This window comes from Tripterygium wilfordii, chromosome 13 (genome assembly GCF_013401445.1).
Source record: "Tripterygium wilfordii isolate XIE 37 chromosome 13, ASM1340144v1, whole genome shotgun sequence".
NCBI classification, from domain to species: Eukaryota; Viridiplantae; Streptophyta; class Magnoliopsida; order Celastrales; family Celastraceae; genus Tripterygium; species Tripterygium wilfordii.
This window is the reverse complement of record NC_052244.1, coordinates 6,236,585-6,308,673: the sequence shown is the minus strand read 5'-3', so window position 1 is coordinate 6,308,673 and position 72,089 is coordinate 6,236,585. Positions and strand designations below refer to the sequence as shown.

At 38.2% G+C, this 72,089-nt stretch overlaps 3 protein-coding genes across 3 annotated transcripts; all 3 read right to left on the bottom strand.

Annotated features, from left to right (window-relative positions):
• Positions 1–31,475: 31,475 nt before the first annotated feature.
• Positions 31,476–33,396, bottom strand: LOC120013150 (probable acyl-activating enzyme 5, peroxisomal). Its single transcript, XM_038864864.1, has one exon. It carries the CDS (start codon positions 33,233–33,235, stop codon positions 31,583–31,585), a length of 1,653 nt encoding a protein of 550 aa, XP_038720792.1. The 5' UTR covers positions 33,236–33,396; the 3' UTR covers positions 31,476–31,582.
• Positions 33,397–51,694: 18,298 nt separating this feature from the next.
• LOC120011723 lies at positions 51,695–52,827 on the bottom strand. Its single transcript, XM_038862825.1, has 2 exons — positions 52,597–52,827; positions 51,695–52,494 (listed from the first exon to the last, which is right to left on the bottom strand). The coding sequence occupies exons 1-2, from the start codon at positions 52,777–52,779 to the stop codon at positions 51,700–51,702; spliced, it is 978 nt and encodes a 325-aa protein (XP_038718753.1). The 5' UTR covers positions 52,780–52,827; the 3' UTR covers positions 51,695–51,699.
• Positions 52,828–60,485: 7,658 nt separating this feature from the next.
• On the bottom strand, positions 60,486–62,388 carry LOC120012064 (probable acyl-activating enzyme 6). The gene has a single exon (XM_038863309.1). It carries the CDS (start codon positions 62,233–62,235, stop codon positions 60,565–60,567), a length of 1,671 nt encoding a protein of 556 aa, XP_038719237.1. The 5' UTR covers positions 62,236–62,388; the 3' UTR covers positions 60,486–60,564.
• Positions 62,389–72,089: the final 9,701 nt, after the last annotated feature.

The window sequence follows — 72,089 nt, the reverse complement described above, 5'->3', positions numbered from 1 at the left end:
ACCACGTTACAACCTTCAAAAAAATCCCAAAAAATATGAAAATTGAAGCTTGATGTCCTAGCTTTCCAAAGCTATCTCATACAACTCTAGTAAAATTCTGTGGAATATTCTAGACCTACTTCTTCACAGGTAGTGCAGTTCTACCGATATCATATTTTAGCTCAACTTGTCTTCAAATTCTGCGTTAACTGGCTTCACAGAAAATTCTCAAAATATTCGCCAAAATTCTTGAAGGTCTTAGCTTTATTCTTCAATTGATGGTTCTTCAAAATACTCAAATAGACCATTTTCCATCAAAAACCATCCAAGTGCTCGAGAAAACTGAAAATGAGGAAAACAAAGTAATAAGTCTTTTTTAAAGCCAATCCTCCAACAAGAACTAAGTTTAAAGAGTACTAAATTGAGAGAATATATGAGCTTATCAAAGAACAAGTGTATATGATGAACTCCTACAATCGAAATCCAAGGTTTGTTCCCTACTCTAATTCTTATAATTCAGGTTTCAGGGCACATCCAAATTTTTCTTGGAAGAACACTCAAAATCAAGCCAATCCACCTACCACTACATTGGAAGATATGGTCCGGCAATTGGCGATTAGTCAATAGCAGTGGGAGATACAAGTGGGTCAAATTGCAGAGGCATTGAGTAGAAGGGAGTATGGAAAGTTTTCAAGCCAAACTGAGATCAGCCGAAACAAATGAGAGCATGGCATGGCTATCACAATTTCTGATGAGCAACAAAGCCGAAGTGCTACAAATTTGGGAGAGCAGCAAGCTGTTGATTATCTTGTGAAAATGTTAGTAATATCGAACAAGATTGTCACATATCAAGCACAAGAGCAGCTGCGACGTGCAATCATGAATGGTCGGTGACATCGGTAAATATTCTCCTCTTGTGAGACCTTATGTCCCCCGATCCTGTTTCTGGGGTGTCTTAGGAGAAATAGAGAAGAAACACAATCAGTGCAAAAGACAATCTCAAAGACGGATGTGGAACCTTCTATTGTGCAAGAAAAGAAGAAAGTGGATGAGAATAAAGCGATTCAACTTATCGAAGAGTGTAGTGCCATAATATCAATGAAGTTTCCACCAAAGCTTAAGGATCCAAGGAGTTTCACTACACCTTGTTGCATAGCTAATAAAAATTTTGAACATGATTTAATGGATTTGGGTGCATCAATCAATTTAATGTCTCTTTATGTCTTCGAATCTTTGAATGTAGGTTCGCTCAAAAAGACTTCTGTGGGCATCCAATTGTCTGATCGATCTGTTTGATATCCTAAGGGAGTATTAGAAGACATTTTTGTTAAAGTACGTGGACAAATTTTTCCAGCTGACTTTCTAGTGCTTGATATGCGGGATTGCCAAGGAAATGGAGAAGAGCTTCCTCTGATTTTGGGGCGACCATTCATGAAGACTGCAAGAATGACAATTGATGTGTATGAAGGCACACTAACAATTACAAATAATGAAGAAAACAGTGACCTATAAGCCCAAGATAGCACAATGAGAGAAATCGATGGAGAAGGTGCTCACTATTAAAGATGAAATTGTGGAGAAAGGACATTTTACTGAGGTTGAGTCGATGAATCTACTTAGAGTCATGCAATACGAAAGATGTAAGCATACTCCCACCTTTGAGTCTCTTTCTTTATCCACTAACAAGTTGTTCCCCTCTATTGTGAAAGCACCACAGGTCAATATTTTGAAACAAGTTGTTTTTGCAAAAAGGGAAAAGAGATATTCTGATCTTTTTGAGGACCCAATTTCTTAGGCAACTATGAGGGTCAGAAGTAATGTTTTAGGTGTTGATGTGGGTATGGCTAGAGAAGGCAATTGCTACAACCCAATGAACTTAAAGTGGGCTTCAAAGCTCACTATTCTAGCTAGTTGAAAAGCTAAGTCTCGCCTAGACGTTAAATAAAGTGCTTGGTGGGAGGCAACCGGCCACCTGATAAATTCATTCCTTCTATTTTATATTATTTCTAATTCATTATAGAAGAGCACTCATCCCACACTGAATTGAATTTGATTAGTTGTGCAACAAATGCCGAAAGAAAGACTGTGTGAAAGTGTTGGATTGATAGTGCATTTACTACGTGTTACTATTATCCAGGGCATACGTATCCTCTCGGAACTCGACGAAGGAAAATGCAGGAAACATTCTGTATGAAGCAGTCTGCCAAATTGCGCTTTGACGAGCAATTACTTTTTGTCTACTATGTAGACAAACGCTGTCAATTTCATTCGACTTTGTGACAAGTGTGAGCAATAAGTTTCCCATTTTTTTCAGAAAAACTCAATCCGACACCCACCCCTTGGCCATTTATGCGATGGGGAATGGATATTGTGGGAAAATTACCGGATGCCACTGACCAACGAGTGTAAGTGCTTGTGTTGCCAAACTAATTCACGAAATCAGTTGAAGCTAAAGATTTCAAACAAGTGAGGGACCATGAAGTGATGACCTTTATTTGGAAGAACATCATCTACTGGTTCGACATCCCAAGGAAGATTGTGACCAACAATAGTTCCCAGTTTCTAAGCCATAATTTCTAAGTTTTTTGCAACAAGTATGGGTTCAAGCTACACCACTCAACCCCTTGTAATCCAAAGTCAAACAACCAGGCTGAATTATCTAACAAAACCACCATGAACACTCAAAAGAAGCACCTCGAGGATGCCAAAGGAACATGGGTAGAAGAATTGCCCGACGTACTATGGGCATGCCAAACAACAGCAAAGACACCAACTGAAGAAATGTCATTTTCACTAGTATATATGTCCTAGGCAGTCATCTCTAACGAAGTTGGTCTACCATCTCTAAAGTGCCAATTGATCAAGAAAGCAGTCAACAATAAGAAGAAGCAGGAATCCACATGGTGGTCTATCAATAGAAGCTTGCCCATCACTACCACATGAACATCAGAGCAAGAGTTTTTCGTGTCGATAATTTTGTACTTAGACGTGTCTTTCAAAACAATAAAGAAGCTGGTGCAGAAAAACTGGGGTAGACATGGGAAGGCCCATACTACATCAGAGAAGTATTTTTCAAGCAACGTATAAGTAATAGATAGAGATGGACGAGAACTGAACAATCATTGGAATGCTATCCACCTCTAGTTGTATCCTTTTTAGTTGAAATGAAATGCAACCATTTTGGTATCGACCAACATACATCCTATGACCAATACAATGCCGAATTAATTGAAATACCAGGTCAAACTTGATAAACAATGATGACTAATTTCATTCCACCAACCAAAGTCAAATCACACATAACTATGACACGTGCGATCGACAGCTGAACCTACGAGAGCCAAAATTTTCCCAAACATCAAACCTTTGCATACCAAAATTGCTACACTAAGACACCCCCAAAACAATTATTATGATTGACAAATGGAAACGTCTACAAAGTATTGAAAAAAATTTAACCAAAAAACTTATCTAAAATCAAAATAACAGCTCATAACAGGTCACTCCCCGACCAAATAAATTGTCATTTTCAGGCTCTCCCTCACCTTTGTCATTTTCACCATCATCATCATTAACAATTATGTTAAGATAATCCTCTAGTTTTTATTGTCTCATCAATATTTCCCTCTTTAAAACTCTTTCATTAACTTCCCAAAAGTACATATAATGCCATCATCAGTGGCTGATCGCACACGACCTTGAATCTCGGTGATCTCTTTTTCGGATGACTTCTTCTTAATTTTCATATCATGCACCCTCTTTGTTCACACACACAGAAATCAAGTTCTCAACACACAGAATTCCAGCTCTAATCTTGTCTTGAACTCAGGTGGCATCAACGCAGCTTCAGTCTTCAATCTTGATACCTGATTGCAAACACAGACCACCTCCAAGCTAACTAGCAGTGACTAAGCCAGCAGAAACACAGCTTCACACTCACAGATTAAGACACGAGTAAGAACGAGAATCAGAAAATCACCACAGTATCTCACAGGAGCACACACACATATATATATTTCTCCAAAAGAGTACATCGTCTTACATACATAAAGACAACATTCCAGAATAAGAAACCTAGATATTTCTTCTAGATTGCTTATCTGGCAGCACTATAAACACATAATAAAAAACTATAAAACCATATGACATGGCAGTTCACACAAGCTGACATAATACAACACATGGTCAACGTGACCAACTTAAACTATTAACACAACTTATGACTAGGCTTATGTCTCAGCCCTAACACTCTTCTTCATTTCTTCCACCTCCTTCTCCAACTTGGCTTTTGAGGCTTCACACATCACGACGCAAAAACAACATAACCTCAAAGGTCTGCCAAATGAAAGTAAAAAAGAAGCAAGAAAGTCTCAAACCCACATACCTCAAACAAATTTATCGCAGCAAAATCTGCTGTACTTTCTGTCTTTGACTTGGCAAACTACTCTATGTCACTGGGAAACACAATGTCTCTCATCACAATCATAAAAGTTGATGGATCATAAAATGCTTAAGTCCCACTTGGTAAAGAAAAGGTCACGGTCTCCGGCTAGCTCTCTTCCCCCTTGTCCCTCCTCTTGTTTTCTGAATATCATGCATTGGGAAATGCTTGACATTAACAATGGCTAGGTCAATCGACCCATCTATAACAGGAGAAACCATTGACTAAACCGTATCTTCCTTCTTCATCATCTTCAATTGTTTCTCATTCTTTCTTCTCTTAAAGGCATCGTTCGGGTCGCCAAAATCTATAGTTCTGCCAATTGTGTCGTCCGCTAATCCTCGTTCCTCTAGAGTCAAAGATTGCGTGAATGTAAGAGTTGATCACAATAATTAGAGCGACCTGATATAAGATAATACGACACTAAGGTCTTTTAATTTGGGCACATGAATCCTTTCACTCAGTTCAGGCGTGCGACCAAAGATACTTTGTCGAAGCCTCCTTTCAGTTAAAATATCTTCCCAAGTCCTCTCTTTCTTCAAGCCATCAAAGAATTTGTTGAACGTTTTCACAAACTTCGCCCAAACTAGGGGTGGCAGACCCTGACTATCTGAAAAAGAAAAATATAAGTCTAAGTCAAAGTTGAAGGAAAATAAAAATAAAAATACAAAAATACTCACTAGCCAATAGCTAAGAAGAAGGAATCCCATCGGATTTGCTGGGTCCAAAAATCATTTCCCCTCAAATCCAATAAAATTATAGACTTCCAGCCATGGTCCTTCGAAGGGTGGTCTTTCAAATAATGACAATTTAAGAGTTTTTAAAAGCCAAATAGTCAACCTAATCACACGTTGCGACACTCAACAGACGAAGAAACCCTCCATCCATTGGGCATTAGTTGGCTCGGCGCAATCCCAAAATATTAAAGTACCTCCATAATGAGCAACGGGATGGGCAAATGTAAATCCATCCTAAAAGACACCTCATAGATGCCGATCTAACCAGCAACCTCCCATTCAATCCGATGGTAGTCGGCCAATGCTTTTGCTTATACTCTAGCAGGGAACTTGAAAGAGTACTTTCGTCTAATGACATCATTTCCTTTAACTCATAGAGAATAGTCTACAGCAAAAAATTCAATGGTCTTCCATATGTAATAAAACTTTTGGCCTATTTTCTGAAAAAGGAAGTGCCTAACCTCCGCATGTACTAGGCTGATCAACAATCCCCAAGTAGCAACAACCAGTGAGAGTGTAGGTCTGCCTCAGACGTGTAATAACTCTCAAAGGGTCGAATCGACCAAAATCAATGCGATTTTCCTTAGCCACCTCGTTATCCCCAACTATGATCACAAAATTTGAGTGGTTTTGAGATCCTCCTTCTTGATCAATATCATCTTCATTAATTTCACTTGATATTCTACCCTCCCTAAACTTGTCTATGTTGGACTCTCGTAATACACTCAGATCCCGATCTTGAGATGACTCTGACATCGCTGCCACCAGTAGCACAAATAGAGCCAAAACTTATCGAAAAACCTCACTAGAAGTGCCTCAAGAACCAACAGACACCAATACCCTTACAAACAACCCTCTCGAAACCCAATAAAGGACTAGACTCTTCACAAGATTAAGAATGAAGAAGATATTGATAGAGTATCACAAAAAAGAAAAGAATACACGAAGAATAATCACCTAAGAACAAAAAATATGAAGGCTTCTGGAAGAAGTGGAAACTCGTAGAAAAGCAAATGATCAAAAAACACACACCATCCCATCTATTCATGAACACACGGCATGCATTAAATATGGGAAGCTGTAACAAGATATCTGTAACACCACGATTGTCTTCCTTTAGGATGACACCTCACAAGCATTTAATAAAGGACTCTACAGAACTATCATGATCCCCAACACTTGACGCTAGACAAGTAACTAGAAACATTTCAAAACAATAACCAAAGACTACATTTGCCGAGTTGAACGAACGAAATATATCGTCGACCATATGAACTGCACGTCATAACCACCAAATGACAGCTTGGAGCAGAAAGAAAACCTCTATCTCGACCAATCACAACACCATTCTATTTGATATCATTTTTGTACTAACAATGTTATTTATGGTCGGGAGGTCAATAAATGAATGAAAATGACGCCTCATCTACTACTCTCAAGGACAAGACATTTGACTTCGAGAGTAAAGGGAAAATAAATAAATACCCTAACAAATTTTATTGTCGATCGAACTTTGAAGCAAGTAACGGTTCAACAACAATGTTTAACATCAGACATCAACATATATTGACGACCCATTTAACCTGAAATGTGTTGACCAATCACCATTTATACATTACATTTTATTGATTTTACATTAATATCAATATTTTGTTCGACAAGGACCCGAGAATGACTTCAACTCAACATTACTCTCAAAGATAAAAAAAAACTTGAATTCGAGAGTGAGAGACAAATTGTATGGGCCAAAATCCATCCACGTACGAATCTACACTACAAGGCCCACGAGAGTCGTGGTTGAGCAGGCTCAAGACCAAAAATTCGATCAAAAAATAGACCTATAAAAGTCTTAGTCAAGCTCTAGAAGTCCCATGAGAGTCTTGAGCTAGGCACAGTAGAGCCATCTCCTAAGCAATCCACAAGGAGGCCCATGAGAGCCAAGTCCTACAGGACCTTCTTTTGTCTACTCTACAAGGGCTCAAAGCCTATTTTGCCAGGAAGCTTCCTCAAAGGCCCAAGGCCCAATTGATTGGGTTTTTATCCCTACTAGTGATGACAATTTGGGTGTTCAGGTATTACGTGATAATTGATTATTATATATGTCTCATTTGTGCTTGTGTATTTCTACTTGCTTTTGTGTAGATATGTATCCCAAGATAGCCTATCCTAGTGGATAGTTTCAAATAACTTGATGTAGGTTATACCAACTGTGCTTTTGGATTAGAACAAACGTGGTCTAAGTATTCCAGCTCAGTAATGACATGAATTAGAATATTTATAGGCTATCGTGTCTTTAGTAAAATACTATAATAGAGTTGTCTTTAATTAGAAACTCTTTGTATAGGTTTTAATTAAAGTATTACTTGTGTTGTAAGTTTTCTAGTTTCGATTTTAAGGAAACTCCTTAAAATTAGGTTGTGTGATTGAAGTTCACTTAGGAAATTCAAATCTCAGAAGATTTGAATTCTAAGGCAATTAGGGTTCTTGGAAGACTATTTATACTTGCCATCAAAGACTTTCAAGGTATCAAAGATAGTGCAAAAGTACAAAGTAGATTCTTTCAAGCTTCAGAGTTGTTTGTTTCATATGTTTTGTTAGTTAAAGAAGAATCATGGCGTGAGATAGCTCTTGGTGGAGTGGATCACTTATTAATGAAGTATCAGACAACTTCTTCTCAACTTGGATGGTTTGGTTACAACCAAAGTTTGAAACAACTAACGTAATTGATGTGTCTTACGAAACATACATTGGATAGTTAATGTACTAAGGTATCTTAGCGTTAGATCCTTTGTAATCTTTATTCCTATAGTGGATTGTTTCTGAGATTGGTCGTGTGATAGACTCGAGGTTTTTTCCTTATTGGGTTTTCCTCATTATTTCGGTGTATTTTATTGTTATTTATTTATACCGCAAGTTCCATCATATTTTACTAACGATTCTTGAACAAAAGCATTCCCTCGATTGGTATCAGAGCAAGTAGTCAATATGAAACAAAGAAACAATCAAGTTCTGCACTTTAATGGTTTGAATTACTTATACTAGAAAACTCGTATGAAAACATACCTAAAATCAATAGATGAAGGGGTGTGGGTACCTATTGTACAAGGATACAAAGTACTCATGGTCGATGACTCATAAGGTAAGCAAGTTCATAAACCTCTTAACTCTTAGATTAAAGTTGATTTAGATAGTGCAGGTTAGAATAACAAAGCAATCAATTCTCTATTTGCTGCACTATCCCTTGATGAGTTAAAAAAGGTGTCTTATTGTGAGATTGCTAAAGAAGCTTGGGATTTACTGGAAACTGCTCATGAAGGAACTACGATAGCCAAGCTTTCTAAATTACAATGCCTCGCCACACAATTTAAGACTATCAAGATGGAAGAAAGTGAGAAGTTTGATGACTTCTATGCTAAACTAAGTGATATAGCAAATACATCATCACTCTTGGAGAACCAATTTCTCAAAACAATATTGTACGAAAAATCTTGAGATCACTACTTTAAAGATTTCTTATGAAAGTAGTTGTAATAGAGGAGAGCAAGAATATTGATGAGATGAAGGTTGAAGAGTTGGTGGGTTCACTACAAACCTACGAAGTAAATTTTGTAACTCAAAATATGAGCAAAAGTATAGCTCTAAATTCCACTGAGGATTTCAATCTTATTCTTAATGAGTTACGTGATACCCTGTATCAGTGGGCTGGGCCATAAATCCCTTCATGGGTTGGACAGTGGCTAGTGTAGTGGTAGCCATGACTTGAACACCACATCGCTTGTAGACGAGGGTGAAAGTGCAGAACATAATAGGTCAAACTCTCAAACTAGTAACAACCGATTTTCCTTCGATTGGTGGCACCAAATCCCATAAAAACTCCATAGTTAAGCGTGCTTCTACTAGAGAAACATTGGATGGGTGACCTCCTGGGAAGACAAAGTCGTGAGGGCTAGTTGGGCCCAAAGCGGACAAAGTGTTACTGGTATTGAGGGGGCAGGCTGTTATAGGAGCCCAGTATTACGAGTGGGTGTATGGGTTCACTTCGCGGGGACGCGAAACCCTTAATGGGGGTGGAATGTGATACCCTATATCAATGGGTTGGGTCGTAAATCCCTTCGTGGGTTGGACAGTGGTTGGTGCAGTAGTAGCCATGACTTGAATACCACATCGCTTGTAGATGAGGGTGAAAGTGTGGAATATAATAGGCCACTCTCAAACTAGTAACAATCAGTTTTCCTTGGAGTGGTGGCACCAAATCCCATAAAAACTCTATAGTTAAACGTGCTACTACGAGAGAAATATTGGGATGGGTGACCTCCTGGGAAGACAAAGCCGTGAGGGCCAGTTGGGCCCAAAGCGGACAAAGTGTTACTGGTATTGAGGGGGCGGGTTGTTACAAGTTGTTGTTGTCAACAAAAAAACTTAAAAAGATTTATGAAGAACAAGAAGACCAAGGATCTTAAGAAGAATGCACAGTCTTCATCAGAAGCAAAGAAAGAGGACAAGAAAGGTAAAGATTTATCTTCAATTCAATGTTCTGAATGTAAAGGTTTTGATCACTTTGCTCAAGATTGTGCAAATAAAAAACAGAAGCAAAAAGATTTAAAAATGACTTAGAGTGATGATACTGATGAAGAATCATAATCTAAAGATGAAGATGAGAAAGATGAAGAACAAGTGGCATATCCGATTGCATTGGATGATTTCATAGCTGAAATCAGTTCTATTGACAATGAATCTAAGAATGATGTTAAGGAACTCCAAACTGCTTATAACAATCTCTTTGAAAAATGTATCAAGACCAAGAAAGAAAAATTAGAGTTCATTAAAGCAAATGAGACATTGACCAAAAAGTTAGATCAAACTAGAATCACAATCAAAGAGCTCAATGACGAGATTTCAAAGCTGGAAGCCTAGTGTCAACCTGATGCAACTTCAAATAAAGCTTACTTCACTTATGTAGAGGCAAAGCATGAAAAAAATTTGAATCTGGTTCTAACAAATTGTAGAGTATACTTGGAATGCAGAGAATGTTCAAAGAAATGTCTTGTCTTGGATATGAAGAAGGAGAAAGCTCTAAACAAGGACAAAACAAGAAGACTTATTCAAAGTTGTCCTCAAAATTTGTCAACTACATTCCATTGAGTTCTAAAATTCTTACACAGGAAGAAAAAATATTCTCAACCTCATCAAAGTTAAGCAAAGAAGGTAAAAGATTTCATCTACCTTTTATATGTGAATCTTCTCATAAGTTTGGTTTGACTGCACAACCATTCATTGAAAAATAGCAATACCAAAATGACATGTTTCATAGATTTACTCTTATTTTTCATTATTGTGGTATTAAGGGACATATTAGGCACAATTGTCATAAGCTAAAGCCTACCTGGCCAAAGTACCTCAGGAACAAAAAAATCAAAGAAAGTTTTTGAATAATAGATTTCAATCTCTTATTGAATAGCCAACTGTAATTCCTAAGATTTTACCCAATAAAAAGAGTCTTTCAAAATCAAATCAAGAAAAACAATTTTGGGTCAAAAAAATTGAATTAAATTGCTTATTTGTGCATATTTCTTTGAATGCTCTAAAAAAAGATGTGTGGTACCTAGACAGTGGATGTTCTCGTCACATGTGTGGTAACAAATCCTTTTCCTCTTCCTTTAATGACTATCATGATGGATGTGTGACTTTTGGTGATGAAACTAAGGTAGAAATCAAAGGTAAAAGCACCATACAGACTCCAGGTGACTGTAAGCTAAAAAATGTGTTGTATGTTGAAGGATTGAGGGCGAATTTGATTAGTGTTAGTCATTTATGTGACTCAAAGTACACAACCTTGTTTAGTAAACGTTATTGCAGGGTATTTGATACTAACAATTTGTGTGTTTTGCAAGGAAAAAGGTCACATGATAACTGTTACACCATACCTGTTGAACCTTTAACTACATACAATTCTATTGTTGCTCCATCTTTTGACAAATTATGGCATGAAAGGTTAAGGCACCCAAACTTTTGAGATTTACAGAAGATATCTAGGTCAGAAGTTGTGCGTGAAATTTCCCAACTTGACTCCAAACACGACATATGTACTCCTTGTCAGATGGGCAAGCAAACTACCTTAGTTCACAAAAAGGTAAATACGGTTGGTACTAGAAGGCCATTTGAACTCCTTCATATGGATTTTATGGGACCAATTAGAGTAGAAAGCCTTGGAGGTAAGAAATACATTCTAGTAGTTGTTGATGAATTTTCAAGATACACTTTGGTAAAGTTTCTACGTGAAAAATATGACACTTTGATGCCTTTTATGATCTTTATTTGAGATTGGAGAATGAAAAGAATGATGATGATTTTCGCCTGTGTAAAATCAGAACGAACCATGGTACTGAATTTGAGAATGTTATGTTTAACATGTTCTGTAAAGAGCAAAGAATAAAACGTGAGTAATCGGCACCGAAGACTCCCCAACAGAATGGTGTAGTAGAAAGGAAGAATCGGACTCTTCAAGAAATGGGAAGAGCCATGCAGCATGCAAAGTCTATATCTAATAAATTCTATGTTGACGCAATGAATCCATTAATACAACATGCTATGTGTTAAATTGGGTTCACGTCATACTAGGTACCACCTATACGTCCAATGAATTGTGGGAAGGTAAGAAACCTATGGTTAAGCACTTTAGAGTGTCTGGAAGTCAATGTTATATTATGAGGGATAGAGAAAACATTGGTAAGTTTGACACTCGTAGAGATGAAGGTACTTTTCTTGGCTATTCCTTACATAGTTGTGCTTATCATGTTTATAATCATAAGACTATAACTATAATGGAATCTACTAATGTTGTTGTGAATGATGAGGTAGCAAAAAGTACTGATGGATAGACAGGACAATTTCCTGATACAGTAATTCTTCAAGATGAAGTTGATATGATTGTGGAAGATAATGTAGGTTCTGCCAAGACTAGAGATTTTGAAGTAACCTCCAAGCAGCCTACGTCAGAAAACCATTCCATGGCAATTGAAGTAACCTACATTGATCCTACCTCATATGACCTCATACCCTCTCAACAAGCCAAAAAGAATCATCCCAAGGACTTAGTGTTAGGAGAGATGTCTACTCTAATGAAAACACGTGAACAAATGAGAGAAGAGGTAAGTCATATGTGTTACATGTCTCATATAGAACCCAAAAATGTTAAAGAAACTTAAATGATAATCGTTGGGTTAATGCTATGCATGATGAGCTAAATCAATTTGTTCAGAATAATATTCAGAAACTAGTTCCTAAGCCAGATGATGTCAATATCATAGGTACCAAATGGAATTTCAAGAATAAATACGATGAAAATGGAAATATTGTCATAAACAAGGCTAGGTTAGTAGCTTAAGGATACACTCAAGTTGAAGGAATAGATTTTGATGAAACCTTTGTTCCAGTTGCTATACTAGAATCCATATGTATTCTACTATCTAGTGCTTGCTTACTTAGGTTCAAGTTGTTTCACGTGGATGTAAAGAGTGCATTTCTTATTGGATTCCATACTAAGGAGGTGTATGTCAACCAACCTCAAGGTTTTAAGGAGCCCAAGTGTGAATCCAATGTTCAAAAACTAAACAAAGCAATCTATGAACTCAAACAGGCTCCATGGGCATGGTATGAGAGACTTACCACTGTTCTTTTGAGTGTAGGTTTTGATAGAGGAATGGTAGACAAGACACTATTTATAAAAAAGAGATCAAAAACATATTCTGGTAGCACAAATTTATGTGGATGATATTATTTTTGGGTCTAGTTCTGTTTCTCTCCCTCAAGACTTCAGTGAGTTGATGAAGGGATATTCATATATGGATCAAATTATGTTTGAAATCTTGTAAAAAAGTTTGATGTAGCCTCTTGTAAGCCTACACCAATCCCCATGAGCCCCAACACAAACTTAAGTAAAGACTCCACTAGTAAATCCATATATCAAACCTACAACACGAGTATGAATGGTAGTATTCTTTACTTAACTGTCAATAGACCTGATATTTCTTTCAGTGTTTGTGCACGGTATCAAGCAGATCCTAAAGAGTCTTACTATACTGCTGTTAAAAGGATTATGAAATATGTCAATGGAATAGTTGATTTTAGAACTTTTTGCACTAGGGATACTAACACTTCTCTTGTAGGATATTCTAATGCTGACTGTGCAGGATGTAGTGATGATAGAAAAAAGCACTTATGGCAGATGATTTTACATTGATAATAATCTGGGTTCATGGCACAACAAGAAACAAAATTCAGTCTCGCTCTCTACGGCTGAGGCAGAATACATTGCAGCTAGTAGCTACTATAATAGCTATTATGGATGAATATTTGAATTCTTGAGAAAAGCACTAGGGGTAGTGAACATCACTTAGATATTCAATATTCTAACTTAAGACGTGAGTGTGGAGTATTGATGTAATAATTCTTACAAGTGCACAAGAGTCTACGTATAGCACAGTGTATACAAGTACGAGGTCGATCCCACGGAGACAAGTTAATTTAATTAATGTACCTAACTTGATGAATGATTGAGATTTAGGGGAAAATGAAGAATGATTGATGTAAATAAGATAAAAAAAAACAAAGAAATAAAGTTCAGATTTTGTATCCAATAAGAGAATAACACTAGGGCAATGATTTCACCTTGCAATCCTATCACAAGCATTCAATTAACAAACACACAATTATGGTTCCAATTCAAGGGTTGATTCTTTCTAAAATATGTTGGTTCGTTTGTTCGCGGTGCTAACAAATATTATCAACAATGGATTAATCATGTTCAGTTTGAAGTCATTAACCCAAGGTTAACAACTCATTACGATCTAAAGAACTATAACAACCAATCAATCCCCTAAACCTTATTCATGACAGTCGACAATTGATTTCATTAATTCCGATTCCACTAAGACACATGAATTCGGTTGGTTCCTTAGTCCTAGCTAGATGAGCCTAATTGAGCGTTCAATTGGTGATCAGGCAATCAAATAAACAATAGACTATAAGCATGGTAATTAAAGACATGAATCATTAAACCAAAATTAATGCATTCATTAAATCGAAATACTTGCAATATTCATACTAGTCTACATCAAGCCCTAGCAAAGAGGTTTAGTTACAACCCATCATCCAAGGGACAAAAAAATTAAAAAGATAATTCATTGACAAAAGATGAAGAAACCCCCTTGAGATTGATGGAATTGTTGTTGGGTAGGAAGCCTTGATTCCTTGGCTCCTTGTAAAACTTAGAGAGAAGAAGTTTTGCTGCTTGAAAACCCAAGAAAAGAGTGTGTCTAACCCTAAAACCATGGCCGCCCTTTTATACTAAGGTTTTAGAATCAAGAAAGCCTAATTCTAAGTAAATTCGGAGACCTAGTCCGTCAGGGTTCCGCTCGAGCGGTGGGCAAATCATCTTCTGGTCCCGTAACTCTGATACGCTCCACTCAATCTCTTATGGCCGCTCGAGTGGAGACCTAGCCGCTTGATCCTTCTGAGGTGCTCGAGAGGGCATATATAAGATTCATCCTTCTCCACGGATCCCTCTGCCATGTATAGTTTGTGTGATGCAATTTCATTCGCCTTTATCTCTTTTTACTCCAAATCTTTACGACGGTGCTCCTACATCAAAACACAAACAACACAAGTAATACCAACTTAATCCCATCAAATTTACCAAGAATGATATATAAAATAAGCACAAAAGTGTGTATAAATATATTCACATCAAGTATAGCTAGAATGTATAAGTCTATGATTTGTTATGATTTGTTATGATTTGTGCTATCATTCTAGCTTGTGTTTAACTGTATTGAATACTCACTCTTATTTTGGTTCATGGTATCTGAAAATATCAAGTTATCTGATGAACAGTATTGCACATATCTCTTCTTATGAAGTATGAGCTTCTTGAATGCTTTAAAATCTATTTTATAGATCTATTGAACAGTTTCTCTAAAAAAAAGCTTCAATCTAGCCAAAATGGAAAGGGCAACAGCAAAGAAAGGTAATCTTCTCTTGAAATAAAGTGGGATATACTCTTACAAAGAACTCCTTTCGAAATAAGAAAGGTTTCAAATTGTTGAAAAGATTGTGAAAGCTACCATTAAAGCAAAAAAAAAAATTTGGGTTGTGAATTTCAAAATATTCCAGAAGGAGGGCTAGATTTGAAAATCTATTAAATTTTGATTTATGAGTATTATTTTTGCTTAGAAAATAGCAAACTCTTGAGATACACACACTATCACGGTTCAAATAAATTGCTTCATATTTCATGACATGCTTCTAATAAGAGTTTTGTTCAATCTTTTTGAATACTTGAAATTATGATGTCATCTTATCCGTGCATAATCAACTGTGAACTGATGCATGTTAGATAAAAAATTTCATCCCTAATCAAGTTCTATAATGTCTGTCGAGTGATTGGAATGTCTCCTTGATGTGTTTCAATATTCTTGATTACTTTCTTTGTTATTTTTGTTTGGGAGAAATTATTTTTCTTGCCACTTTGATAGGCGCTACAAAATATCGTTTAGATTTTCTTCCAAATATGGACTGAGGACAGTTTTGTCTTTTTTGAAAAAGTTTGACAGTTGTTCAAATCCAATATTAATTAGGCACTCCTTTTCGTGCTAATTATTTGCTATTGGAAAATCGAAAAGTCTTTTCAAGTTTAACTCCTTCATGGTTTCCTACTCCCTAAAGATCTCTCAACTGTCTCTCTTTCTAAAAATCCCTAATTGCTCCTTAAAAGTCCTTTAATCTACCTTAGGGCTTCTTGGTGTTTTCTTAAATCATTTCTATGTCGTTCTACTCTGTTCCACTACTATTTCAAAAGACTTGTGCTTTCTTGGATAATGGTAAAAACCAGAAGATCGAAGGAGTCGTCCTCCACCTCTAATGTAACTCCTGGTGGACCATCGTTTCCCTCTTCCTCTCCCTCAAGGTTCATTGAGTATTACAGGAACTTCAACTTTTAAAACTTTCTTCAAAGATCGTCCCTTGAATACAAAGAGACCATTCTTGTACGAGACAATGGGTGACCTTCACCTCACTAATATTATTGAATCAAGATCTTGGCAATCCATCACTTGCCTCACTGGACCAGTGTATGGATATCTAGTACGGGAATTTTGCTCTAATCTAGTTGAACTTGACGATGCTACTGAAGTGTTCTGTTAGATTAGAGAACAATCATTTCTTTTTACTGTGGATATGATGGCCTCTATTCTGAACATCCCCAAGGTTAGTGAGCCAAGATTTTATCCTTTTGCTATTCATACAGAACCCCTTTTGGCTGAAATTCATTCCTATCTTTGAGAAGATGGTGGTTCCTTTGATGGTACTAACCTGCCCCATAGACTGCTTAGAGTATCTCACATACTACTCCATATCTTTATTTGTTCTACTATTCTTCTCACCGAACATCATGGCAATCTAAATGAACGTCATTGTCATTTTCTGCATGCGATTCTTATTTGCAAAACCATATGTTTGCCTTCAGTTCTTTTTTCTCTCATAGTAAGTATCAAGAAAAATCAGGTCTGTCCTATCAAACTTCCTTTTGGTGCCAAGCTCACCAAGGTTATTGCTCATAAGAAAGTTGCTCTCACCGATGATTTAGTCCACATTCGCTCTTCAATAACTGAACAAACTAGGTAAAGGAGCCAACAACAGTTATCTGATACACCTGGTGATACTTCTAGAATGGAAACTCTTTCTACTGATACCTCTGGCATTCTTGCCCAAGTAATGGCTAATTTAACTTCCTCTACTACTGCTCTACCTATCCAAGTCACAATATTGATTGATCAGGTGTCTGTGTTAACCTCCCAAGTTATATCTCTGACTACTAAGTCTCATACCTTTCCACTCTAATCACTACTCTTGATCACACTCTATCCACTCTTTAGAATGTTGGACCTAAATTTGCAAAATTAGACCAAGAAAATGCAAAGTTGGCTTTTGTGCTTGATTATATGTCTGTCCAAGTCGATCGAGCTTTTGGACTTCAAAACATACAGTATGAAGACCTGAAGTCTCAACTGATTACTCTCAAGAAGTCACACGATCAAGTAGAGGAGATTTTGTAGGATTGCTTTAAGAAGGCCCGCAAACATTGATGCTCAAAAAGGGGGAGAAGTTGTTTTAGAGGGAGAGAGGATGATTTGATGATAATGTTTGTTGATGTTATTGATGTGTTTGGTTTCGCTTACTATTATTGTGCTCTGCTTTGTATGCTTGATCTTATCATGCAAAGTTGAAATAGTTAGGGGGAGTCAGTCTGAATAGGATTGTGTTTGAATAATCTTCTAATTTGCTTACTTCTCTTTACAGGTTTTTGGTTTTGACCACTCAACTATCAAGGGAGAGATTGTTGGGGTATGGACCCCTACTAGTGATGAAAGTTTTGAGTGATCAGCCATTATGTGATGATTTCTTATTATATATGCCTTATTTGTGCTTGTGTATTTTTGGTTGCTTTTGTGCAAAGATGTATTCTGAGATAGCCTATCCTACTGGATAGTTTCAAATAACTTGATGGAGGCTATACCAACTATGCTTTTGGATCAGAACAAACATGGTATAAGTATTTCAGCTCAGTACTGACATGGATTAGAATATTTAAGGGCTATTGCGTCTTTAGTAAAATATTAGAATAGAGTTGTCTTTAATTATAAACTTGTTGTCTAGGTTTTAATTAAAGCAATACTTATGTTGTAAGTTTTCTAGTTTTGGTTTTAAGGAAACTCCTTAAAATTAGGTTGTGTGATTGAAGCTCACTTAGGAAACTCAGATCTCAGAAGATTTGAAATCTAAGGCAACTAGGGTTCCTAGAAGACTATTTATACTTGCCGTCAAAAACTTTCCAGGTATCGAAGATGGTGCACAAGTACAAAGCAGATTCTTTCAAGCTTCAGAGTTGTTTGTTTCATATGTTTTAATAGTTGAAGAAGAACCCTGGCGTCAGACAGCTCTTGGTGGGGTGGATCACTTATTTGTGGAGTATCAGACAGCTTCTTCTCAACATGGATGCTTTGGTTATGGCCAAAGTTTGAAACGACTAATGTAATTGTTGTGCAGTAGGAAACATACGCTGGATAGTTGATGTACTAAGATATCTTAGAGTTAGCTCTTTTGTAATTTTTATTCATATAGTGGATTGTTTCCGAGGTTGGTCACTTGATAGACTCTAGATTTTTTCCTTGCTGGGTTTTTGACATTATTTCGATGTGTTTGATTGTTGTTTACTTATTTTGTAAGTTCCATAATATTTGACTAACGATTCTTGAGCAAGAACATACTCTCGCCAGTCAAAGCCCAAAGCTTGTCAGCTCTGCCCACAATTGAGCGTCACGTGACCTAGGCTTCTATAAATACATGAGGCCCAAGCCTCATTTAAGAATCTCAACTACATGGAGGTATCTTGCTCTTGTTGGAAACATGCAACTCGCGGAAGCATATAAGAACCTCATAGACATAAACGATAGCTAGACGAGTTTCAAAAATTTCTTATCAAACGCTACTCACCATAGCATAAATCATATATCAATTAATTGCAAGTAGATTATTTACCTTGAGATATCTCTGATTTGATCTCTAATAATCAGGAACGAAGGATGGAGTCAGCAAGTTTGATACTAAGCTCAAACATACGGATCTTCCACCGTATGCACCAATTCCCAAACTTGGATTGAGAGGGTGGTCTCTTTTCTCCAAGAACCTAAAGAACACAAATCAAAAACTAGTGGAAACCATTAGAGAGTACAGAGACCAACTGGTGTCTCCAAACTTATGTTTACAAAACACACATTATGTGTGTATTTATAGGGTCGGCCACACCTAGGGTTTTCTCCCTAGGTGGGCCGGCCCCTAAGCCTCTACTTCTCCTAATTCCGGTCCGTTTTGGTTTTCATGTATCTTCTAGTATTGAGCTTCTGGGCTACAATGAGGACCAACTAGGAAAAATAAAACATGGGTTTTCTATAAATTTAATTATCAGTACAAACCCATGGACATAATTATAATTCATAAATTATAATATATTCCACTAAAATATTATAATTGCACTCCCTGTTTTATCTAAAATTAAATCTGAGTCTTTCGTTATACTTGTTCATAAAATTCCTCACGTTAAGTTACAGATACCCGTCAATTAAATATGCCACTGATATATAATATTTAAGACATTTTTAAATATTTCTTTGAGCTTACCGGTTAACTTATTTGAATGTGTCGGATTAATTAAAATCCACCTGTAAGGTTTTGACACAATCTCAAATCCTATAAGCATTCTCAAGAGGGTATCATCAATCCATAATTGGACGTGAATTTTATTTTCCATCATACATTTAATGCGGTAACCCAACTCACTTGGTGTTTGTTGGCCTGTACAAAAAGACCTCACCCTTTAGTAAACCAAAGTCCCGTACATTAAATGCACATGTACTAATAATCTTTAATAAATTAAGAATATGAACAATTATATAATGTCTGTGTGAGTGTACAATTTTACATATAGTCAGACTGGGAAAATTGACTCACACGTAGTCCTGATCAATACGCTCCAAGTGTACTGGTATAGTAAGTTCAAGCTTTGCTGCTCTCTGTAACCAAGATAGGTATACTAAAAAACTATACCACAGCCAAGCCGACGGTTTGTCCAATTCCATCTTAGTTGTGTTCGCTTACTTATATTTGATAGAAACTTATGAATCGATCTTTCGTGTGCAAGCTTAGACTCTACACACCAATTCATATACCATATAGAATAAAAGACACTGATGTCAAAATGTCTTTTCTCATTTTAAATGCTAAATATATTTCATTCAAATAAATAAATCGAGTTTGAATATTACATAAAATAATGGCCTTTAGCATACTATTCCTATCAATCTCTCACTTTAGCACTTGGTGAATGGATCCGCCAGGTTATCCTTTGATGCTATCTTCGTCACTACGACATCGCCTCTCCGTACGATCTCTCGTATCAAGTGATACTTGCGTTCAATATGTCTTCCTTTTGAACGAGCCCTTGGTTTCTTTGAATTTGCAACTACTCTGCTATTATCACAGTAAAGTGTAATAGGAGATAAAGCTGTAGGCACCACATTCAAGTCTATAAGAAAGTTCCGGAGCCATACTGATTCTTTAGCTGCCTTAGAGGCTGCTACATATTCAGCTTCCATAGTGGAGTCAGCAATACAAGATTGCTTGACACTTCTCCAACTAATGGCTCCACCTCCCAATGTGAAAACGTACCCTGAAGTTGATTTCCTAAAATCTTTGTCTGACTGAAAATCTGAATCTGTATACCCAGTGGGTATAAGCTCATCAGACTTGTAAACCAGCACATAATCTCTCGTTCTCCTTAGGTATTTGAGTATGTGCTTTATAGTAATCCAATGTTCCATACTTGGATTAGACTGATATCTACTAACTAGACCAACCATATAACATATGTCCGGTCTAGTACACATCATGGCATACATGAGGCTTCCCACTGTCGAAGCATATGGTACTTGACTCATTTTCTTTATCTCATCGGCATCCTTAGGACACTGATCTCGAGATAAAGTGACTTCATATCTGTAAGGAAGAAATTCTTTCCTGGAATCTTTCATGCCGAATCTTGCCAGGATGGTGTCAATGTAGACTCCCTGAGATAGACCCAACATTCTTTGTTTCCGATTTCTTTGTAGTTTGATCCCAATAATGTGGCCGACTTCTTACAAATCTTTCATTTCGAATTGACTACTCAACCAGACCTGAACAGTAGATAATATAGCTACATTGTTTTCGATGAGTAATATATCATCCACATAAAGTACTAAGAATACCACCACACTTCCATTACTCCTCCGATAGATACAAGGTTCATCAGGACATTGCTCAAATCCATAGCATTTTATGGCCTGGTCGAATCTTATATTCCAAGATCTAGATGCCTGCTTGAGTCCATAAATGGATCTCTTAAGCTTGCACAACAGGTGCTCTTGGTTTCTCACTACAAATCCATCTGGTTGCACCATATAGATGCTTTCGTCAAGACTTCCATTTAGGAAAGCAGTCTTGACATCCATTTACCATATTTCGTAATCATAATATGCTGCAATGGATAAAAGTATCCGGATAGATTTAGGCATGGCTACCGAAGAAAAAGTTTCCTCATAATCGATCCCTTCTTTCTGAGTGTACCCTTTCGCAGCAAGCTTAGCTTTGAAGGTTTCAACCTTCCCATCCACCCCCTTCTTTCTCTTCTAGATCCACTTGCAACCAATGGGTTTTACACCATTCAGTGGTTCTATAAGTTCCCAGAGCTGATTTGAGTACATGGACTCCATCTCAGATTTCATAGCTTTCTTCCAAGATATTGCATCTTTATCTTGGAGAGCTTCTTTATAGTTACTGGGATCAGTATCTTGTTCAGTTGGGATCATTTCATACACTTCACCCAATAGAGCATACCGACTAGGTAATCTAGTTACCCTCCCACTACGACGAGGCCCTGTTTGTTCGTTTGGAGTATTTTGGTGTGATGATTTTGTTCGATTTGTATCAGGATCTTCATGCTGATCTGGTTGATTCCCCAGCATGTCCTGATCATCCCTTTGAACAGAATCAGTTTGGGATACCACAATCCTCCCACTGTTATGTGGTACTAGATCGTTATCCTCAACTGGTGTTTCTTGAGTTGTTTGGTTTCCTTGTGTTTCCCCTCTTAATTCTTCAAGAACAATCTTACTTTTGGGTATGTGATTCATCATATAGTCTTTTTCTAAGAATCGGTCATTGGTGCTAACAATGACCTTCTGATCCTTAGGACTATAAAACAAACCACCTTTCGTACCTCGAGGGTATCCAATGAAAAAACATACTTCTGTTATTGATTCCAACTTTCCAGTGTTCCCTACCAACACATGGGCTAGACTACCCCATATCCGTATATGGGCCAAGCTGGGCTTTCACCCTGTCCATAATTCAGTAGGAGCAGTTGGTACTGACTTAGAAGGCACTAAGTTCAGAATGTAGGCAGCTGTTTCTAGGGTATAGCCCCAGAAGAAATTAGGCAACTCAGAAAAACTCATCATCAATCTTACCATTTCCATAAGAGTCCTATTCCTCCTTTCCACCACACCATTTTGTTGTGATGTGCCTGGCGCAGTCAGCTGGGATGAAATCCCCTCTGCATTTAAGTATTCCATAAACTCTCCCGAGAGGTATTCGCCACCACGATCAGATCGTAGTGATTTGATACTCTTTCCTAAACGCTTCTCCATAACTGCCTTATAGCTTTTGAACATCTCAAAAGTTTCGGACTTATGGTGCATTAGAAAAATGTATCCATACATTAAGTAGTCGTCTATGAAAGTGACGAAGTACTCATAACCTCCTCTCGCTTGGATAGTCATTGGACCACACACATCAGAATGTACCAACTCCAAACATTCTTTGGCTCTATACCCCTTGGCCGAAAATGGCCTCTTAGTCATCTTACCTTCCAAACATGATTCACAGACTGGAAGTTCCACAACTTCTAATGAACTCAAAGGTCCATCTCGTACCAGTCTAGTAATCCTGTTTAGATTTATATAACCTAAGCGTTGATGCCAAAGATAAGTTTGATTTGGTTTTGAAGGTTCCTTTCTCTTAAATGGCAAAATTACTGAGTTATTCAATTCATTACATTTAGCATAATTTGGACTTATAACGTGAGATTATCTACCAAAGTACCAGAACAGATAAAACATTTATTGTACCTGATACCAATAGAGTTATCAAACTCAAAACAATATCCATTCAAAACTAAAGATGGAATTAAAAGTAAATTTCATCTCATAGTTGGTACGTAAAGACAATCGTTCAAAATTAAATTCCTATCACTACTAAAACTCAAATGAAAAGCGCCTACTGCTTCTACTCTTAGTCTTGTTGCATCTCCCAAAAGCACGTAACTCCCTTCTTTATTTGGTCGTCTGGTTTCCTGGAACCCCTACAACGAATTGCAAAAATGATTAGTGGCTCCAGTGTCTACACACCAAGATCTAGTAGACACAACCGCTAATTGTGTTTCTACAACAAATAAAAGAAAGTTACCTTGAGTATTCTTGCTTAGCCATGTCTGACATTGCTTTTTCCAATGTCCCTTCTGGCCATAGTGAAACACTTGCCTTTTAGATTTTTCACTCCACCTTGAATACCCTTGGAGTCGACTGACTTATTCTTCTTTTGAGTATTTTTCTTCTTCTTACCTTTCGGTATAGTAGAAGATCACTTCTCATTCAGATAGACATTAGCTTGCTTAGGTTGAAGTTTTTCTGCTACTTTAAGCTCATTAAGAAGTTCCGACAAGGTATAAAGCCTTTTGTTCATGTTATAGTTCAGCCAAAAATTCTCATAGCTATCAAGAAGAGATTGAAGTACGATATCGATATGGTTTTCACCATCAATATCAGCACCAAGTACTTCGAGCTCATTCAAAAGACTCATCATCTTAAGAGTGTGCTCACTTACATTGGCTCCTTCCTTCATTTGGGTGATTAGGAGTGTTTTCATGGCAGTCTGCCTTGCGGCTCTGCCTTGATCACCAAACATCTCCTTTAGGCTATAAATGATGTCATAGGCACTTGTCATATTCTGGTGTTGTGTTTGCAACACGTCTGACATTGATGCTAACATGTAACATCTAGCCATTTCATCAGCCTTCTTCCACTTCTTGTGAGCACTAATTTGCTCATCAGTGGCACCCTCCTCGGGCAATACAGGGCATAGTTCAGTCAACACAAATTTGTACTCTTTAGAGGTGAGCACAATATTCAAATTTCTTTTCCAGTTGACATAGTTTGTTCCATCCAACTTATGGTCTTTCAGTATAACAGATAATGGGTTGAATGAAGGCATTTTGAAAAACTGAAAAATGACATATTCAGAAATTAATTTATGGCATACACGATTCGAATTATCTAAAATTGCACCCATAATCAATCATATAATTCGTTGACAATCAAAACACTTTAGCATGAAATTTTCTATCTCGATGGGAGAATAAATTCCATGCAATTTAGTTCACATTAAATTTCATTGTCTAGACAACACGCCATGTCAAATATTAATTTAATTAGTTAACTTGCTTTGGTCCTATAAATAATGGTATTGATTTCGATAGGAAATATTTCCATAATTTATATTTAAGTGTATAACCATCACTCAATCATAATCTTACCATCTTCATAAATTTATTCCAATGGGGAAATAATTTTATAATAAATGACTACCCATTATGACTATCAAGAAAACTAATAATCTGAGATATCTGTAATCGAAAATTTCCGATAGGGTGGAAGGTCTAAGCCAGCACATATTTTCAATTACATCTCTATTAAATTTTCTTACCAATAATCCAAAGTTAAAAAATATTTTCGTAATTTCAAAACTTCTAGAATTGAGATATCTTAAAAATTGCATTGACTGGAATTTACGCATGGCATTTAATTACAATCATACATACAATTAAAATATAAGACATAGTTAAAATAGGAAACCAAATCAATCAAGAGTCCTAGCTATCATGGTCTTCAATCAAGCCCGAATCTCTACTTGATTAGGAATCCCTATTTGGAAAATGCTTGAAATACTACTACCCGAATTGCCCCACACCCGCAACCCTTGCCGCCCACATCTGTCCGGCAGCTTCCGACAATGATCGCCTGCTGTCAGACGCACTACAGCACCTGCTGGCTGCAGCCAAAGCTATTGCCTGCTCTGACAGCAGCTGCCTGTGATGGCAGCAGTAGCCGACAGTAGTAGTAAGGCTGCTGGTGTCCTTCGTCTCTTCGTTTCTTCATCTGTTTTTATAAAAAAATCCTAACCTCCTTCAAACTGGAGTTCACAATCTAAAAATTCAATTTATAAAAATTTCTACTCCTTTATTTGAAGTGAACAATTATAAACCCCCTGGTGAGAATGGGCTTCTGGGCTACAATGGGGAAAACTAGGAAAATAAAACATGGGCTTCCTATGAATTTAATTATAAGTCCAAACTCATGGACATAATTATAATTCATAAATTATAATATATTCCACTAAAATATTATCATTGCACTCCCCGTTTTATCTCAAATTAAATCTGAGCCTTTAGTTATACTTTTTTTTTTTGAAAGGCCCACAGGCCACACACACGCTAAGTCATATCCGAGGGGCATAAAGGCCACCACAACGATGGAAAACTACCCAAATCCCAAACCCCCTGGTGAGAATGGAACCTTGGACCTCAACGTCCTGGGCAGACAACCTGACCAACTAGGCTACCTCCCATTCTCAGCCTTTAGTTATACGTGTTCATAAAATTCGCCACGTTAAGTTACAGATACCCGTCAATTAAATATGCCACTGGCATATAATATTTAATTGACATATTTAAATATTTCCTTGAGCTTACCGCTTAACTTATTTGAATGTGTCGGATTAATTAAAATTCACCTGCAGGGTTTTGACACAATCTCAAATCCTATAAGCATTCTCAAGAGGGTATCATCAACCATAATTGGACGTGAATTTTATTTATTAACAGATTATTTTCCATCGTACATTTAATGCGGTGACCCAACTCAATTGGTGTTTGTTGGCCTGTACAAAAAGACCTCACCCTTTAGTAAATCAAAGTCCCCGTACATTAAATGTACATGTACTAATAATCTTTAATAAATTAAGAATATGAACAATTCTATAACGTCTGTGTGAGTGTACAACTTTTCATATAGTCAGACTGAAAAATTGACTCACACGTAGTTCTGATCAATACACTTCAAGTATACTGGCATAGTAAGTTCAAGCTTTGCCGCTCTCTGTAACCAAGATAGATATATTGAAATACTATACCACAGCCAAGCCGACGGTTTGTTCAATTCCGTCTTACCTGTGATCACTTACTTATATTAGATAGGAACTTATGAATCGATCTTCCATGTGCAAGCTTAGACTCTACACACCAATTCATATACCATATAGAATAAAAGACACTGATGTCAATATGTCTTTTCTCATTGTAAATGCTAAATATATTTTATTCAAATAAATAAATCGAGTTCGAATATTACATAAAATAATGGCCTTTAACATACTATTCCTATCAACTCTCTCTCTGTAAAAACCTTTTACTTCTCTCACTACAAAATCTTCAGGTGACCAATTGACTTGATCCTCAAAGCTTCCCTGGCTGATACCACACCGGTGTTCAAATTTCACGGCCTGCCTTTAGTACGATCTTGCAGGATTGTAGAAGACCTTTGATAAGGACCAAGGTCGCAAACTCAAGAATGCATACAATCGAGCCCAACGTTATAAGATGAAGATGCACCGAGCCCAGCCCAGTCCGGGTAGCCATGAGCCTGAAGCTTTGCATGCGGAATACGTAGGTAACTTGGAGAGCAAGGGTGAAGAGAATATGCGTCTAGTTGATGGCTGATTTCCTATAGTTCTAGTATAGTTTCCTATTTCTAATATGGTAAGCATATAACTAGTTTCCTTTACTATTGTGAAAAGCCTTGATTACGGCTGAATATTAGGAGAAGTAAAGTAAGTGATGTTCTATTATTATTAGGAATTATGATGCATTGTGACAAGTATAAATACTACATTATAGCAGTTATGGAGTTATCAATAAAAATACTAGCAAAATCGAGAATTCATTCTCACAACCTTTTGTGCCTTACGCGAGTTTGGCATTGGAAAATTATCTGGGTTCTTAGGTTTCATCAGCCTTGATTGACACTTTGTTAATTGCTGATCTTCGGATTTACGGGTTGAAAGGCAAAAATGGAGAGAAAATAAGCTAAAAGAGAGACAGATCTTGTCAACACAATTGTTCAATTGAGGTAGAGGATTAGTTCGATCGATCGACTAATTGAAGGAAGTCAGCTGAATGGAGATAGAACCAGAGAGAAAGAAAGACGTGGGCCCGGTTGTTGACAAAAGGATGCAAGAGGGGCGGCAGAAGTGGAAAAGAAATGGAAAGAAAATACAAAATAGCAGTTTTTGGGACCCACAAACTAAAGGTCAAGAAAAATGTAAATAAAAGGTTTAGGTTTTGTTGGTTACGGGACACCAGGGACGCCAGAGCTACGACAGCGGCCGCAGCTCTCTCCTTTGTGTTTGCTGTTCTTTCCTTTAGATTTAATTTGTCTTATTTCTATATCTTCTTGTATATTAACTGGGTAGTTAGATTTTCATAACTAGGGTCCTAATGGAACCTAAATCCTGATGATTCAATAATTCTCTTGATTTCTATGTTTTGTTGATTGTTTATTGGTCTACTTAATGTTTTTGAGTGCTTAATCAACCCTTGAATGTTATGTTACCTAGACTGAGACCGAAAAGAGATATCTAGGATTTGCCTTTAATCATAGACATCGTAGATTGCATGAACCATAGGAATATAGAGGCATGACCTATGCAATCACTACACGGTTAGTCCATGAATTGTAATGGATTTTTGTCTCTTGAATTCAAATGTTAGGAATAACAAGGGTTGGGGATAAAGACACTTTTAATGTAACCAGGAATGAAACATCAAAGAGAATAGGGAAACCGATTATTGATAAAAGGTAATTAAGGGTTAGCGAGTCAAAGGAAGTGAATTGGATGGGGGACAGTGAATTAGGTGCCCTAGTGCTTTTAGTATGTGATATTCATTGTTGTGTTTGAAGTTAATTATGTTGTCCTAGCTCATTTTGTTTATGTCTTTTAACTTTCATCATCAACTATTCGGTTATCCAAATAGCGTTAGGATTAATCACAATTGATAATCAATATTAGTTCAATCAATCCTTATGGGAATAATAATTTACTCTTCATTTTATTACTTGTACAATTTATGCACTTATAAATATTTCACATCACTTGCATAGAAGGATAATACCCTTTTGTGGAGTCTACACTAAGGAGAAGGTGGAAGGATAGAAATTTTCAATAATTTTGGACCACTTGTTGTGTCGGTGGACATCCGTGCATATTCCAATATTCCCAAATGGGGCCCAGAATCACTTAAAATATGGACTAGTTGCTTGGCCCGTGCCGACTCTAATAATATGTTGCAAGACTTTCAAATAACTTCAATTATAGAATAATAGAATTTATTTGAAAATGCAAGATACCTTGATTGTGGTACTGCTTGTGCGGGATAAGAGAACTCCAAATTATGACGGTTCACTACAAGAAAAAGGACCTTAAATGATAGAAAAACACTATCATAAAAGGAGTGTATAATAGAGTTCATTTTTATCATGTATGTCATTGTCATCTTTTTATGACATAAAAAAAAATCTATCATGCATTAATGATATAATTTAATAATCATAAATCTATCGCACCAAAAAATTAATTTTTTAATTAATTTCGCTTAATATTTTGGCGGGAGTCGATTTTTTTTATGGGTATTGACTTTTTAAGTTTGATTTTCTGGGGGGAAAATGAAATATTTTTTTAAAAATTTTCATTTAATTTTGGTGCCAAAATTATTTTATTTTGGCGCCAAAATTTTTAATTCGGTATTTTTGTGACAGAATTTTGTGATTGGTTTTTTTCTGTCACGAGATTAAAAAATTATTTTAAAATAAATACTAATTTTTAAATTTTATTTATTTATTTCTGTATTTAAAATTCATTTACAGATTTGATATATGAAATTAAAATTAAATTGGATATAAAATTGAATCCAAAAGCATTATAATATACTACATAATATTACATAACATTCAATACAAGGAAAAAAGTCTCATCTTATATAAGCAACAGATTCTCAAACTTTATATTTCAAGTACTTTAATCAAAACAATTCCATGCATGCTAAACAAGAGAGAATTCGTAACAACCTATCAAACAAGACACAATTTCTAGCAACCTATCAAAGTTTATCAGTTTCACAAACAAAAAAAGAAGAAAATTAAACCATTCCCAGCCAAGGAAATGCAGCAGTTCCTCCCATTCCCAGAAAGGTCCTCAAACACTGCACAGATGAAAGAACTTTAGTTACCCAACTAGACCATTTGCATGTTTCAAAGGGTGACCTCAATTCAGATATATAGTCTGATAATCTAAATACATCAATGAAGCAAGGTTTATCTCAAACAAGAATCCACCAGCAGCTCAAGTTTTTGCTAAACAAGTCATCTATATATGGTATCGCAATTTGTACTAACCGTTTTGGTGATGCGTTGATGATTTCGGAACAATGATTAGCCCACTCCAAACGAACCTCGTCGATTTCAGCCTGAGTGTACATCGTCTTTCCATTGAACTGATAGGCACAACATAAAAGCCATCAAAGTTATAAAACAATGCTATACATGGTATAAACCAAACGTATGAAATCTTAGTCATCATTCATCAATAACTTACTTCATTCATTAGCAAACTAATGTTTGCTATTATGTCCTTCATGTATCGCATCACATAATAGCCGCATTCGATATTTCCTGGTTGTGTGGGTATTTATTCACAGTTAAACAAAAAAATGATAGTTAGAAATATAACATACTTTAGCTTAAAGTAATAGGCACACAATATTTACTTAAGGTAATTTGTTTTACCTTCACAAATCTCACTTAGCATTGTAATTCCATCTTTCCTTACTAACCTCGGTTGTGTACATTGTCATGGAGCTGTATGCATATTAAAGTACATGTAGTTAAGTATCTGAAATATAGTGAAACAAACCGAAAATAAGAATGCGATCAAATAGAAAGAATACATACACTTTAATCATATATTCCAAATCATGATCATGATTATCTTGCCCTATAGGATCCAGATAAAACACTTCTTTTTTCACCACATCAATCACAAGTAAAATTCAATGGAAACTAAAATAGAAAAAAAGAAGAAGAAGAAAGTAAGTAAGTAATAGAGAAACCAACAGTTATGTTATAAATCATCAGTTATGAAAGACATGCTAAACTGAATGAAAATTGAAATAAGAACACTGAATTCAAACCTGGGATTGTATGGCATAAATAAGAACTGACCTTTACTGGCCTTTTTCAGACGCCAACACAAACGCTCTATTCTGCGATTACGAGTGGCTTCTAGAACACCACCAGGTGGTGACACCGTGCCCGAACATATGAATCCAAATTGTGTCATTCCGTTCCTATTTGGGAGAAGAGAGTCGTACAACAACCTTTGACCCTAAATTCTCTAGGTTCACGATCTCAACACCATCCACCACTTTCTCCGTGGAACCATCCACCTGAGTCGTCGCCATCGCCGTGGTTCATGATGGTCGTTGGGTCGTCGTTGTCGCGCCATCGTCGTGGTGCACGATGGTCGTTGGGTCCTCGCGATTTGGAGAGGGGAACTGGGTTGAACCCTTGAGGAAAGGAGTTTGTCGGGTGATTTGGGGGTTTGGGGGTCAGGCGTAGATGGGAAGAAGAGAGGTGATTTCGGAAGAAGATGGAAGGGGAAGGATGAAGTCGAAGGAGACTTTGACGTTGAAGCTCGAAGAAGGATGAAGTCGAAGGAAATCATCTCTGACGTTGAAGCCCGATTAGATTAGAAGGAAGGATGGATCCAACGGTTGGATTAGAAGATGGATCCAATAGATCCAATGGTTGGATTAGGTCCACAAACTTGGTCCACATAGGAGAAAAACTTTATATAGATATATATATATATATATATATATAGACACACACACATATATAGATAGATAGATATATATATATATATGTATATGTATATAAATATATGTATACAAAAACCCTCTTATGCAGACACTCGTAAATTATACTAACTTACGTACCTCAATCTCACCATTGATTTGGAACATGTGATCCCCAAAGCAATGATCCCCACTTGTCATTTCACTTATCTACACGTTTACAAAAGGTGCTTAAGTTAATACATGAAAAAAGCCATGTGAGGGACGAATTGGATGTGAGAATACATAAAAAAAAAAAAAAAAAAAGTGTTTCTTTCGGTATTATTGCATGACCATTGCGTATGTAATCCTCATACTGGTCATTTTGAGGGGACTAATATCGAGTTGTTGTTCTCTATTTTTCCTTGCGTGCATTTGGGATGGGTGGTAGCCGTAGTTAGATTTTCTTTTTGGCATCGTAATTTTGTACCCATTTTTTTCTTGCGTCAGTTGCTGTCCCCGACCATTGCTTTATATTTTTTAGTCGAAGAATGAATATTTTTCATGTGTCAAAAACTAGTAGTATGCCTAAAATTTCAATAACAAATATAATATATTTTCACAAAAATCATTTTACGACACATCATGCACATTGTTATGAATGCAATGACAAAGTTACGAGACTAACAATCTTTTATTTTCGTAAATCATACGCCAAATGATAATGCCCATGACAACACTCCATGAAGAAATCAAATTTTTACCAAAACAAAGTTACATCCGACTCACTCTAGAAGGACCCAAACCTCTGGCCACGTCTCTGAGCAAATGCTTCTGAATCTTTCCAGTTGCAGTCTTTGGCAGTTCTTGTTCAATCACCACAGTTTTTGGCACCATATAATGTGGCAGCTTTTTCCTACAATACTCAATAATCTCCCTCTCGCTAGGTTTGCAATCAATTCCATCTTTAAAACTGATAAACGCACATGGCGTCTCCCCCCAAAATTCATCAGGCCTGGCAACAACCGCCGCCTCATTCACAGCAGGATTCGTGTACAACACCGACTCGACTTCTACACTGCTCAGATTCTCTCCTCCACTGATTATCACATCCTTTGATCGATCTTTGATTTCGAGATACCCATCTGGGTGCATAACCCCTATATCGCCTGTGTAGAACCATCCGTTTCGCATACACTTCGATGTCCCTTCTGGATCTTTCAGGTATCCGAGCATAACACAGCCTCCTCTCAATACAATTTCACCGATTGTTGACCCGTCTCGCTTCACTCTCTCTCCCGTATCCGGATCCAAAACGTCCACTTCTACTAACCCAATATTTCCTACCCCTTGTCTCGCTTTCAATTTTGCTCTCTCTGTTGCGGGAAATCGGTTCCACTGTGGCTTCCAAGCGCAGGAAATGACTACCCCGCCCGTTTCAGTCAACCCGTACCCGTGAGTTACTAGGAAACCCAGGGACTCGATTCGGGTTAGTATTGCAGCGGGTGGTGGAGCTCCGCCCGTTAGGATGTCGACCGGGCGTAACAGTTTTTCATTGGGCGAGTTTGAGAGCAAATTGAGAACAACAGGGGCTCCGCACATGTGAGTGACTCTGTGTTTATTGATCAGACCGTAGACTATGGAAGGGTCGACTTTGCGGAGACAGATGTTCGTCCCACCGACGGCTGCCATGCCCCATGGAAAGCTCCACCCGTTCGCGTGAAACATGGGCAGAGTCCATAAATACACTGGTTGACTCGGTATTGACCAGTCAACGAGGGAAGTTACTGTTTGAATGAAGGCCCCTTTGTGGCAGTGAACCACCCCTTTAGGATCGGAGGTTGTGCCCGATGTGTAGCTCAATGTAATTGGATCCAACTCTGTTTCGGGTCGAACCCATTTGAAATTCGGATCTCCCTTACCCAATAGTTCCTCGTAACTGTCATAGACAATATTAATGGGATCATTGATTGGTAAAACCTCATCTTCTTGGATGAGGACAAGCAGGGGACGCTTGACTCTGTCGCTCGGAAACAGAGAGATGGCCTCACGGATTAGAGAAAGTGACATGACGTCAACGAAGATGAGCTTTGATTCGCTGTGGAGAAGGAGTACTGAGGCTGTACGCGCGTCGAGGCGGGTGTTGATGCTGTTGAGGACCGCACCGGTGAATGGAACGGCGAAATAAAGCTCGTACATGGCGGGGATGTTTGGGGCAATAACGGACACCACATCGCCCCGTTTGATGCCCAATGAAGAAAGCGACGAAGCCAGCTGGAGGCACCGACGGTGTGTTTGAGACCATGTGTAAGTGGTGTCGTTGTAGATGACGGAGGGGCAATCTCCATACACAGTCGCTGCTCGATCCAGAAATCCTAAAGGAGTCAGAGGACATGAGTTCGCCGGCGATGCTTTCTGGTTCTCCATTCTCTTATCAACCTGATATTATTGGTGCCTCTACGACCAATCAATTTATTACGGCCCAGTGACTGGAAATGACAATAAAGAAATCTTAATATAAGAGCCCAACTAGATATGGACAAAACTAATTTATTAATGACCAAGTCACTCTTTGTATGTGTTGGTGTTGGGTAGAGGCAAATAATCCAGGCAGAGCAAGATATTAATTTAAGTAAGAAAATTAATGAACAAGAGAAAGTAGAAGATATATGTGGCAGAAGGAAAAGTTTGAGAATATTTTGCATATACTTTTTGCTTAAAATAAAATTCAAATTTAACATGAAAACAATTATGTAGGATATTCTATATTTTTTCATGTGAAATTTGATTTTTTTTTTTGAAAAAAAAATATGATTGGATGAAATTAGTAAAAAAAAATTCCGACCACTCTTAGGATTGGTGTGCTGTAGTTCACCACTCATGAAAGTCGCGTGGCCTGTTTCTCTCGTACGCACTATTTTGTTGACAAAGTTGAGAAAAAAAAAAAATGATTGGATTTATAAAAATATAAGTATAATTTTTGAAATTACTCTTAGGATTGGTGTGCTGTGTTCCCCTCGTGAAAGTTGTGTGGCCTGTTTCTCTTGTACGTACTATTTTGTTGACAAAGCTAAGGACAACGACAAGGCAACAACGCAAATAATAATGGCCTTTTGTGGACATTAGTGTGCACAGTGTATTTACGTCTTTTGCTTGGCTGCAGATACGTTTGGTAGTCGAATTAATAAAAGTAAAAAATACAAAAACATTTTATGAGTTGATGATGTACAGGATGACTAAGTTTACTTGGACTATCCGTTTTGGGTTTTTAGAAATTGTACATGTAAACAAACATTATTTGGATCAACATCATTTTCAATCTTATTTGAAAAAATAAAGTTATTATTATTATTAATCAACTATTTTATGGAAGTCATGTTTGGTAAGAAAGATATAAATGTAATTGGAATCTTGTATAAATTAATTTAATAGCGTTGGAATTATGTGCCTTAATATTCAACATTTTTTTGATATATAAATGAGATTTATTATTTGTTTTTCATACGTGATTATGAATATAATTATAGTTAATTAATTCACGATTCAGATTAATTGGATCACATGATGTGTCACAAATGAGTTAGGTGATTGAATGAGATTGATTGTAGAAGAATCGAACTCATCGGATCCTTCCACGTGAAAAAAAAAAAAAGAAAAAGAAAAAAAAAGCTTTACAATTTTTATCAATTTAGTCAATTCATTGGTAGTTGGTAACATGCAAATGCTTGTTATAGAATGACATGTCTCTATCATTGGGATCATTGAACATGATCGCTTACAAGGTTATTTTTTTTTTCATGGAATACTTATCACATATATGCAACGTTTTTTTTTTGCTAAATAATAAATATATCTTAATATTGATTTGATGATGAACCTAATATTTAATATTTGTTACTTCGATTTACCATATTGTGAGATGGTATGATCAATACCTCGTTATAAAGATAGTTAATTAACAATAAAGAAATGTGTGAAATAATAAACAATAATTGAACACCACAATTTTTATGAAGAACCTTAAACCGGAGAAAAAATCTCAAGTCTATACAACGACAAACCTTTGAACCAATTCACTATACAAAATAAAGGTTACAAAAGATAGGAATTCAACTCACTCACTCTAACATTTGCTTGAATGCACGAACCACCTTGATCTAATGTATGTTTCAACAGTCGGAATTCACCTTGGCTATAGTCTACCTTGCAATCCACCAAGGATTTGTGTTGAGACGATCTCTCTAGGAATCCACCAAATTCGAATCAACCTTGGAATCCACTAAGGGTTTTAAGGTGAACGTCTTCAACTATGGAATCTATCAACAACTCTCACAATTTTATTTGGTGGTCAATCATGATAAATCTCTCTCTTGACTACCAATACACTGATCTATTTTCACTCAAATACAAGAGATAATGAAACAAAGAACATGAAGCTTAACCACGATTTCAGAATTTTTCCAATTGCTTCGATGATCTTCCTAGAGTGCTCTGCCTTTAAAAAATGCTTATCATATTTTGGTGTCCAAGTGATAAATAAGAGAATAAACTTATCTAAAAGATAAATCTATTATCAATTGGAGATATTTAACAACAACCAAATTAACATATCACCTTTATCTCAACAAACATATATTTTCAAGATTTATCCAAATGTCTAAGATAAGATCTATTTATTTTATCCATACATGATAATTTAGATAACATATAAGTGATAAATAGAATCCGACCCACGTGACTAAATAATCACGTATGAAATGGATAAGATCTGTTAAATCGGATCCGACTATAGTAACCTACTCCATGTTACTTTCCTATAGTCTCATAAGAGAGTTAGATAAAAATCTGATTGACCACGCAACCATCATAATCACTAGGATTAAAAATCCTTCTTGTTATTACTCAGCTATGATGTGGATAAAAGTGTTTTTATATCTTGTATGATTGAGATATGATATTTGGACTTTAGATAAGATGTGTCTTTAGTTAGATAATCTTTATCTAGGGTTTGGCTCAAGATTAAACACTAGGAGATAAAACCTAAAGAGTGAAATAGCTCTTGGTGGAGTGGATCACCTATTGGTGGGCGACCAAATAACATCAACTTAGCAAAAGTCTTTGCTAGGTGCCAAAGCCTGTGCAGCTAACGGACTTGCTATATTTGACGAAACATACGCTGAATCATATATGTACTAAGATTTTTTTTCTAGTGAGGATAAAACCTTTATAATATTTGTTCACATAGTGGATTGTTTCGAAGGTTGGTCGCTTAATAGACTCGACATTTTTTCTCAGTTAGGTTTCCTCGTTATTTTTGTCGTTGGTTAGTGTTTCTTATTTCGCACGTTTCCAAATATCTTGACTAACAATTCTTTGGGAAAAACACACATATTCTCACACATGAAGAAATATTCAATCATTTAGACATTCAATATATGTCACTTACCAGAGGTAAGATTTGAAGCTAAGCAATAATTGATACATTAGTGACAAAAACATTGATATGAAATCATCATTAACAAACTTTATAAAAAGAATTTAATTGTACCTCTCATTGTGTCAGATACTTGAAATCTGAAGCATGTTATATCATCCGTGAACTATGTGTGAATCTCAAGAGTTCATTAGTTTCAATGCCAAAACATAATATTAAAGAATTATGACCCAAAAGATTTTTAAATCTAGTCTTCTTGATAATAGAGATTTTGATGCTTTGCCCCAATTTTTATTTATTGTCGATTTTCACAATCATAAAATTGGTATCCCTCTTCATTTCAAGAGCATATTACCTGTCAATGGGTATCCCTATTTATTTTACGACAAGATTACCTTATTTGATGAGAGTGTTTCACTCTATTGATGACATAGCCCTTTCAAACATTACTAACAAACTTTATTATCAAGAATACTGTTCAATAGATTTAAGGGTCAAGATCCAAGTATTCTGTCAGTCACGACTTCACAAGAAGATATCAATGCAATACAATAGTCAGCAAGTTCTTTTTAGCCACATGATCCAAGACGAGAAAGAACAAAATAAAATAATCAGATACGAGTAAGAATGATGTACTACTTACACCCCACACTCTCGTCATATGCATAAGATTGAAAATCTAAGCGATAGAAGTAAACTCCGATAATTATGAATGATCAGTTGCATCTATCATCTTTCTAATTTCATAAATTTGGTCATGAATATTTGAAACAAAACTCAATTGATCAATCAACAAAGGCCTCTGGGATTCCAAATAAGATTAGCCAGCTAAATCCCTAACCCCACAACCTCATTGTCCAAGGAATGAATCTTCTCCAACGTCTCCTCACAGTCTCATTTATCTTGCCATACTTTTCAGTTATACTTCTCTTCATATTCTGAATCAAGGAATGTTTCTTCTCCATCTCCTCTTAAATCACTGATGGCCGCTTCGAAATCTCGATTGCAAACTCATAGTTCCTCTACTCCATCTGTCCTCTCGCTTCATTATCAATCCGTCTAAGAAGCTCCTCGACAATCTCGTTAGTCCTCTTTATAACACTATAAGCTACTACTGGCATGTATTTTTGTGACTTGGGTAATCCACCAGCCGTGAAATTATTGAAGTTGCTTACTTTACCATATATCTTAGTGATTCCACTCACAAACATATGAGTTGATTTCTCAATTTTAGACAGCAGATAATTCCACTAATGATTAAAAATCCTACAATCGCCCGAGGTCAAAACTTACATGAAACAAAAACATGTAGTCAATATCAAAGTCATATCTTATACTGTGTAAAGTCAAACATATATACATTAAACTTTTTGACATGATTAAAGCATAGTGTCCACAATAGTAGAACAATACAACAATGTTAGAGAAAATGGTGAATGACCATGCAACTGTCATAACAACTAGGATTAAAAATCCTACGATCCCCTTTTACCATTGCAAGGTCAAAACAAACTAAATAATCTGATGATCATCATAACAATCAAATAATAACACCAACTTGCAGTCAACAAGATTATATCAATGTGCACACCATCACACTTAAGTGTAATTGGAAAACTTGCAAACAAATGTAGCACAACTTGCAACAAATGTAATAGTAGAACAAGCACATCTCTAAAGTCAAACATACCATACCTCCCTCAAACACTCAACTAATCAATTCAAATAATAAAAAAGTAATAAAATCAAAATAAAAAAATCAAATATTGATCATACTCCTCCTTTTTGAACCCACATTGTCAAACTCTTCAATTGATCCTTGCTTTCTTTGCAATAGCCTTGAGTATCCCATCTCCTTCTTCTTGGAAATTTCAAAACTGACCAAAGAATTATTTGCAAGTCAAAGAGTATGGTTAAGATCAAAACTCAAGAGGTATACACACATTGTTGAAATTTTTAATCCTATTGTTATGACAATTTGTGTGGACAGCCATATTCCTGGTTTATTTGGTTTCTGTGCAGTGATGTAAGTTGAAGTAGCCTATATTGTTTACGTAACCTGAGGTGACCTATTCCAATCGTGATTCTGATTCCGATCCAAACACATTCTTCGTGTTATTGCTCAGCTATGCCATGGATAAGAGTATTTTATCTCTCGTATGATATAGATATGATATTAGGACTTTAGATAAAAGGTGTCCTTAGTTAGATAAACTTTATCTAGGGTTTGACACAAGATAAAATACTAGGAGATAAAACCTATAGAGTAAAACTCTGATTGAAATATATCTCCTATGATTTATCATATCAGAGTTTTTGTTTTATCACAATAGTTGTCTTGGATATATCTATTAATAGGTCAAGTCGTATATATCCTTCAAAGAGCTGATACGAACATCATCGAAGCTTTTGCATAGATATGTTCAAGTCTTTCATTGCTTCGAAGTATTTTTTGCATATGCAATCTGGTTAAGGTAGAGTGTTGGCGTGAGATAGCTCTTGATGGAATGGATCACTTGTTGGTGGGCAACCAAACAACATTATCTCAGCAAAAGTCTTTGGTGGGTGCCAAAACATGTGCAGCTAACGGATTTGCTATATTTGATGAAACATATGTTGAACCATAGATGTACTAATGTGTTTTTCTAGTGAAGATAAACCTTTTTAATCTTTGTTCACATAGTGAATTTTTTTGAAAGTCGATCGTTTGATAGACTCGAGATTTTTATTCCAGTTGGGTTTCCTCGTTATTTTTGTGTGTTAGTTATTGTTTCTTATTCCGCATGTTTTTAAATATATTGACTAATAGTTCTTTAGAAAGAACATAATTATTCTTACACATGAAGAAATATTTAATCATTTAGACATTCAGCATATGTCACTTGCCTAAGATTTGACGTTAAGCAATCATTAATGCATTAGTGAGTAAACATGGATATGAAATTATCATTAACAAACTATATAAAAAAATTTTAATTGTACCTCTCACGGAGTTAGGTACTTGAAATCTAAAGTACGTTATTTCATTTATGACTGTGTGTGAATCTCAAGAGTTCATTAGTTTCAATGCAAAAACATAATACTACAGAATCATGACAAAAGAATTTCAAATTTAGTCTTCCTGATGATAGAAATTTTTATGCTTTGCCCCATTTTTAAAAATATTTATTGTCGACTTTCACAGTCATAAAATGGGTATCCCTATTTATTTCAAGAGCATATTACCTATCAATGGGTATCCTTATTTCTTTCAAGACGATATTACCATACTTTGATGAGAGTTATTTCCCCGAGGTTTGTTTTGAGGAACACTAGCCCTCAATTTATTGTTGTTCATTTGCTTCGAGTCCTAACCATTTTAAAATTTTGAGAACTTGTTTTCCACTTATGACACTAACCTGATGACATCTGAAACTATGTTTGGTCATTATGACATATTAGGCTGCAGGATTGTCGTTAGGTATTTCCTTTGGTATTGATGAGGATGACATGCATAGAAGAACACTTGAGCTACGGGGGACCCTGAGGGTGTGCTCACGGGACCTCTCTAATGCTCAAGTCAATAAGCTATCAATTGGGAGTGCTTGGTGCTTAGAGCGGTCTCTCAGGTAGTGGATAAAGTGCAAGAGTGTAAAATTAGGGTTGGTTTAAAGCAATTCTTGTGAGACAACTCAAAATGATTCTGTTGCATCGTAGATGCACTAATCTCATTCTTGAGAGTTCAACAATTGGAGTCTCAGGTACCAATATGATTATTTCTTAAATGCACCTCAGGGGAAAAGGAGTTGGCAGGTGGGAACTATGTTTCGTAATTGTTTCTTAAAGTTGAAACTTGAAAGAACCTTTAGATTTTACTATCCACTTTTTCCTTTTGTTTTCTATGGTTGGTAGGATATCAAGCTTGATCAATTCAGGGGACTCCAACAAAATCTAGAAACTGCAAAGGGTAACTTCAAATCTCAACTGACGAGAGACCAAAATCCTCCTTTAACTAGCAGTAACACTGCCGGGAAAAAAGGTAAACAAGGATCTCAAAGCTTAGATCCATCTAAAGGGGAATATATTCATGTTAGATCTTGAGAGGATAAGTTGGTTTTGACTCATGTAAGAAGGCAAAAGATCAGTGAGAGGAGAAATTTCTTCAAGACCTTGTACCTGGTAGCAACAAGGTTAGTTTGTGGGAATTCGTAGCTTAGGGAGTAAAGTTAGCTGAGTTTGCTGCTTATTGATCATTTGTAGGTCACTGGCAAGGCAGTGATGCTGGATGAAATTATTAACTGCATGCAATCACTGTAGAGGCAAGTTGAGGTATAGCAGTATAGGACTACTATTTTTGTTTCTTTTTCTTCTAACCATAAATTTGTGATTCTTGACTGCATTGTGCAATAGGCCATTTAGGTATTGTCTAGATAATATTTTTTCCCCAATTGTGGCTTATAGGCATGAGGTTCCAACATTTTACATTTGTATCTTTACACAAAGCTTTTAATGCTAACAGATGCAAGCATGATCTTTCTCATTTAGGTTTCGCTTTAATGCAACACTTTATAACAAAATGGACTTACTGTTTGATTACCATTTTAACTTGTATTATCGCTTGCTTAGATGCACTATTGATAATTTTTTTATCACCTTATTGCCAGTCCCGTCGCAACGCAAACAACCCTTGAATTTGGCTATTGTGACGCAGTGTGGAAGCTAATAACACTCGAATTCGTTCACGACGAAATCAAGAAAATTGGAATCCACCAAGAACAATTGAGAGAATCTCAAGGATTTTATTAGTAACATGCATAATAATGACATACAAACGTTTTTGAGACTATTTATAGTCTGGAAAATAACAATCAAACCCTAATCGGACTCCTAATTAAACTGGAATTAGAAACACAATTAATTAAAACGTGCAAGAATTTAATTAACTCCGTTGCACTACAAAAGATGCCTTTTTTGACATCCTTCCGAACCTCAATTGGGGCAAGCCCTCAATTGACTTTTAGGTATTCAAAATCAGTCCTCGGAAACATATTATAACTAGTTGCATGTTCGCGCTTCGCGTGACACATAATTAATTTAAAAAATAAATATTTTTGATAATTTTTCGATACTTTATTACCATAATGAATAACAGAGCTTGAATTATAGAAAATGAAAATAATTATGAGATGAACAAATAAGTACAATACATTTTTCTCAATATGTTAATAAATAATTTTCTAAGAATGAGCGAAAAATTTGATGCATAAAGAAAAAATATGCTCGGAGTTTAACAATTATTTTTTGCGTTGGTTTTTTGAACAAAGTTGTAAAATAACTAAAAAAATCTCATAAATTATAAATTCTATAGAAAATATAGCGCACCTCTTTATCTCCTAGTTTTTACATCTCATTTATTATTGCTTCTTATGTCAGCAAGCCACAATTTTTCATTCTATGTCAATAAGCATATATAATATATAATTTGTTGTACTATGTATCTCACATTTATTTAAATTCTTCATTTGTAGGATCATCCACTAACGGATTATCTTATACAGGATTATTGGGATCATCCTCTATGAAATCTCCTAAGAATGCATCCTAAACTGGATCTTTTTCATCATCATTGGTTGTTGTTTGACAACTAATTCCATGATTTGTAGGGTCATATCATTAGGAATTTTGTTGAAATTATTCATTTTTCCCACGAAGTTTTTGTAGTATGTCTTAGAACTTTATTGTGATATTATATGTTTTTGTGTGTTATTTTATACCTATATTGTGAATATGTTTCATTTAAGCTTTTATCTTTTTGTTTTTATATGCAATTAATAGGTGATAATTGATATGACTATTTGTTGTATTATTAAATATCATTTTAAAATTATTTGTATATTATTAATTGTATGTGCTTGTGGGTCTTAAAGTTATTTAGTATATTTAATTTTTTCTTTTGTTTTTTGTGTAGGTTTTTTTAGAGGCATCCACGTGGCACCAAGGAGAAGCCTTTTGGATCCTCCATTATATATATATAGATTGATTGATAAGGAAACACAAGAGCGGATCAAAAGTTACGGACGGTCAAAGATGGTAAATTGAAACTTTAATTCAAAACAACAACTTCAATTCCGATTCCGATTCCGATTTGACTTCTTCCGAACACGTTCCAACTTCTTAAGGAATTCTTTCGCGGCCCGTTCTATGTCAGTCCCCTCCACTTGGAAAGAACTCGACCCTGAGTTATAATCCGGATAATGTGGCTTCTCAGCATGATACTCTGACAAATCGCCACATTAAAAGTGCGCGAAATACGCATATCCTCCTGCAATTTGATCACATAAGCATTGTCATTGATCCGCTTCAGAACTTGATAAGGCCCATACTTCTTAGGCTGTAGCTTGCTATAAGTACCAACTAGAAATCACTCCTTGCACAGAAAAACCATCACTTGATCTCCACCATTAAAAATTTTCTCGTGTCTATGCTTGTCGGCAGTAGCCTTATACTTGGCATTCTGAGCCTCTAACTTTTGTTTCACCTCTGTCCGATCTGCATCGGCTTGCTCAACCATGTTCTCAGCCCCCAGTGTTCACTCCAGAAATCTTAGGCAAGCGCGCCAAGTCCATAGCTTGCTTTACCTACCCGTAGCACTATGGACAACATTGTTATAAGCAAACTCAGCTTGAGCTAACATCATATCCCATTGCTTTGGTTTATCTCCACAAATGCTTCGAATCAGATTGTCCAATGTTTTGTTCAAGGACTCTGTCCGTCCATGAGTCTGAGGGTGTGCAGTGCTAAGTGACTCAGAAATTTAGAATCACCACAATTTCTTTTTAAAATCTCCAACTGTGAGAACACATAACCAACATTTTATCACGGTTGTTCTACCTCCTCAATCAACTTGGAGATATCTCATCTATAAGACTATAAGAGCAAGGGAAAGGGAAAGCATGTGATATACAACTTGTGTGAGCCAAATTAGTTACTGTCTTCCAATTCAATGCACTAATAGTGGTAACTTTTTCATTATGGCTGTTTAATACAATAAATTACTGCATTCCTCTCTCTTTCACTCTCTCTCTCTCTCTCTCTCACAACAGGATCCTCGTTTTTCTCTCAGATTTGATGAAGAAATTGGCCCACTATCGCCATTAGCGGTTAGTCTTGCAGCTGGATTTTCAGGCTCAGTTGCAGCTGCAGGATCTCATTGTTTCGACACTGCCAAAATTCGATCTCAGTCTACTGTGTTGCCAAAGGTACAGCAATTATATTCTATTTACTTTAATGGTATCATGTTGATGGTTATGGTAGCCTTTTGAATCTCTGTCATGATATGTGTTAGAATGATCTTTCTTGTTTGACCATCACTTTTGCTATTGATCCTATTGATGCCAGTTGTCCTTAGAGGCTTTTAGGTGGTGAGAATGCGTTGATGATGTTAACATTTGCACCGGCTGCTACATCTTTCCTGCTCAATCGCAGAAACATGCTGAGTTCTCTTTTTTATGTTCAAGTACATTTTTTTGAAAGGAAAAAGTGATGTTCAGGTACATTATTGCTTGTGATAAAACATTCAACCTTAAACAACAACAAACCTCGGTTTGTGTCATCTTAAGGAAAGAAGGTTTCTAAACTGTAAGTATTCAGTAGAATGCACGCAAATCCATGACATTATTTCAGGTAGCAATATAAACTCCGTAGGTCATGACGAAAAGTGATGAAAATGTGGCTCTTTTCTTGATAATGACTAATTTGTGCTAATATTCTATTCTTATTCCATAGGTAAACTGCTATCTTCTCATTTGAAGAGGCCGTTAGAGAAAATAAAGTACCTTAAGTGAAACAACTCTGCCATAACAAAGTCGAATAGTTTTGATTCTTTTTTTTTTTTTGGTGATAAAAGTAATTCTCTTGCTCAAGTGTATACGCTTAGAGCACGGATAACTCCTCAGAAAAATAATAGTAAATCATGGACGTCTGGGTTGTCCTATCCCACTATGTCGTTACTAGGTACACCTTAGCATTGGAGAGGAGAGAATGGGGCAGCAAAAGGGAAAATTAATTCTGTTTACATATCTCAGTGTGCACTCTTTTCAAATTTAATTTAAAAGTAACTTCCTGGTTGCAGTTCTGAATATTATGATGTCAGCAGTTATGCCTCTGTCTTGCTTCCCCTTGATATAATTTCATTGCTCCAGTATATTTCTACGGAAAGGAAGTTTCTCAAGTGGAATCGACCTGGGAATAGGTTTGAGAGACTTACAGGGATCCACCCTGCTGACAGGAATCTATTGTTCCATGGAATTTGGTTGTGGATGGCTCGTAGTGGGCTTACTTCTTTCATGATTGTGGGCAGTTATTTCTTGACCGTTGATCACATATTCTCAAGTTGAATGAATGGGTAGAGGTTTATCCTCCATGATATTCCCAAAATACCCCCACTAATGGGAGAAAGCCACGTGGCAGAATAAGTTCCAGTGAGGACAATATGGGTGACGTACCGAAGGGTACACTTCGGTTCTCGACCGAAGTGTATACCTCTGCACTATCAAACCGAAGACCGCACTTCGATAACCGTACTACAGAAGCATGTACGCACAAAGTTCAACTGATGAAGAGTCCTCATAGGACGCCAATTCTAGATAGAGTCCTACTCCCCTTTGGAGAGGGATACAGATAGAATTTACCATCCGAGAAACCCTCTGGAAAACCAATGAGAGAGAGTCCGACTCCTACTACAACTCAAACACTTCAAACTCATATAAAAGGGGAACCTCTGCCCTCAGGTAAGCGATCTAACTCCTACACTCTAAAATACTTACTGAGCAAGAGGCAACGCTCGAAGCAATGAGCCATCCTCCCAAGTTTAGTACCGTACTGACTTGAGCGTCGGAGAGGTTCCCCCGAGTACACCCTCAGGGCCCTACCGAAGCTTACGTTCGCTTCTCGTGCAGGAAGGAAGGAAGAGATCACGTACCAGCAAAGGAGAAATTAGTTATTCCAGCTCAATCTGACTTGGCTGATTTGTCTGATAGGGTAGACCTATTTTAGACATCATCAGTTTGGCGCCGTCTGTGGGAAGGAAGTACACTTCCCTAAAGAAACTCACAATGGTCAGATTGAGAAAGAATGTCGCTTCTACTTCAGAAACAAGCCGTCGAGTTGATGACCCTAATGCTCCCGACCGGGGGCAGGGTGAACACCCCCATCATGAGGAGGTAGAACACCAGGAGGATGTTGCTGACCAAACCAACCAGCATAACCAGGACGCTGGACCGTCCCAAGTACCTTGCACTCAGGAACAATTCCAACAACTTTCCCAGCAGGTGCAAATGTTGACTGAACTAATCATGAACCAACAGACACAAGTGAACCAAGAAATCCCGCACAATGAGGAGGTGCGAAGTTCACACTCAGGTAGGTCTAGAGAACCAAGCCGAAGGGTGAATCCCGATGGTACCATTGGAGAAAGTACTAGAAGGGGAACTACCTACAATGAAGATGTCGGTCGACACCTAGATGAGATGAACAAGAAGATTGCAGCACTACAAGGAGTGTCCCCAATGGAGGGAGTGTGGGACAGTACGTTGACCCCTTTAGCTCCTGAAATACTTGAAGCTGAAATGCCGCGTCACCTTATTGTTCCAAAGCTGGAGAAGTATGAAGGGTTAACTGACCCCTGTGATCATATCCAGGGTTTCAAATCAATGACGGAGTGTCGGGGGGCAAATGCCCTGATAATGTGTAAGATATTCCCATCAACCCTTTTTGGACCAGCAAGAACTTGGTTCAATCGATTACCGAGACACAGTGTGACTAGTTTTGGAGACTTGTCCGAGAAACTTGCGCTTCACTTCTCCGCCGCACGAAGGACGGCAAAGACTAGTTTGGATTTGATGAATCTTGACCATGAGCATGGAGAATCACTTCGATCATTTCTTGCAAGGTTCAATAGAGCATGCTTGGAAATCCCACATGTCCAGGTAGAAGTAGCTATTTCGGCCCTGGTAAGGACAGTAAGGGATGAAGCGTATGTACGCTCATTAACGAAAAAATGCCCGAAGACTATGGGAGAACTCTACGCTAGGGGAGATAAGTTCATGCAGTCAGAGGACATGATGAAAATTTCTCAGTTCTCTTCTTCCTCGGCCCCTGCCAAAAAAGGCTCGAGCGCCCTGGGAAAGACGGAGAAAGACTTACCCCCTCCAAGCAAGAAGCAAGGAAGAGTAGAAGGAAAGAATGACAAAAAGAAGGATGATCAATCTAGTAGGAAGACTGACCAGGGTCCAGTCCCTCGGTATAGTTCCTATACTCCTCTTAATAATTCATTGCATAATATCCTTCTTGAAATAAGTAACAGGGATATACTGAAGTGGCCTAAGAAAATGAGGGCCCCGGCAGAAAAGCGTACTTCAGATAAGTATTGCTTGTTCCATAGGGATCATGGTTATGACACTGAAGAATGTAGGCATCTCAAGGATGAGATTGAAGGCCTCATAATGCGAGGCTACCTGAAGCAGTTCACTTCAGATAGAGAAGAAAAGAGAAGAAGAACCGATGGTGATGATAGGGATAACGACCGAAGGAGACAAAGAAGAAGGGATAGGTCTCCTCGTCACCAAAGGGGGACTGCTGGGACAATTGGAGTTATTGTAGGAGGTCTGGCCGCAGGAGGAGAAAGCTCCTCAGCAAGAAGGGCTTATGCTCGAATAAAAGAAGTAAGTAAGGAAAGAAAGAAGCCGAGAAGGGATGAAGAAAAAATTACTTTCTCAGAAAAAGATGCTGAAGGTATCCAGGATCCACATGATGATGCCCTAGTGATAGATGCAGTCATCGCAAATTTCACAGTGAAAAAGGTTCTGGTGGATAATGGAAGTGCAGCAGATATCTTGTTCTATCACGCCTTCAAAGAGATGAAGATCTCAGAAGAAAAATTGAAGAACTTTTCGGTTCCTTTATATGGGTTCGCAGGGGAATCCATAGTTCCCAAGGGAGTCATATCCCTACCTGTTACTCTGGGAACCTATCCAAGGACGGTTATGCATATGATCGATCTTCTTGTAGTAGATGTTCAATCCCCCTACAATGCCATCATTGGCAGACCATTGCTGCACAAGGTTCGGGCGGTGGTCTCTACTTACCACCTCAAAATGAAGTTTCCAACTTCTAATGAGGTAGGAGAAGTGAGTGGGGATCAGAAGTTAGCTCGAATGATGTACTATACGGACTTGAAGGACAAGAAGAAGACCTCCATATCAGTTGGATGCTTAGATGTTCGGGAAGAAGAGAAGATACTGAAGCCAACACCGGTTGAAGCACTTCTTCCAATAACTGTGGAGAAAGGAACTGAAAAGAAGTTATTTCTAGGGTCTCTGTTAAATAAAAAGTTAGCTGAGGAGGTAACCAAGCTCCTCCTCTCTAACATAAAGAACTTCGCATGGAGTGCGCATGAGATGCCAGGAATTAGTAGGGAAGTCATCTCCCACAGTTTGAGCATCATACCGGGGACTAAACCGGTCAAACAGAAAAAGCGTAACTTCGCCCTAGAGAGACAAGCTGCTATCAAGGAAGAAGTGGGGAAGTTACTTGAAGCCGGTTTCATCCGAGAGGTGCGGTATCCAGATTGGTTGGCCAATGTGGTCATGGTAAAGAAGGCGAATGGAAAGTGGCGTAGGTGTGTTGACTTCACGGATCTAAACAAAGCTTGTCCTAAGGACTGCTATCCTCTTCCTAAGATTGATCAATTAGTGGATGCAACTTCAGGCCACGAACTCCTTAGCTTCTTGGATGCTTATTCGGGGTACCACCAGATCAAGATGAACCCAAGAGATGAGGAGAGCACCTCATTCATAACTCCAGAAGGGACATATTGCTATAAGGTTATGCCCTTCGAACTTAAGAATGCTGGTGCCACTTATCAAAGGTTGATAAACCATGTCTTTGCTGATCAGATAGGAAAATCAGTAGAAGCATATGTAGATGATATGGTCGTGAAGAGTAGAAGGGCGGAAGATCATCCTTCAGATCTTCAAAAAGTGTTGAACACTTTAGATAAGTTTCAAATGAAGTTGAACCCAGACAAATGCGCTTTTGGAGTAAGCTCAGGAAAATTCCTGGGCTTCCTTGTCACTAGTAGAGGAATCGAAGCAAACCCAGAGAAGGTTGAAGCCATTCTTCAGATGGAACCTCCGAAGTCTCCGAAAGAGGTTCAGAGATTAACGGGAAGAGCAGCGGCACTTGGGAGATTCCTTGCTAGGTCGGGTGATAAGTGTAGACCCTTCTTCCAGGCCTTAAAAAAGGCCAAGGAATTTCAATGGACTGAAGAGTGTCAGAAGGCATTTGAGGGTTTAAAGGAATACCTCGGACATCCTCCCCTACTAACATGTCCAAAAGAAGGAGAGGTATTGTACTTGTACCTTGCTACGACAGATCATGCAGTAAGTGCAGTCCTTATCCGGGAAGAAGATAAAATTCAGAAGCCTGTGTATTATGTTAGTAAGGTCATGATAGATGCTGAGCCTCGTTATACCGAAGCAGAGAAATTTGCTTTAGCATTGGTTACTGCGGCTCGAAAATTAAGACCCTACTTCTAAGCCCATACTGTAGTAGTTCTTACTGACCAACCATTGAAGAACATACTTCAGAAGCCGGACACATCAGGAAGATTGATAAAGTGGTCCATTGAGTTGAGTGAATTCGACATTCAATACAAACCAAGACATGCGATTAAGGCTCAAGCCTTAGCAGATTTTGTTGTTGAATGTCGTCGCCCAACCTTAGTGACACTGACCGAAGAGGACTACCCAAAATGGAACCTTTACGTTGATGGTTCTTCTAACCAAGAGGGTAGCGGAGCCGGAGTACTCCTCTTCGGTCCGGGGGGCATATGTATTGAACATGCACTTCATTTTCATTTCAAAGCGTCAAATAACGAGGCAGAATACGAAGCGGTACTAGCTGGATTGAGACTTGCTGTAGAACTTGAAGTTAAGTATTTGTTGATCAACAGTGACTCTCAGCTAGTAACTGAACAAATGAAGGGAGACTATGAGGCGAGAGGCTCAAATATGGTCAAGTACTTAGCTGCGGTCAAGAAATTACTGGCCAAGATTCCCAAGGTAGAGATCAATCGAATACCTAGGGAGGAAAATGCAAAAGCAGATGTCCTTGCTCGATTAGCTTCAGCCTGTTCAGCCAAAGGACCTACTTCGGTCAGAATTGAAGTACCTCCTCAACCAAGTATTTCAGCTGAACTAGAAGTTGCTCCGGTTGAAGCTGAACCAAGTTGGAAGGACCCGATCAGAGAATTCCTGCTTGAAGGGAAACTTCCTGAAGATAGGAATGAAGCAAGGAGTCTCCGGAAAAGGGCAGCAAGATATACTCTGATTGATGGAGAATTATACAGAAGGTCCTTCACACTTCCATACCTGCGATGTTTGGCGCCTAGAGAGGCTGATTATGCCCTAAGGGAAGTGCATGAAGGAATTTGTGGAAGTCACATAGGGGGGAGAACATTAAGTTATCAGGTGCTACGTTGTGGATACTACTGGCCTACAATGGTGTCAGACGCCAAAAAGCTTGTTCAAAAATGTGATAAGTGCCAAAGGCATTCCAATGTACCACACCTTCCTCCCAGCCAGATGGTGCCTATTCAGAGTCCGTGTCCATTTGCTCAGTGGGGTATGGACCTTCTTGGACCATTCCCACCAGCATCGGGTCAAAGGACATATATTATAGTAGCCGTGGACTACTTCACTAAGTGGGTAGAAGTGGAGCCGCTTGCAACTATTTCCGAGAATAAGGTAATAGACTTCATCTGGAGAACCATTGTCTGTAGATATGGGATACCAAGAACTCTTATTGTTGATAACGGCAGACAATTTGTCGGAGGAAAGATGAAGAAGCTATGTGAAGAGTTGGGGGTTGATCTCAGAGTCACTTCGGTCAGTCACCCACAAGCTAATGGGCAAGCCGAAGTGACAAACCGAGTGATCCTCCAAGGTTTGAAGACAAGACTAGATAGTGCCAAAGGAAGATGGGTGGAAGAACTACCGAGTGTGCTATGGTCCTATCGAACCACAGCACGGACTTCTACTGGAGAAACACCCTTCTCCCTGGCATTTGGCTCCGAAGCCGTGATACCTGTAGAAATTGGAATCCCATCTACAAGGATCATTAACTTCAATATCCAAGAGAATAATGAAGCACTTCTGAATAATTTAGACTTGGTGGAGGAAGTTAGAGAAGAGGCTCGAATCAGAACTGCTGCGTACAAGCAGAGGACGGCCCGGTATTACAACCGAAGGGTCAAAGAAAGAAAGTTCAACCCAGGGGACCTTGTCTTAAGAAAGAAGGAGGCCGCAGGAAAGCACCCCGGAAAGCTAGGGGAGACGTGGGATGGACCTTTCAGAGTAATTGAAACATTCAAGGAAGGGACTTACAGGATTGAAGACCCAGAAACCCCGGGGAAGAAGATGCGTCCTTGGAATGCTGATAACTTGCGTAGATATTTTGTTTAGTTGAACAATAATTTTTCAATAAGTTGTTACTTGTTAATCAGCTTAATAAAACAACAGTTCAGAAGTTGTTGCATAATCTCTTCGCCCCAAAACAAGACCCTTCGGTCCAAACAAGACCTTCGGTCCAAATAAGACCCTTCGGTCCAAACAGGCCCTTCGGCCCAAAACTTAGAAAAATTTTCTAAGTCTCAAAATTAGGCCACTTCGGCCCTTAGACCCTTCGGTCCAAACAAGACCTTCGGTCCACATAAGACCCTTCGGTCCAAACAAGACCTTCGGTCCAAATAAGACCCTTCGGTCCAAACAGGCCCTTCGGCCCAAAACTTAGAAAAATTTTCTAGGTCTCAAAATTAGGCCACTTCGGCCCTTAGACCCTTCGGTCCAAACAAGACCTTCGGTCCAAATAAGACCCTTCGGTCCAAACAGGCCCTTCGGCCCAAAACTTAGAAAAATTTTCTAAGTCTCAAAATTAGGCCACTTCGGCCCTTAGACCCTTCGGTCCAAACAAGACCTTCGGTCCAATTAAGACCCTTCGGTCCAAACAGGCCCTTCGGCCCAAAACTTAGAAAATTTTTCTAAGTCTCAAAATTAGGCCACTTCGGCCCTTAGACCCTTCGGTCCAAACAAGACCTTCGGTCCACATAAGACCCTTCGGTCCAAATAGGCCCTTCGGCCCAAAGCTTAGAAAAATTTTCTAAGTCTCAAAATTAGGCCACTTCGGCCCTTAGACCCTTCAGTCGAATCAGGTACTTCGAAGCCAACCCTTCGGCCACGACAAGTACTTCACGCGCGAAGTACACTTCAAGCATCTTCAACCGAAGTAAGGTCAAAAAAAAAAAATACACTTCAAGCATTCACAACAAAGTAGAGCGAACTGAATATGAAAAGAGAAAGATATCATTACCAAAAGATACTTAATCGTTTACAAAAAAAAAAAAAAAAAAAAAAAAAAGGAGCTAAATATCTTCAACTGAAGGAAGCAGTTCAGTCTCTGAAGGCTCATGCAGGCTAGCTTCAGGCTGGATAAGATCAGGAGGATTTGAAGGAGGAACATCCTCAGGAGTAAAGGCACGAACTTCACCTGGCTCAGTTGCTTGAATAGGAGAATCACCTTCAGCAGGGATGACACGAGGAGGATCTTCATCGGATGTGACTGCGGTAAGGTCAACAGTTGAAGGGAGTTCATCCCGCTCCTCAAAATCTTCCTCAGAGTTCTCCTCATCTTCAGCCTGGCCACGTACTTCATCCTCAGCCCTAGCGAGTTCAGCATATATGTCTTCCTTTGATTCCTCCAGTCCATCCTTCCCAACAAGAACGGGGCAAAGCTTGTCAAGAATACTTGGATCCTGCCCAGCATCAATCAAAGCCTTCCTGGCCATCTTGAAGGCACCACGACCACCAAAGTAGCCTTCTTGACGAAGAGTCAATTTGAACTCCTCTGAAGCTTTGAACTCCCGGACCCCCAGGGCCTTGCCTTCAGCAATCGCCTTCACTCGGTCAACTTCAGCAACTTTTGAAAGCCTAGTAACCTCAGCTTCCAGCCTCAATTTCTCCTTACGGTACTTCAGCTCCTTGGCATTTGCAGCATTCAGTGCTTCGGTCCTCTCAGTTAATTCAGCACGGAATGCCTCCAGCTCGGCTTCTGCCTTAGCCTTTGCCAAAGCAGCTGCTTCAGCCCGCTCAATGGCCGCTGTTTCATTATGAGCCATGTTGGCAATACCTCCAGGCAATGTGGCAAGAACAGAAACAACCTACATAGGTATGAAGACGGACTTCATTACTTCGGGATCAATTTCATTTGTAAAATGAACAAGTCAAAAAAGCAAGACCGAAGTTAGGTGAAATTACTATACCTTCATAGCTGCAACGTTCAGCTCTGACACCTTGTCTGACAAAGCAAGCGCTTCGTATCGACTGAAGTCAGCCGGAGTTGGAGCCTTCGCAACCATCCTACCTGCAATAGTTGGGTTATTGGCAGAGTCACTCACCAGAACATCCCAGTTCGGGGTATGAACAGTGAGGTCTTCAATATCCATCCTTCGGTGAGGTTGGGTCACTGGAAGAGGGATGTTGACATAATCTGAAGTCCGAGAGGGGTTCGAGCTCGGTTGAGTCACCCTGACCGAACTGTGAACAGTGGTGGGAGCGTTGAGCACGTTGGCTGCAACAGAAGTCTCTCCCGTTGTATTCTTCCTTGAACGCTTCGGGTTCGGCTTCCTCCTGTTTCCCTTACCAATGCCGTGCTTCTTGACCTTCGAAGCCCCAACGCTGAACATGTTGACGTAGTCCTCCATGCTCGCCATATCTGCACAATGGATGACCGAACATGTTAATAAATAGGTAATATAGACAAGTGAATTTCTCTAAGTCTAAAAAGACCAACCGAAGCACACCTCTCTGAAGAATGACCGAAGAGTAGGTGTACGTAGAGTCAATCTTACTAAAAGATAGGTTGACCGAAGGGTTGGGAGGAAGGTAGGATTTTAGTCGGTCCAATAAATCCCTATCTGTCTCATGCCTTAGCTCGCAAGGGTTATTGAAATGAAAGATGTGTGGAATGCCGAACTCAGTTCGAAAAGGGAGGTGTTCTCCAGGTTGAAGGGGTGCCTTCACAAAGAAGTAACCCTTCTTCCAATGCCTGATTGAAGCCTGATAACGAGGAGACTCAATGGGTGGCCGAAACTGGAAGTAGTATAGACTGACCTCCCTACCATGGCGACTTAATCTGAGAACGTGTTGGATGATAAAAGAATTGAAGGGTATAGTATATTTGACACAAAGGTTAAGAACGGTATTAAGGAAGAGCCAGGAGTTCGGGGCTAGAAGTGCGGGACAAATATTGAAGATGCGGAAGAAACTGGTCAATGCAGGAGGATATGGAATCCTTGCACCGTATTTTATGGAATGGAGCGAGACGGCGAATTCCCCTTCCTTTGGATGAAGGGGGTGTTCGTCTGAAGGTATACGACGGCAGGCCCAGGGGATACCGAAGTCCCTCTTAATATTTGACACCCCACGATCATCTAATCCTGAACCAGATAGACATGTCGGTTCGAAATCAACCTCGTCTTCCCCCGCTTGTTGATTTGGGGGAAGCTCACTTCGATCAGCAACTTCGGGATAATCTGACCGAAATACTGAAGCCTCATTAAGGCCGGGTGTAGGATTTTCGGGATAAGAGGACTGAAGGACTGAAGCCTCGTTAAGGCCGGGGGTAGGAGAATCGATGATATTCACTTCAGAGTCAGACGCAGTCCGTTCACTCGAAGTAGAGGAAGAGGACGCGTCCCCCGAAGAGGAAGATGAAGTGGAGGAACTTAGAGACATAATAAAAACAAAAACAATAGAAGGAAGTAAAGACTGACCTTATGGTATGGAAACTGAGAGAACTAGAGATTGAAGTATGTTCGGTTTTGCAAAGGAAGGCTTCGGTCGGTCAGTCAGATTAAACGCTCTAAATAGTAAAAATGAGGCGAGTCAAAATCGAAGAGAACTGCAGGCCACCTATTTATATAGGGGGAAGATCTGATCTAACGGTGCGTAGGTTGAGACGCTCTGCATCCTTCGATCTTGTCCGCAAAGATGAACCGTCGAACAAACATTATTACACTCATACCCAGTTCATCGTTAAGATACCTCGGTACGAGTGTGGGGGGCAACTGATATTCCCAAAATACCCCCACTAATGGGAGAAAGCCACGTGGCAGAATAAGTTCCAGTGAGGACAATATGGGTGACGTACCGAAGGGTACACTTCGGTTCTCGACCGAAGTGTATACCTCTGCACTATCAGACCGAAGACCGCACTTCGATAACCGTACTACAGAAGCATGTACGCACGAAGTTCAACTGATGAAGAGTCCTCATAGGACGCCAATTCTAGATAGAGTCCTACTCCCTTTTGGAGAGGGATACAGATAGAATTTACCATCCGAGAAACCCTCTGGAAAACCAATGAGAGAGAGTCCGACTCCTACTACAACTCAAACACTTCAAACTCATATAAAAGGGGAACCTCTGCCCTCAGGTAAGCGATCTAACTCCTACACTCTAACATACTTACTGAGCAAGAGGCAACGCTCGAAGCAACGAGCCATCCTCCCAAGTTTAGTACCGTACTGACTTGAGCGTCGGAGAGGTTCCCCCGAGTACACCCTCGGGGCCCTACCGAAGCTTACGTTCGCTTCTTGTGCAGGAAGGAAGGAAGAGATCACGTACCAGCAAAGGAGAAATTAGTTATTCCAGCTCAATCTGACTTGGCTGATTTGTCTGATAGGGTAGACCTATTTTAGACATCATCACTCCAAATTAATCAAATGAATAGCAGAAGGTGAGGAAGCCAAAGAGGTTTGGTTACTTCCTACTATTTTATCATTATAGGTCATTCTCAATATTCTTCTGCACCTTCTTGGTGCTTCAATGCATTCTTTATCATTTAAAATTTTTTGTGTCGAATGCTAGGAGATGTTTGTATCTATGATCGGTTACTAGCTGTTTCTATCTACTGCATAATCAACTTGCAATATTAACATTATTGATCAAATGCTAGGAGATGTTTGAGATCTCTTTGGTCAAGCAGGATCTATTTGTATAGGCTGCATAGTTTTTATTGAAAGGAAAATCGATTTATTCTGAAGCTTTATCCTTCCTGTGTTGACACACACGTGATCATAAAACATTACTGTACTCCGTTCCAAAAAGAAGTGGAAAAAGGAAGAAGAAGAAGAAACCCCAATTCATTTTTTCCGCTAGATAGGTTGATGAATTAGGAAGTCAGTCAAGTATAAATATATGACTCCGAACCATTTGTTGTGCCGAAACTGTCCGGTGTGAATGGACTTGGGCCTGTGACAGTTATGCTACATAAGAGGAGGGGGGGTTTCTTTCTATTCTATTATTCTGTAGGCTTCATTTGAGGGCAAACCTGCGGCATTGGGGTAAAATTGCTGAACCACCATTCCTAGAGGTCACAAGTTCAAATTCTGGAAACAACCTCCCATGGTTTTCTCAGTGTGGGGTTAACAAAGCTTACACAGCAACTAGACATTTGGTTATGGCATATTTTAAATAATAAAGTGTAGTTTCTTCGTGAAAATGTTTTTTCTTAATTGAACCTGTAGTTGTTGTCTTGGTTGGTTGAAAAATCTAAGTCTGAAATATTATATTAGGAAAATTGTTGTAAACGATCAGAAGTAATAGTATTCAGCCCCCCATGTAAACGAACGACTTCGCGGGAAAATAATCTCGCAATATTAGTAATAGTATTCGGCCCCCCGTGTAAACGAACGACTTCGCGGGAAAATAATCGCGCAATATTGGATGCATCCGCTGTTTTGCGACAAGGAATAAAATGCGTCATCTTGAAAAATCTATCAACCACAACAAAAACAGAATCGACTCCCCTTTGGGTGTGGGGAAGTCTAAGCACAAAATCCATAGACAAATCTTCCCATATAGCACTAGGGACAAGTAAAGGCATATACAAACCTGTATTTTGAGACTGTCCTTTCGTTGTTTGGCACACATAGCATCTGTGGACAAAACCAGTCACATCTCTCTTCAAGTGAGGCCAGAAATACATCTCCTCTATGCTTGCCATGGTCTTGTCTCTACCCAAATGATTAGCCAAACTTCGAGCATGTAATTCACGAATTAACTGCTCCCTCAAAGAGCTCTTAGCAATGCACAACTGATTGCCACTAAATATATATCCATCAAAAATATGAAACTCACCAGGATTCTGGTTGAGACTACAAATCCTTCAATAATTCAATCCCAATCACTACTTGTTGCATAGTGACAAGCAAATTAGCCCTACGGCTCAATGCATCAGCGACCTTGTTTAAAGTACCATATTTGTGCTTTATAACAAAGGGAAATTTCTGCAAGAAAGTGCTCCAGCGTGCATGCATCTTATTCAGATGCTTCTGGCTATTAATAAATTTCAGCGCTTGATGATCGATATACAGAATAAATTCCTTTTGAACCAGATAATCCTCCTAATTTTTCAGCGCCCTTACCATAGCGTAAAATTCCTGATCATAGGTACTCCACTTCTGCCTAGCATCACTCAACTTTTCACTAAAAAACGCAACTGGTCGCTTCTCTTGTAACAAAACAGCCCCTACTCCTACACCACTAGCATCGCATTCAACTTCAAATAATTTTTCAAAATCTGATAGAGCTAGAATTGGTGCTGAACATAAGCGCTCCTTATTCAATGCAAAAGCTTGTTCGGCCTCCTCACCCCAATTGAATTTTCCTTTCTTCAAACACTCTGTTATTGGAGCCGCAATGCTACTAAATCCGCGAATAAAACGACGATAGAATGTCATCAAACCATGAAAACTCCTCACGTCACCCACTGTCTTCGGTGTTGGCCAATCTCGAATTGTCTTCACTTTCTCCTCATCCACATGAATGTCATTGTGACTCACAATATAACCCAAAAACATCAAGTTTTTCGTAAGAAAACTACACCTTTTGAACTGAATATGCAACTTATTTTCCTGCAAGGCCAGTAAGACTTCTCGAAGATGCGAAAGATGCTCCTCCTCACTACGACAAATCAGAATATCATCGAAATAAACAACCACAAATTTGTCAATAAAAGGGTGTAATACCTTATTCATGAGCCTCATGAAAGTACTTGGAGCATTAGACAAACCAAACGGCATAACCAACCACTCAAATAATCCATCTTTTGTCTTAAAAGCAGTTTTCCATTCATCTCCTGGCCTTATATGAATCTGGTGGTAACCACTCCTCAAATCTATCTTCGAAAATAATTTTGAACTAGACAACATATCTAACATATCATCAAGGCGTGGAATAGGAAACCTATACCTGACTGTAATTTTGTTGATGGCGTGGCTGTCTACACATATCCACCAGCTTCCATCTTTCTTTGGCGTCAATAACGCAGGCACATCACATGGACTCATACTCTCTCAGATGAACCCCTTTTTTAGCAACTCTTCTACCTTTTTCCTCAAAATATCATTCTCTTTCGGACTCATGTGATGTGATAATGTCGCAAATTTGATAAACTCGCACCTGGCATCAAATCAATATGGTGCTGGATATTTCGCATAGGCGGCAACTCATCTGGTATCTCATCCGCCACCAGCTCACTAAAATCTATCAATACTGATTGAACTTTATCCGACAGCTTCTACATCAAATCCTGCTGGTCTCCAATCACTAAAGATCAAACTACCAATGCATGATACTCTCCAGATGCTTTCATGTCAGCCTCGAATACTTGCTCAAAATCTGCGAAAATCACTAAAGACTTCCCTTCCACTTTAGAAGTGTTAGGTTTTTTTGTCGGGGAACCATGACTATCTTCTTCCCCTTCCATATGAATGCATAAATATTGTCTTAGCCCTTATAGTTAACATCAACATCATACTGTCCAGGTCTGCCAAGAAGAACATGACTAGCATCCATATCAACCACATCGCAAACTACTTCATCCCAATAAAACTTACCAATAGAAATATGTATTCTGCAAATCTCGATCACCTGCAGTTTTGGGCCTTTCTGAATCCATCCGATTGCATAGGGCGTCGAATGCTTTTCTATATGCAACCCTAAGTGATCCACCAGCCTCTAAGACACAAAGTTCTCACAACTGCCATTGTCAACAATAAGCTCGCAAACATTATCATCAACACTGTAAAAACTCATAAATATTTTTCTTCGTTGAGACTCCTATAGTTTCGATGCATACATCACACGTTTCACCACACAGTTCAGTAAAGGCCCTTCTTCCTCAGGCACATCATCAACGTCCTCAATATAGTCTCCATCAAAGACATCATCATACTCATCAAAACCATCATATTGATCGTCCGTTTGTTTCACCATATTAACTGGTCGATGTTTTGGACACTCATTGGAATAGTGACCAGGTTTATTGCACCTAAAACACTTATTACCAGTAGGACGAGTATTTGGATTATTAGAATTGTTACCTCTGCCCCCTGGGGCTAGACGTGCTTGATTCTGCGCCTGATTTGGCACGGGTTGTTTCATTCCTACACTACCACTGCCCCTTCCTTCCGACTGTTGATATGCAGATTTAGACTGAAACTGGTTACCCACCTGTGACAATTTTCCTTTGCTAGCAGCAACACTAGAGGATTCAAACACATTCTGTCTTTGATATGTAGGCCTACTAGGTGCTCTCTCTTTAGCTTCAGCCTTCAAAGCCAAATTATATGCTTCAGTCACTGTCCAGATCATTTGCAACCCAATTTTGTCCCGGATTGATGGTCTCAATCCACCCAAATACCGTGATACCTGGACATGTTCAAACTCATTCAAGTTATTACACATCTTCATCCATTGCCACTCAGACGTATAGTCACAAACAATTCGATTTCCTTGACTGTAATTCTTATATAGCTGAAATAAATACTGCAAATAATCAGTAGGTAAAAACTGAGTGCGAAGAGCTGCTCCATCCGCCTCCATGTACGGATTGGTTGTTTAACTTGTTATCTTCTGATTGCTTGCAGTTCATCCAACCAAACAACAGCCCTGCTCTTCAAACGGCATTTTACCATCTTAACTCGTCTATGTTCTTCGATTTCAATCATATCAAAGAATCATGAAACTTCCGAAAGCCAATCAAGTACCCCTTCAATCAATAAATTTCCATCAAAAGGTGGAATATCCGCACGAAGCTTAAATCCTCCGGGAACCTGATTGTAATTCGGACCATCATCACCATACACATCATCCACGGTTTTTTCAACACCATAATCATCCTCCATGAGGCCTTGATGTGCTAGTTGAGGCACCTGTCTACCACGGTTCGCCTGTTGATTCCGTTGGTTGACAGCTGCTCGACCATCAGGGAGATCTTGTGCCATATCAAGAGCATCTTCCCTTGCTGCCTGTTGATTTTGGCCAGCGTTGACTCGCAATTCACCAAGCATACGCAAAACTTCAGCCATCTGTTGCCTTTGTTGGGCCATCTATTCTGCCATCTATTGCCAATGTTCATCAAACGCAGTCCATAGATCATCATCCCTTGACCAGCGTCGTTGGGATTGCGATTCCGTTCTGTGTTAGACATATCTGGCAGGAAAACGACCTACTTCGATACCTGATGTAGTGCGGAAGCTAGTAACACTCGAATTCGTTCACGACAAAATCAAGAAACTTGGAATCCACCAAGAACAATTGAGAGAATCTCAAGGATTTTATTAGTAATATGCATAATAACGACTTACAAATGTTTTTGAGACTATTTATAGTATGGAAAATAACAATCAAACCCTAATCGAACTCCTAATTAAACTAGAATTGGAAACACAATTAATTAAAACGTATAAGAATTTAATTAACTCCGTTGGACTACAAACGACACCTTTTTTTGACATCCTTTCGAACCTCAACTGGGGCAAGCCCAGAGTTGACTTTTAGGTCTTCAAAATCAATCATCGGAAAATATTATAACAAGGAAACATACGAGCGGATCAAAAGTTACGGACGGTCAAAGTTGGAAAATTGAAACTTTAATTAAAAAACAGCAACTTCAATTCCGATTCTGATTTGACTTCTTCCGAACACGTTCCAACTTCTTAAGGAATTCTTTCGTGGCCCTTCTACGTCATATTGGTACTTCCGTACTTGTACTTTCCGATTTATTCCTAGTTAAGAACGTCAATAGAAAGTAGATGGTTGTTGACACAAAACTCAAAAAAAAAAAATTTAAGAAAAATGAAAGTTGCAGAATGGTTGCTTATATTTCATCAAGAAACGTACAAAAAATATCAATTCATATAACTTCACATAACTAAATAAATTCACAGTGGACTGATGATTCTGGAGTGGCCCGGGCGCAAGGCCTTGGCCATGTCTCTAAGCACAGATTTCTGAATCTTTCCAACAGCACTCTTTGGCAAATGTTGTATAATCACCACAGTTTTAGGCACCATGAATTTTGGAAGTCTTGATTTACAATACTCAATAATCTCCCTCTCCCTAGCAATACCATCATCACCAGCAGCCATAAGACTCACAAACGCACAAGGCGTCTCACCCCAATACTCGTCAGGCCGACCCACCACCGCCGCCTCGTTCACGGCTGGATGTGTGTATAGTACTGACTCAATATCTACACTACTAATGTTCTCTCCACCGCTGATTATGACGTCCTTTGACCGATCCTTGATCTCCATATACCCATCAGAGTGCATCACCGCCACATCTCCTGTGTAAAACCAACCATCCTCTCTCATACACTTGTTCGTCCCTTCTGGATCCTTCAAGTACCCCAACATGACACACCCTCCTCTCAACACAATCTCCCCCATCGTTGACCCGTCTCGCTTCACACTCACTCCCGACTCGGGATCCACCACGTCAGCATCCGTCAACCCAATAGTCCTCACTCCTTGCCTCGCTTTCAGTCTCGCTCGTTCCGTTACAGATAAGTGGTCCCACTGCGGCTTCCATGCGCAAAACACTGAGATCCCGCCCGTTTCCGTTAGTCCGTACTCGTGAGTCACGCGGAAGCCGAGTGACTCCATCCGGGTCAGTACTGGAGCTGGCGGTGGAGCTCCGCCCGTGAGAATTTGAACCGGGTTTTCAAGCGGTTCGCGTGGAGTGTTTGATAGCATGTTAAGAATCACAGGAGCTCCACACATGTGAGTGACCTCGTGTCTCTTGATCAAATCATAGACTGTGGAAGGATCGAACTTGCGGAGACAAATATTGGTCCCACCGATTGCTGCCATGCCCCAAGGGAAGCTCCATCCATTTGCGTGAAACATCGGTAGTGTCCATAAATAAACAGCTTGTTTTGGTACAAACCAGTCAATTAGAGAACAAACCGTAACGATAAAAGCCCCTCTATGACAATGGACCACTCCTTTTGGACTCGAAGTTGTACCAGATGTGTAATTCAACACGAACGGATCCCAATCCGTTCTAGGTCGGGCCCACTCGAAATTCATATCACCCTTGCTTACTAGTCCCTCGTAAGTGTCAACCACGTCAACGGCTGAAAATGAATTGATCCTTGAGAACCCATCGTCTTCGATGAGGACGAGCAACGGCGGACTGGTTACGGTGGGGGGAAACAGCCAGATGGCGTCACGGACAAGTGAAAGCGACATAATGTCGACAAAGATGAGCTTCGATTCCGAGTGGAGAAGCAGTTTGGAGACTGTGGGTGGGTCGAGACGGATGTTGATGTTGTTGAGAACAGCACCAGCCATGGGAACTGCGAAGTGAAGCTCGTACATGGCGGGGACGTTGGGGGCAAAGACGGAGACCACTTGGCCTCTCTGGATGCCGATAGAGGAAATGGATGATGCCAGCTGGAGGCATCGACGGTGTGTTTGAGACCACGTGTAAGTGGTTGTGTTGTAGATGACTGAGGGACAATCACCATACACAGCAGCTGCTCTCTCCAAGAATCCTAATGGAGTTAGTGAAGATGAGTTTGCAGGTGATGGTTTCAGCTCTTCCATTCTTCCTTCGTCCTTGCAACTACGTCGACAGTATCTAGCGAAATCTTATCATATATATGTATAATATTCAGCGAATACAGAGGGCACCTCGGTAGATGCACATTGTTTTTACTTTTTTCCTTTAAATTAATTAATGGGATTTTTGCGAACAAACCCTTCTAATATTTGAAAATAGATGGACAACACCCTGAACTTTTTAGCTTGAACGGTAAGTGACCATTTAAAATATAATTCATACATAACAAGTCATACTAGCTATTCTCCCCCTCACATTAGTGATGTCTTAAAGTTGTATGGGGGGGTTCCTAAAAACTAAAAAGAAGTTTGTGGCTTGATATTAAATTTGTCCAAATTGAATAATATATATGCACTCATTGCGTTACTACGTTTCACGTGGATGCATATATGGCACCAACCATGAAAGCACTCTTCTTGTTGTGCTTGCTGGCTGTATATATATATAGTTTTCAGTTGGTTGGGGATTAAAAATGTATTATATTAAATTTACATGATTAATTATGTATTCCTTAAGAGTTGTAGGAATAATTATGTAATATCCTTAAATTAATTACAAGGACTAAAAAAGATCTACCGCAAATGAAAAGACGTTCAGACACGTGTGACTGCTGTTCTCCGCGCGAGTCCCTTTATTATTACTTTTTTAGTTTCAAGATTTTATTATATATTGGATCGATGCCTATTTTTTTACATGATGCACATGGGTCGATACATAAGGTGCCAGATCTTGAATCTTCTTATCTCAAATAATTGTGGGTCAAAATTTGGTGGCTGGTATATTTGATTGTCTCATCTTTGACAACGTTTTTTCTTTCAATCATCGATATCTTGCTTTTTCAATCATCATTATTGGAGTTGCGACGGGCAACCAACTAGTCCAGAAAGTTAAATATTGTAAAATGCATGGCTGTCCACGGTTCCCCAACAACTAGTCCAAAATTTATGGAAATTCTACCCTTCCACCTTCTCGCTAGTGTACACTCCATCTTCATCATAAGGGAGCATTAGATCATCCACAATGAGATGTTTTTGAAGTACTTAAGATGATACTTTCTTAATAAGTTAAGTGCTAGATGTTCACAATGGGTATAATGGAGTGTATTTAAAGTACTTGAAATGTTACTTTTTTGATAAGTATAGCGCTACATGCACACAATGGGTGAAAAATGACACTTGAAAATTTAGTTGTGGAAAAATGATACTTGAGAGTTGGAGTATGTATATAGTTGATGAATAGTGAAGAGAGATGATGAAAAAGAATAAAAAGGTGATAAAAATGAAGAGAGGGATGATAAAAAGAAAGAGAGAGAAGATGAAAAAGAAGAGAGAGATATGAAAAGGAAGAGAGAGATGATAAAAAGGAAGAGAGAGAAAATAGAGAAAGTGAGTATGAAGTGTTGAAATGTATGAAATGTTGTTGAATAGTATATATTGTGGGATCCCCTCATCCAATCAAATTGTGCCACGTAGGATAAAAGAGAAGAGAGAGAATGGTTTTGGAGTGCTTGATATTACAAACACCACTGTGGATGCTCTTAAAGGGGTTCTGACAGAGTGCAATGTACAGGAAAATCACTCACTCAGTCCACCGCTGACGGAAGAGGTTCTAATATCCTTTAATTAGGGTTTTAGTACCTCTGGATACCTACCAAAATACAAAGCATAATTTTTAGTTTTTATTCAAGTATCCTAATACTCTCAACAGCGCTTGCCAATATTCATGGTTACTTAAGATTCATTCAATTTCACTGTCTACAGCTTCTTCCCAAAAGGAAGCATCTGGAGTAGATATTGCCTCATTGAAAATTTGAGGTTCACCTTCTAACATATAGGTTAGAAAATCGGGACCGAAAGAGTTACGAACTTTTGATCTCTTACCCCTTCTAAGTTCAAACTCTTCAATTTCACCCGGTTCATCTATAGGAATAGATTTCCTTGGTCTCTTTTGGGGAAGTTCTTCTTGTCTTCATTTACAAGGATATAAATTCTCGAAAAATTTAGCATATCTTTATTCCATGATAGTATTTGTTTGGATATTAGTAATTTCTGATTTGTGTACCAGAAATCTGAACGTGCTACTATTTTGAGCATATCCAATAAAAATACAATCAATGGTCTTTGGACCAAGCTTGATATGTTTTGGAGGTAAGACTGCAACCTTAGCAAGACACCCTCACGCTTTCAAGTATTTGTAGGAGGGAATCCTTCCATACCATAACTCATATGGTATCTTTACATGTTTTCTTGTGGGGTAATCCACTACAAGAAAACAGCTTTTTTGAGACGAAAGTTTCCATCGCAAAACATCAAAATTTCATCGCTAATAATTTTTGCGACGGAATTTTTTCGATTGCAAAAAAATCGTCGCAAAACTTACCAAAGGGAAATTGCGACGGATTCTTTGCGACAGAAATTAGCGACGGAATTATTTTGCAATGGCATTTTGTGAAGGAATATTCCTTCGCTAACTAATGGATAAAAAAACAAAATTTGGAGTATTTGCGACAGAATATTCCGTCGCTAATTTGCCACGCATTTTCAACTGCATATTTCGTCGTAAAATATATTATTTTTTAAATTTTAAATTTTTTGTGAAGCAAAATTACCACGACTTTTGCGACGGGATTTCCGTTGTAAAATTTTTATTTATTTAAATAAATATATTTTATTTATATTATTTTTCATTTTATGTGTTATAATAATAATTTTTAAATTTGATATTATTATAGTTCAACTATAATCATCAATTTAATAATTTCATTAAAAATATATTATCAAAATGTGCAAGAAATAACATGTAATAAAATTTAATATTATACATAAGTGGTTCAGTATTTTTATGAAATACAATCTAATTTTCATCAGAAAGGTGTCCATGTAAAGCACGATCATCTTCAGGGTTGTTTCTGGGGGATCGCACTGCATCTGAGAAAATAATTGCTGCACCATTCGCTCCAGATCCTACATCCGCTGCCGCAAGTCACCGACCTCATCCAATGACTCAGAGTTCATCAGAGCGATGTGCTCCTCTAACTCCTGCTCTAACTCTGCCTGAGTATACAATCTGGAATGTCCACTAGAGCAAGATGAAGCACCAGGCATAAAGCTTCCCTCAGATCCAAGCCCATAGATGCGATTTTTCTTATTCTTCCCACTAGTCGCTGTAATCAATAAAGGATCCTCGTCCAACGGCTCAAGAGGCGACTCATTGGTGGATGAAACTGATCGCTGTGTTAGAATGTCCTTCTTTAGCTTGTTAAATTTTTCCTGCAAAAGAAGATACTAATGCTCATGAATACTGGTAAGAATAAAACAAGCAACAACACAATATATTGAAGGAAAAAAAGAGAAAATATATATCAACAAACTTTTCAACTAAGCTAAAATAAATATATCAACAAACTATCTCTTGAATTCATATCAACTTTTACCTACCACAACCAATATATTTCACAGTATATTTAACAGAGTAATAACTATTATGTCTTATATGCGTTATACGATTTTTGATTGTTATCAACGTTTACCTTAATTCAAATATAAATTTAAATACTTACAATTGTAGTTGTTGCTCGTCCATCGACTAACTGTTGCGTACTCTTTTTTCGATGAGTGCGAACAAATACCTCTACCTTGGTGGGATCCCGGCCAAGTTCCATCTTCTACAATTAAAATTGCAGAAGATATATGATATTTAAAGTTTAAACAAGATAAAAATTGAAATTGTTAAATTTACTCAAAATTTATCATTCTCTTACGATACTCCGTGTGAGGAATAGAGCCACCAGTGTGAGAACATCTATCCTCAGATGCTCAATTTTTGTTCCCTTGTTCTCTTTTCTTCTTGTACTCTGGTCCATCCCAAATACATTGAAGTTCAGAAAGGACTGCATTGGGGATCCAGACATCTTTGGTGGGGTTTTCTCGTACCCTATGCATCATGCCCCGAAATAATTCTCCACTCTTCTTATTCCACAGTTTCTTTATTGCAACATCATGAGCAGGGTCCCATTTACTCTGCAAGATAAGAAAAAGTTAACATTGTGAAGCATTGGTAAAAAAATTCATTAAAGGAGAACACTTTCAATTTATATTTTATACTTACCTTGAACTCCTTAAAGTAACCTTCTTTTTCCTCGAGAGTAAAATCACTCCATTGTGTCACGGCTTGTTCATACTTGGTACTTATGATCTCGCTTATCTTCCAAGTAACATCAAAAGGATTAAAACTATGAATTAACAGATGAGAACATATTAGTGACATAAATGCTTTTGTAAAAAATGTATACTGAAATAAGAGTAATGAAAAATGTACTTACAGAGCAGCCGAAGCAAGCCGTATCAAGATAAGGCAATTTTGAGGAGGCACAACCCAATATTCTGGGAAGAAGAGCCACTGGCACCCTCTGTGTCCAATGGTAGGCCCTGCATGCTGGGTGCATGTGGGATATCATGTGGGATATGAGGGATAGGTGGAGGTGAAACTCCTGTCAGCATATCAGTAGTGAAGTGACTAGGAGATGATAAAGTATGATGATATTGACTGGTTGGTTGAATAGAATTCACAGAGGAGAGCGAGGAGGCTATGACACTAGGGTACGAATATGTCACATTCCCTATGATGGGTCTGCCGCGGCGAGAGACACGACCTCGACCGGATGTAGTACGACCACGGTCGGTCGATTGATCACTAGCCATCTCCTAGTAATAAAAGCTAAACAATAGTTTAGTATTCACAACAATATATACACGAAAAAGTAGCATAGTCATATATTCACAAAAGGTGTTTTCAGGAACATATATATATATATATATATATAATCAGTACATATAGGCAATTTTGCAAACTGAGTACCAACACGCAGACCTTTTTCCTAACTAAGAATGATAAGCAAAACTGCCTCCATATATTAGACCAGCTTGATGATCATCAGTTGGTTTTAATTTTAGAAGAACAAGCATAAGAGTATATTATAATACAAACTTAAGGATGGACAAAAAGTTGTCTTGGAAGTTTTTTATGAATAAATTATGTTATTTTTTCAAGCGAAAAGATTCTGAGAAGAAGAAGAATGCTAAGAAAACAAGTCCTAGTAATGTCTTACCGCTTTCCCAAGAAAAATTCACATCAGAAGAAAAAGAAAAACAAATACCTTTGTTTTTCTTTGATGAATTTCAAATCAAAAAAATGAACCAGTAATCCTCAAATCAATGTAAAAAAAAAGAACTGAAAATAGCTATTCAAATTACTCAAATTCGCTAAACAATATAGTATAACTCACCTTGAAGGAGAGAATGGCACTGTGCAAATAATCCTTCTGTAATATTAACTCTTTATTGTCTTGGGCAAATCAATGCATGCACGTGAGAGAGAGAGAGGGCAAGTGCAAAAGAAGGGCCAAAGAACTTGATTTGAAGGTGGGAAAAAAATAACAATATAAACAGAATCAAGTTAAGGATAATAAGTAGAAGCACATTATCAGTCATAGTGAAGGAGAGTTTAACAATAACGTAATTAGGAAGCTCAGCCAAGTGTATTTTTGGTAGAGAACTAAAGTAAAAAATTCATTCTTTTAACTTAGGGAATTATTCGTATCTATTACAGCAAGCATATCTATATATGAATTTCCTGACCTTCAACAAGCTACCTCAGCATGCTGCAACACAAAAACTAATGACCACCTTTTCTTTTCTAATCTTTTCTTTTTCTTAGGGGACAATGCATGTGTGTGCTGGGTACAAGTTTCATATGACAAATAAACCAATCATTACTCACTAAAGTAGCTTCTCTCTCAAGTCACCTTTTGTATGACCAAGCCCCCCACCAAATCGATCCTTACAACATGATTTGCCCTCCAAATAAGCAATCTGAGATTAAGCTTCTTAGCTTTCTTTAGATATCATTCAGATGGTAGAAAGACATCAAACGAAAAAAATTAAATGCAAATGAATTGTTGTAAATTCTCAATATTAAGTGGTTACCATATTGAGGAGAATGACAATCAGGTCATATTGGAAGTACTCGAGCAAAAAATAGTGCACAACAGCCTCCCTAGCTGACAATGGCCAAGAAACCTTTACCCTTTATTCCAAAATGTCAGGCAAAATCAGAATTCAAATACAATCAATAAATCTAAACAAGATTTAAGCTACAAGGTTTTCAAATGGACAAACCTCACCAAAGATAGTTGTTCACCAATCCGAACTTTTTTCAAGCATTTGGAAGTGACAATCTTGAAACTTGGAAAACTAAATTGAGGCCACCTTGTGAATATTTAAAAAAAGTTATGATGCAAGCTCTTGCCAAATTACAATGGACATTTGCATTTGGGATCAAAGTGGACATGATGCGAGTGTTGGACCAATCAGACCTAATCTCTACAATACCAACCAGGAAAAACAAGCACACATCCACAATGCAATATAGGAGTGCCAGAGACGCGAGCACATACAGTGATGGTGAACATGATTGTGCTGTTCATACAAACAGAGAGCATATACCAGAGACGAGAGCATATACTAGTGGCAAAGATACGAGTGCGAGATCAAGAGACGAGTACGAGGAGTGAGAGGGGAGAGCGTCTTCAGTGCGAGAGACGGAATGAATAAGGGTTTCACAATTTGGGTTTTGAAAATTTGGGTATTGAAAATTTGTGCGGGTAAAATTTAGGTATTGATATATATTAATCAATTATAATATATTTTTATGCGTATAGATATAATTTATATGTAAATTATATGATATTCTTTATATGTATATATAATATATCTTATATATGCAATCATTCATTTAAACCATCTTAAAATTGACAGGGAATTCATACAATTAATAAAAGTTTAATATTCATCAAATAAATAAACACATTGTTAATCATCTTCCAGCTCTTCCTCTGTCTCAGAATCATCAAATTTCGATTCTTCTTCTTCTTCATCATCATCATCAATCTCTTCCTCAATCATTTGCATTGGAGAATTGAAATCCACTTCATCAAGTTCAACTTAATTGTCGACGAGAGACTCTATTTGATCAGTATCTCCTCTAACTTGAGAAACGGTGACTTCATCGTCTTGAAAGGTGTCATCCATTTGCTTCAATTGTGCAGTAATTGTGTCTCACTTTCGTCTTAATCACGACCCACCAATCTTGTCGATCACGTATCCCTTCTAGATAAGGAGCAAAGTATACTTGCTCAGCTTGTTGTGCAATGATAAATGGATCAAACTTTTTATTCCTCCCTCTATGTTTCACATCGACAATCCCATACTGCTTATGGATTCGCATTCCTCGATTAGGAGTTGAGTCAAACCACTCACAATTAAAAATAACAACTATTTTTTGGTAGTCCTAGGAAATCCAATTGAACAATCTCTTTCAGGATTCCGTAGTCGTCATATTCGGACTGTCCATAATCGGTTCCCCGTATGCATACACCGCTGTTGGTAGTTGACTTGCCTTTACTTTTGGCATCAGCTTCAAATTTGTATCCATTGGCATAATACGTATTCCATATCTCAACCTCCTCGATGGTCCTTTAGACACGTCTCGTATGAGTTCATCGGTAATCATGTTTTGTGGGTCATAAACCTTAAACATAAGAGGGATAAGTTAATTTATAATATATTAGTCCAGTGAAATAAAATAGTGTCTTGGAACGACAAATGATAGATACTTACATACTGTCTGAACCATGATGCAAAACCTTTCTCAATTTCATAGTCAACTTCGTCGTCTGATAATGTAGGTGCCGATGCTCACACGAAACCTGTAAACAGGCTGTAAAACATACATAAAATTCACATCAATCGTTCGATTAAATTAACATCACTTTATAATTCCAATATAATTTAGTAGTAGCTTACTTTATAAAAGGCTGGACAATATTACAATTCAGAAACACATAGAATGTTACTGCATCATATTCTTTATCAGTGAGGTAACGCCTACTAGCCTCACCAGCAAGACGACCAGGTTGATTGAAGATCGAAATGGTAGGGAATTCCAGGTTGAAAGTACCACCGTCATCATTTCGAGCCACTCTGGTTCGTATAGAGCTCACATGTGGTTCAAAATAATACGAAGCAAATGTTGATGTCTCTTCGACAATATATGCTTCACAAATAGATCATTCTACACGAGATTTATTTTTAACCTTCTTCTTTAAGAAGTGAAGGAACCTATAACAAAAGTCAATCGAACACAATATTAATTCAATTGACATATACATAATAATATGACAAATCATATAATATAAGTAAAAATATCTTTCAAAAGGATACATCCATCTGTATTGTACAGGCCCACCCATCCTTGCTTCGAATGGTAGATGTATCAGGAGATGTTCCATAGAATCAAAGAAAGATGGGGGAAATATACGCTCCAATTTAGAAAGGATCACATGAATATTCGCCTCCATGATGATCAATTGATCCTTGCTCAATGTAGTTGAACATATATCTCTACAAAAATGACTCAACTCAATAATGACAGTCCAAATGGGCTCCGACAATGCCCTAAATGAAATTGGAAGAAGTCGCTCCATGAAAACATGACAATCATGACTTTTCATCCACAACAACTTTCCTTCTCTCATGTCTACGCATCTGTCGAGGTTGGAGGCATAGCCGTCTAGCAACTTCAAACTGGAGACCCAATGACAAACAGCCCTTTTCTGTTCCATGTTGAGACAGAATTGTGCTTTCAGTTTGAGAGATTTACCGTTGCCACTCTCCACCAACTCTAAAACTCTACGTTTACAATAAAGGGGAAGGTCCAATCATGACTTAGCATTATCCTTTGTTTTCCCCTTGATGTCCATACATATATTGAAAACGTTATCAAAGACGTTCTTCTCAATATGCATGACATCCAGGTTATGTCGTCTTTGATTATTATGTCAGTAAGGCAAATCCCAGAAGATGCTCTTCTTGGTCTAATTATGTTCTTGGCCATATACGGGCAATGATAATAGGCCCGTATCAGTGATCTTTGGAAAGTTCCAAACTCGTACCAATACTTCTTCCCCTGACAAACGTGTAGGAGGTTCTGATCTCTCAATTCGATTTTTGATAAATGCATCCTTGTTCCGCCTAAAAGGATGTGTTGTATCCAAAAATTGTCTATGACAATCTAACCATGAATTTTTTCTATCATTTTTCAAGGTAAACGCCTTTGAACGCTCCATGCAGTAAGGACATGCTAATTTCCCCTGAGTCATCCATCCAGACAGCATACCATAGGCAGGAAAGTCGTTGATAGTTCACATCAATACAGCTCTCATAACAAAATTTTCTTTCATGTGCACATCATAGGTTATCACACCTTCGCACCATAACTAATTGAGCTCATCTATTAGAGGTTGTAGATAAACATCGATTTTGCTCTTCGGATTTTGAGGACCCGGAATGATTATTGTCAAGAACATAAACTCCCTTTTCATGCACATCCCAGGTGGTAAATTATAAGGAGTCAAAATGATAGGCCAACATGAATAGTTCTTACCAGATTGTCCAAAAGGAATGAATCCATCCGCACACAAATATAATCTTATATTTCGCGGGTCTGAAGCAAAATCTTGATATGTTCGGTCAAAATGTTTCCATGCTTCTCCATCTGATGGATGACACAGGTTGTTGGACTCGCTTCAATGCTCATAATGCCATCTCATCTCCTTTGATGTAACTGTTGAACTATAAAGCCTCTGAAGTCTGGGAATCAGAGGCAGGTACCATATACATTTAACTGGAATATCCTTGTAATTTCGTCGTCCAATTCTCCGAGGTTTATAACGGTCTACCTTGCAAAATTTGCACTGCCTCTCATTCGCATCATCCTTATA

Coding starts and splice junctions, on each gene's coding strand:
- LOC120011723 (XM_038862825.1), bottom strand. CDS start 52,779: ATGGATATTGAAGACCTCACTGTTCATACCCCGAACTGGGATGTTCTG. Junction 52,495..52,596: donor TGAACGTTGCAGCTATGAAG/GTATAGTAATTT, acceptor ATACCTATGTAG/GTTGTTTCTGTTCTTGCCAC.
- LOC120012064 (XM_038863309.1), bottom strand. CDS start 62,235: ATGGAAGAGCTGAAACCATCACCTGCAAACTCATCTTCACTAACTCCA.
- LOC120013150 (XM_038864864.1), bottom strand. CDS start 33,235: ATGGAGAACCAGAAAGCATCGCCGGCGAACTCATGTCCTCTGACTCCT.